The 70,369-nt window shown below is 36.8% G+C and overlaps 2 protein-coding genes across 4 annotated transcripts; both read left to right on the forward strand.

Moving 5' to 3' along the window:
* Window positions 1–20,762: 20,762 nt before the first annotated feature.
* LOC140164236 (IgGFc-binding protein-like) lies at window positions 20,763–26,036 on the forward strand. Of its 2 annotated transcripts, XM_072187494.1 has the most exons (4): window positions 20,763–20,910; window positions 21,335–22,591; window positions 23,973–24,080; window positions 25,065–26,036. In XM_072187494.1, exons 1-3 carry the CDS (start codon window positions 20,862–20,864, stop codon window positions 24,053–24,055), a joined length of 1,389 nt encoding a protein of 462 aa, XP_072043595.1. In that variant the 5' UTR covers window positions 20,763–20,861; the 3' UTR covers window positions 24,056–24,080; window positions 25,065–26,036. The 2 variants fall into 2 exon arrangements, with proteins under 2 accessions (XP_072043595.1, XP_072043596.1); XM_072187495.1 differs by lacking the exon at window positions 25,065–26,036 and having other exon boundaries at window positions 23,973–24,081.
* Window positions 26,037–33,282: 7,246 nt separating this feature from the next.
* Window positions 33,283–54,321, forward strand: LOC140164239 (uncharacterized). 2 transcript variants are annotated; one of them, XM_072187498.1, is made up of 6 exons: window positions 33,283–33,396; window positions 34,878–36,161; window positions 38,242–38,352; window positions 49,723–49,779; window positions 50,543–50,650; window positions 53,700–54,321. In XM_072187498.1, exons 1-5 carry the CDS (start codon window positions 33,348–33,350, stop codon window positions 50,623–50,625), a joined length of 1,584 nt encoding a protein of 527 aa, XP_072043599.1. In that variant the 5' UTR covers window positions 33,283–33,347; the 3' UTR covers window positions 50,626–50,650; window positions 53,700–54,321. The 2 variants fall into 2 exon arrangements, with proteins under 2 accessions (XP_072043599.1, XP_072043600.1); XM_072187499.1 differs by having other exon boundaries at window positions 53,707–54,321.
* Window positions 54,322–70,369: the final 16,048 nt, after the last annotated feature.

A 70,369-nucleotide genomic window follows, 5' to 3' on the forward strand; every position in this document is an offset into this window, starting at 1 on the left:
GGAAAAACAACATTAGTCTCTGATGTGACAGCCAGGTGAAGGAAAAACAACATTAGTCTCTGATGTGACATCCAGGTGAAGGAAAAACAACATTAGTCTCTGATGTGACAGCCAGGTGAAGGAAAAACAACATTAGTCTCTGATGTGACATCCCGGTGAAGGAAAAACAACATTAGTCTCTGATGTGACATCCAGGTGAAGGAAAAACGACATTAGTCTCTGATGTTACATCCAGGTGAAGGAAAAACAACATCAGTCTCTGATGTTACATCCAGGTGAAGGAAAAACAACATTAGTCTCTGATGTGACATCCCGGTGAAGGAAAAACAACATTAGTCTCTGATGTGACATCCAGGTGAAGGAAAAACGACATTAGTCTCTGATGTTACATCCAGGTGAAGGAAAAACAACATCAGTCTCTGATGTTACATCCAGGTGAAGGAAAAACAACATTAGTCTCTGATGTGACATCCAGGTGAAGGAAAACAACATTCACCTGGATGTCACATCAGAGATAGGGCTAATGTTGTTTTTCCTTCACCTGGATGTCACATCAGAGACTAATGTTGTTTTTCCTTCACTTGGATATAACATCAGAGACTAATGTCCAGTTACGGATATGCAATTATCGAGCTCCCACCCCCTCCCGGGTAAAAGTTTCAAACGGCCGGTCTGCTCGCTTGCTCCCCCCCCCACCCTTCGGCCACCCCCACCCCACCCCTTTGCACGAGTGCCCAAGTTTTGGGATCCCAATTTGCAAACATAAAAATAGTCTGATGTGACAACGGCGGCGTTTCATAAAACTTTCAAAATTATGTTTATGCCACTCAGGGCCGGCTGTCAACTTTTTACCCTAATGTGTGACATCCAGGTGAAGGAAAAACAACATTAGGCCCTATCTCTGATGTTACATCCATGTGAAGGAAAAACAACATTAGTCTCTGATGTGACATCCAGGTGAAGGAAAAACAACATTAGTCTCTGATGTGACAGCCAGGTGAAGGAAAAACAACATTAGTCTCTGATGTGACATCCCGGTGAAGGAAAAACAACATTAGTCTCTGATGTGACATCCAGGTGAAGGAAAAACAACATTAGTCTCTGATGTGACATCCAGGTGAAGGAAAAACAACATTAGTCTCTGATGTGACTTCCAGGTGAAGGAAAAACAACATTAGTCTCTGATGTGACATCCAGGTGAAGGAAAAACAACATTAGTCTCTGATGTGACATCCCGGTGAAGGAAAACAACATTAGTCTCTGATGTGACATCCAAGTGAAGGAAAAACAACATAAGTCTCTGATGTGACATCCAGGTGAAGGAAAAACAACATTAGTCTCTGATGTGACATCCCGGTGAAGGAAAAACAACATTAGTCTCTAATGTGACATCCAGGTGAAGGAAAACAACATTAGTCTCTGATGTGACATCCAGGTGAAGGAAAAACAACATAAGTCTCTGATGTGACATCCAGGTGAAGGAAAAACAACATTAGTCTCTGATGTGACATCCAGGTGAAGGAAAAACAACATTAGTCTCTGATGTGACATCCAGGTGAAGGAAAAACAACATTAGTCTCTGGTGTGACATCCGGGTGAAGGAAAAACAACATTAGTCTCTGATGTGACATCCAGGTGAAGGAAAAACAACATTAGTCTCTGATGTGACAGCCAGGTGAAGGAAAAACAACATTAGTCTCTGATGTGACATCCAGGTGAAGGAAAACAACATAAGTCTCTGATGTGACATCCAGGTGAAGGAAAAACAACATTAGTCTCTGATGTGACATCCCGGTGAAGGAAAACAACATTAGTCTCTGATGTGACATCCCGGTGAAGGAAAACAACATAAGTCTCTGATGTGACATCCAGGTGAAGGAAAAACAACATTAGTCTCTGATGTGACATCCCGGTGAAGGAAAACAACATTAGTCTCTGATGTGACATCCAGGTGAAGGAAAAACAACATTAGTCTCTGATGTGACATCCCGGTGAAGGAAAACAACATAAGTCTCTGATGTGACATCCAGGTGAAGGAAAAACAACATTAGTCTCTGATGTGACATCCCGGTGAAGGAAAACAACATTAGTCTCTGATGTGACATCCAGGTGAAGGAAAAACAACATTAGTCTCTGATGTGACATCCCGGTGAAGGAAAAACAACATTAGTCTCTGATGTGACATCCAGGTGAAGGAAAAACAACATTAGTCCCTGATGTGACATCCAGGTGAAGGAAAAACAACATTAGTCTCTGATGTGACATCCAGGTGAAGGAAAAACAACATTAGTCTCTGATGTGACATCCGGGTGAAGGAAAAACGACATTAGTCTCTGGTGTGACATCCAGGTGAAGGAAAAACAACATTAGTCTCTGGTGTGACATCCGGGTGTAGGGAAATACGACATTAGTCTCTGATGTTACATTCAGGTGAAGGAAAAACAACATTAGTCTCTGATGTGACATCCAGGTGAAGGAAAAACAACATTAGTCTCTGGTGTGACATCCGGGTGAAGGAAATACGACATTAGTCTCTGATGTGACATCCAGGTGAAGGAAAAACAACATTAGTCTCTGATGTGACATCCAGGTGAAGGAAAAACGACATTAGTCTCTGATGTGACATCCAGGTGAAGGAAAAACAACATTAGTCCCTGATGCGACATCCAGGTGAAGGAAAAACAATATTAGTCTCTGATGTGACATCCAGGTGAAGGAAAAACAACATTAGTCTCTGATGTGACATCCGGGTGAAGGAAAAACGACATTAGTCTCTGGTGTGACATCCAGGTGAAGGAAAAACAACATTAGTCTCTGGTGTGACATCCGGGTGAAGGAAATACGACATTAGTCTCTGATGTTACATTCAGGTGAAGGAAAAACAACATTAGTCTCTGATGTGACATCCAGGTGAAGGAAAAACAACATTAGTCTCTGGTGTGACATCCGGGTGAAGGAAATACGACATTAGTCTCTGATGTTACATTCAGGTGAAGAAAAAACAACATTAGTCTCTGATGTGACATCCAAGTGAAGGAAAAACAACATTAGTGTCTGATGTGACATCCAGATATAGGAATAATAAATATTAGGGAAAACAACATTAGTCTCAGATATGACATCCCGGTGTAGGCGTTATAGGCCCTGTTTGATGTGGCATATCCAGCTTTAGTTAACATAGACTCTGATCAACAAATCATCAACGAACTGTATCATTTGGCTGAAGAAGGTTGTAGTCTTAACAACCGAAAAACTTTAGGCCTAAGTGTTGTGAACAAAAGTTCAATTCTAGGATTGAAGTCTATATGTTACGTCCAAGTGTATAAAAAACAACAGTCTCTGATGTGACATCCAGGTATCGGTAAAACGACATTAGTCTATGATATGTGATATCACGGTATAAGAAAAACAACATAATTATTAGTCTAATGTGACACCAGGGCTGTCAACTCTTTACCCGAAAGTGTAAGTCTCATGCTGAATGTCGGACATCCACGTGAAGGAAACACGACCGTAGTTTCTGATGTGACATCCCGGTGTAGGACAAGCGGTATTAGACTCTGATGTGACATTCCAGTGTAGGAAAAACGACATTAACATCTGATGTGATGTCCATGTGAAAGAAATTAAAACAATATTAGACTTTTGATGTGACATCCAGTACAAAATAACAACGGTGTTAAAACACTAGAATATGATCACAACAAATTAGAACGAACTGCTGCTAAGGTATCTACATATTTCTAGGCTGTATATTCGACCTATTGTCGTTTTCGTCTGACATACATCACAGTATCACTTTCGCCCTGATCTATGGGTATATGGAATGCTGCTGTCCTGCTACAAGAATTTATATGTTCGCAGAGCGCGAAAATTTTTATAATTGCTACCAAATTGCTTAAAATTAAAGGTCGATTTTGGTATTAAAACAGACTTTCATTATTCCCAATTATGGTTAAATGCACGCGTAGCGCTCAAATATTGGTTAAAACGTTTTTGACCCCCTTCTATTAAGGAGTCAAACTGTTTTGGTTCCCCCTTATGAAGACTTGAAACTTTCTTGACCCCCTTCATTTTGCCCAGCCCCGCCCCCCATCGAAGTATTTATGAACACTCCCTTAGTCTCTGATGTAATATCCAGGTGTAGGAAAACTACATTAGAAAAACAACATTAGACCCTGATGTAGTCCCAATGTTGAAAACAACACTAGTCTCTGATGTGACATCCAGGTAGGCTTATTGGAAAACAACATTAGTCTGTGTTGTGTCATCCAGGTGTAGGAAAAACGACATTAATCTCTGATGTGACATCCAGGTGTAGACAAACAACTTTAGTTTCTGATGTGACATTCAGGTGTAGGAAAATCAACCTTATGACAGGAATATTATCTTCAAACACCCTAAATTATGTTTTCACAATGGATTTATATGGTCCCTTCATGAACAAACTTTATGTCTAGAGAAAATCAACCCATGCGAAATATGAGAAAATGTATTCAAACTAAGTACAGAGGTCAAATTTCAAAATTGTTGATCTTATTAAAACCTAATACCAAATAAACCTCTAGTCAAGGATTCAGAAAAAGAAAAGAAAAGGCTAGGCCCGTTGGGGAGGGTTTAGAGACTCACAATTTCCAAGGTTCTCGGTCCTCAGCTGTCGTATGAGCTAGTAAAATTTCAAGTCAGGTCCAGTCTTTAATGCTATTAATTCACGTTTTTATTTTGTTTTTTCTTCTTCGGTACACCATCTGTACCTCTCCGCAGAATAGTTTTTAAAAGAATGGTGTTTGCTAGACTATTCTTACACCTGTTCAGGCAATGTGAAAAGTCGCTCAAATCTAGACTTGAAATTGATCACAAATCTTTTGAAAGAGCTGTGAGGTTTACCGACAAAGCTTTAAACAAGGATAAGACCGACCGGCATACAAAACTGTCAATGTGAATCAACGTCTCAGTATCGTGCGTTTTATAATACTCCGTACGTTTGTATCGAAGATGCAAATCGCAATCTCTTTTTCTATAGGGCCGATCTCACACGCATTTCAATGGACAATCTCTACGTATGAACCATACGTATGAATGAAGTTAATTTTTCACGCCTCACAGTTGCTTACAAACAAAATGTTCTTACAAACAAAATGAATCCTTTCCTTCGTATGTTCAATATCGTTGAATGTCTTTAATATATTGTAAAACGGACCCTGCATTTTCTACATTTTCCGCACGTTCATATTGTACGTGCAGAATCTTTAGTACTGGTTATTATATGGGACCTCGCTCCGTTACATACAGGAGAGTGATATTGAATAGATAGACGGGCGTACGATCACGGCATTTGGAAATCTCATCCGCTCTATTGACTTTGTATTACACACGCACAATGGCGGCGCCAGGAATTTTTTTCGGGGGGGGGCATTGTGGGGGGATGTGAATTTCAGGGGGGAAAATTGACAAATTTTGCGCAAAAATGCCGTAAAAAGTGGAAATTTACGTGATGGGGGTTGCCTCAAAAGTGGGGGGGCGGGCAAACAGGGGAGGCCAGAAAATATTGGGGGAATGCCCTTACCCCCCGTAGCGCCGCCACTGCACACGCAACTGCTCTTATGTGTCTTTATATTAAGATGATAATGTGAACAATAGGCCCATTCTCCGATAAAGCGTCCAAATTTGGTCTCGCAAATTGCAAAATTCCAACCACGAAGAATTCATGAAAATCATTCAGAATCGTAAACTTTAATAGTTTCAGAGCACAAAACAATGCATGGGTGATTTTTCAACAATACTTAATTTTTGAGCAATATTACTTGTACGCATCGGTGGTAACGTATCAGTGGTAACGTATCTGTGAAGCCTTTTCACACTTTTGTCTTAATCGTGCAAGTGTAAAAACTTATCGACTTAATACTCATACTTGATCAGTCATCACCCAAAGTACTAAAGTCTGGTATGGTATTTGATTTCATTTATCACAGCGTTTTTTCCGAGGGGAGTAGAATTTAGGTAACGTATCTGTGACGACATGAACGTAACGTCAGGATTTTTTGCCATTAATAGACCTAATTGTTTTTACTTTGAAACCATTGTGTTATGTACCACATATATAATATGACTATGGAGCCTGCTTGATCCATCACATCATGGAAATAAAGAGACTCTTATTTCCATGATCACATATGAGAACATTCATATAGCTAGTTATTTTGACAGATTGCTATCCATTAGAAATATGGTAACGTATCTGTGAACAATATTGGCGACATAGTCTCAAAGACCTGTTGGAAAAATTTAATAACCTGCGTTGTGATGATTTATACTTTATAATTAGGGCATGATACCAGCTAATGAAAAGTACCTATAATCCATTATTATGCGCGCATGTATAGCGAACAGGGACACATTATATGGAATGCACCTTGGCTGGCGACATGGAGGAAAACAATGGATATGCATAATCAGCTTTATTGTTTTATACTTTCTAGGCATGTTAGAACCTCTAGCCCCACACATTTTAGAAAGCAACTCCTAAGTATTAGTTATATTAAAAAAAGTCATTTCTTTCTGACGAAACAAGTCTGAATACAACTTGAAACTATGGGCGACACAAATTTGGCTTTTTGGACACTTTATCGGAGAATGTGCCAATAGCCAAATAAAAAAGTGACCAGGTCAATAACACCTAAACAAAATTTGTTGTCCCATCATCATGATCATATACACGATCGTGGAAAATCTTATATATTTCGGAATATACCCAACGCATTTCTTCAGAAAACATAATAAACTTTCTACATTGATAGCTTGCACGACACTATCTTGATAATTTGGACCTTTGAAATATTGCTCAGACGTTGAATATTATGAAACAAATCGTGTAAAAATGCCAAATGGACTCCTGAAAACTGCAAAGACCCATTATCGCTAATTAACTTCCAGCGAAGCGGAAAAAATAACCACCAGGGCCAATTTAGAAAACCATCTGTCATGTCTATACTTATATATATCCACTAGCACTTTTGGCGCCGGTGCAATATATTATGACCAGGAAAGTGCAAATCCTGATATAATACGGAATGTCCTGGCGAGCTCGTTTCTATCTTTGTATAAAAGGAGAACATTTGATATAAACCTGAGATAATGTTCAAACAACTGGAATGAAAACATATAGCGTCTGAAATAAACTATTAATTCGAGTTACCAAAAATAGATAATAAAGATACTGATAGTTGCTTAAATGATCTACTTGAAAAGTATCATCTGTGCGAAGATTTTATACGCAAAGGATAAGGGTCTGTATTAATTTGAGATACCAAAATGGATAATAAAGCTACTAATGGGTGCTCAAATGATGTACTTAATCTGACAGATGAAGAAATGGTGAAAGAGCATTTATATTCGGGTATTGAAGATTTATTGTTCTCCATTCTCCTACCATTCGTAGAAATCATCGGAGTTGCAGGAAATGTGTCCTTTATCTTCATGGTTCTCCGTGTTCCAAATATGCAAACTATCACAAATGCGTATTTGGTGAATATCGCAATAGCAGATTTACTTTTCATTGGCTATGGATGCACCTTCTATGTTGTAACATATTTCACGTCTCCTGTACGCAATGATATGCCATTTACAACATGGTTTGGCTGTGTCATAGTTTGGTTACCTACATTTTTGACATATTTCGCGTCGATTCTCCTCATAACTCTTGTGACGACTGAAAAATATTACGGGATATGTCATCCACTTCAACATCGACTTGTAACTGGGAAAAGCCGTACAATCCGTCTCATTGTTACAGCCTGGAATCTGGCTGCAGCGTTGGCTGGATTGACAGTTCTTCGGTACGCTGGACTACGTACTCTCTGCGTTATTTATCCTGATCAGGAAGAGTACGATAACTTCCCGAAACGCATACAGTTGTGCGTGTCTCTAAACGAAGACTTGTTCAAAGTATTTTCAGAAGTAGTGGGGATTGTTCCGTTCTTCTTGGGATTAATCTGTAACTTTTACATGTACGGACGAATCATCTACGCTTTGAGCCATCGTATTGTGACGGTGACTGGAAAAGATTCTGCTCAGTTGATCCAAATACAAGTCCGAAACCAGGTCGCTAGGATTCTAATCATTAATGGAATTGTCTTCTTCTGTTGCCAATTTCCATACCGTCTGTTATCGATTAATCTATTCGTGAAGAAAGCCAGAGGTGTGGGGTTCTTATCATTGAGTCAGTATGGAGCACTTGCTGTAATCGGTCGGGGCTTACTTGTGATCAACTCGTGTGCTAACCCATTCCTGTACTTCTTGTTAAGTGCTAACTGTAGACAAGGGTTTCGGAAAGCTTTTTGTTGTAAATAAAAACGTGAAATGACCAATAAACAAATGACTTCGATATCTACATAGTTTAGCTGCTTAAGCTCCCGAAATCGGTACAAATGGGCACTTTTTGATAGAAGCACTGGGTTTCCACACATGGAGTACATTGTCAAAAGTTTATTGTAAGATGTGGAAGCATGTAACAGTGCAGAATGTTCAGGATTTGTGTGGGCTGATGCTGGCGAACTTCCGATAAAATCTGTAGCGCGTGCTCAGGGAGGTTCACACTATCTCATACCACAGACACATCAACATGGGGTTGTAACACGGAGCTTTTGCTCTGGTTGTTTTATCATTTCTGTTCTCCGGAGTTTATATTACAAATTATCTTTATGTTATCTGCACCAGTAAGAAGAAATAAATTCATCACCAAACCAATTCCTGTTGTTGCCAGAACTTTTATTTAAACCAGTGGCCTACCGTATCAGCCATGTTTACAATGGTGGCAATTGGCGCAGCGGTTATTCCCTCGCCTTGCACCACTGAGGTCCCGGGTTCAAGCCCCGGCGCGGCCCAGTGACTCATGTGCACTTGGTTTATCCCGATTCCATGCTCGCTCTCGCAGGTTTTCTCCGGGATCTCCGGTTTCCTCCTGCTTTCAAAAAATCGGTGATTAGTTGTTTGGCTATCAAAAACTTCCTTCACCCAATGGAATTTGGGGAGCTGCATTATTGGTGGATGTTACAATCTAAGTGCGGATAGGTTTGCGCCAAGTTCGGCTGCAACCAGCCTAGTTGATGCGATCTGATTGTGATGATCCACCATGGCAGCGAAATTACAGCGCTTTGATCCCCCTAAGATCCGGAAAAGGCGCTATATAAAACACCGAAATTTATTTATTTATTTATTTAATGCAGTGGTTTCGTTCTCCACAACTGACCAAAACAAGATGGCCGACGTACATCTAGCTTCATGCTGAGATTATATCTGCGGATATACCGTAAGCACTTCTTTGCATGTTAACGTCGCAAATCCTTACGGTAACTTGGGCACTCTATATTCGACAAAATTATACCAGTCTAGGCGAATTTGCTGCCATACTGCAGTTACTGTCCGTTTTCCTATACACAATACACAGTGCTCTCACCATTGACGCGTGACCCTACAAATGATGTATGTTGGGAGAATGGACACTTGCCTAGTTAACATCACTGTGTGAAAAATAACCAGCCAATATTTTATTTATTCTCCAAAACTTCTAGCAAATATATTTCTCTAACATGACCTAAAATTACAGCTAGGTTAGATGTTCAGAAATGGTCGTACTTTTGTAAAATATGAGTGAGGGCAAGGCATAGCTAGCCAACTCCCCGTGTTATTTGAATGGAGATTTGACCGAAAATATTGGTATCGGACCGCTCACTTCTGAAGGATGCCACAAAAAACCGGTAAAAGCTACATTTAAATTATTCTAAATAGGTTCTAGAAAATAAAGTTTTGTAACATGTCCTAAATTTTTAGCTAATTTAGGTGTTTGGAAGGGTCGTACTTTTGTGTTTTAGGAAGGACATGTAAACGACAGATAACACCAAAAATATGAAGAAATTATTTCTAAACCGTGTTAAGTCAAAAATCATTATGTTGCTCATTTTCAAGAATGCTGGTTTACAAAAAGCACGACATTGTCTGATTTCGTGAACAAAGCCACACATAACATTGTTTCCTTTCGTTTCCTTTGTAATCGGTTACCCAACTGAAGCTATGAATACCAGCTTTATTGCTTTATCGCACATGAAAACAGTCACTTGTGCACAACCAGAGAAGATCCGATTTAATCAGTTGAGCTGTTTCAATGAGTGTTATCTTGGTTTAATAGCTTTTAATGGGGTTAAGTCCTGCAAAGGTCGAGATGAATTCTACTGTAGACATGACTGCATCATGCTTCATATAGAGTTTGCAAGAGGTTGGTTTGATGTTCTCAGAACTGAGGATTCAGATGGCTTTGTGACTGTGATGTCAGATGAACGGAAATTTCATGTTTTATATTCACCCGTTGAGCTGAACTGAGCGGAATTGACGGACAACTGAAGAAAGAAGATTGATGTGAAAGCTGAACCGAATAAAAATTTACGGAAAGCAGAAAAGGTTTTTTTAAATGTAAACAGAAAATTATTTCTTCATTCAAAAATTCACTAAGCTTCGGATATCGCAGTTATTATTGAAATATCTTGTGAATTTTAATAATTCAGAGCGTGAAACAGAACATTTGCGAGGAAAATCACGCCATCAACATTTTGATATTCACAGCGTGTATCAAAGAAAGAAAGACATTTGCGGAAAAATAAAAATCACGCTTTCGCAGTTCGGTCATCGCTGATTTTCAAACATAATGTTAATAACTCTGATATTTGTGATGTGTTATGGTATTTCTGAATTATTATGCAATGTTTTTATACAGGTGCAAAGTGTTTACGATACATGCATTGATATTTCAGAAGAGTATATTGTCATTTATTATATGCATTGAAGTTTAAAGTACATGCATGAATATTGGTACATACATGCATTGTGATAGGAAAATAATACATGCATTTGATATATGTTTAGGGATGTTTTAAATGTGACATCAAAATGATTACTGTCATGAGTGCAGATATATAAAATATTTTGTATAACAGGTAGAGCTCAATGTGATACATCCTTGATGTCGAGACATTTTTAAGGGCTCTATCGGATTTAATGTGATATACCGTTGGGTTAGCACATTTTTGAAAATTGTTATTTTTGTGAATTTATGTGATACATCGTTGATGTGGCACATTTTGAAAAATTGTCATATTTTTATGTGATATATTTTTGAGGTAACACGTTTCTGGGAAGTATCGTCATTTACGATACAATTTTGATGTGGTACACCTTTGGTGTGACAACATTTTGAATATTCATTGCAAGGTGCAATTATTTAATTGCCAAAAATTTGGTTCAGTCATAACCAACACATAGTTGATAAAATACATTATACCATCCCCAATAAGTTATTATATTTGTGTTGTGAATATTAATATTGAGGGTAATATAAATTCAAAATGCCTGATCCAGCAGATAGTAGTCAAAATGGGGGCGAAGTTCCAACACCTGTTGAGTGGGATCCTAGTTATCTCCCATCATATTTCTCTGGTAAACCAGGGGAAGATTTCATAATGTGGTGTAGAAAAATTGAATTGGCAGTTCAAAATTTTCCCCATGGCGCTCCAACGTTACATAGAGTATCTAGTAGATTGGACGGTACCGCATTTGAATACTGGGATCAACTACCCCAAACAACCAAACTCAATTTTGAAGGCTGAATTAGCTGATGTTTTTGGGAAAAAGGCGCAATTGCGTAAAGTTAGAGACTATGCGTATTCAAGACCAAAACAAGCAAATGAAACTTTAGAAACTTATGCTGCGTCTTTACAAAAACTGATAAATAGCGCATTTGTTGGCGATTATGACTATGGAGATGGTTTTAAACAGCGAGAGGCTCTTAGACAATTCATAAAGGGGTTACCTACTTCATTGCGAACAAAATGTATGGAACAGGGTCCAAAAACATTAAAAGAGGCTTTAAAAATAACAAAACGCTTAGAATTTGCCCAACAGTTTGAGGAAATGAATCAAGGGATAACTAGTACACAAGAAAAAGAAACTGTTCAAGCTATTTCAGAAAGACCTACTACTGAAGTTTCACAATTGGTAAAAATGGTATCTGAATTATGCACTGAGGTCAAATCCATCAAGATTTACAAAGTCAAGTTCAATCAATTAAAAGTAAATCAAGATACTCAAATCATGGATCGAAAGATCGTGAGTACTATGATGACTACAAATCCAGTGATTTTGGACCAGATAGAGGACGGTCGAGAGTTAGAGAAAATGTTGACACTGGACGTAGATCATCAAGAGAATCTAGATCCAATTCAAATTCACCTGATCGGTACTCAAATCGTGAATTTGGAAACACTTCTGAGAATAGATCTTCAAATTATGAAAAAGCCCCAATCAGAAATAGTCATTTAAACAGCTCAAGGTCAATAATGAGGGTCAATTGTCGACCAAACTGGAGAAATTAAATGAAAGAAAATCATCCGACCCATCAAAACACTTTGACAATCTTGTTTCATATGTTCATATCAACTTGGATCGTACAATCAGAGATGCTTTCATAGACAGTGGAGCTAAGATATGTGTTATGAATCAAAGTTTATTCAGAAGTATATCCACTCTGAAAAATAAAACATTAAGACCAGTTAAAAAGGATTCAATCACTTCAGTTAGAGGACACCCATTGGATATAATAGGATGTGCAGATGTAGTTTTTTCATGGGAAATGACCATTTTATACATACATTCAAAATAGCAAGGGATATCCAACAGTCAATCATTCTGGGTTGGGATTTCCTTTTAGCACATGAAATAGACATTCTATTGTCAGAAGCTTGCCTATCTGTTAGGGGAAAGAGAGTTCCATTGTTACGCAAAGAAAATATCTCTCCAGCAGTTTGCAATGCGTTGGTGGCAGAAACGTTGATAGTACCTGCAAACTCTGAGATGATAATACCTCTAAAACTAGTAGATGGTGATAATTCTGACATGGGAGTATCTAGCATTATTATGAAGGGATTTTTGAAGCAGATTCTCACATTCATGAAAGTATTTTGGTTGCAAATGTAGCTACTAGGTCTAATGATGGAATAATACCCGTATTAATTATGAATTTATCAAGTGATGATGTTCATTTATATGTAGACAGCCCAATGGGATATTATTATTCTGTATTATGAACAAAGTGGTGAAGTGTATCAAATTTTAGAAAGAACATGTGAAACTGAAACATTACAAAATCAGACTTTTCATGATATACACTCGGTTCCATAAAAACATGCAAATTCTTTTCAAAATGAGCCAAAACATAGAGGTAAACCATTTACCATTTCCACCAGTTGATCTATCTGAATCTGACTTGAATGATGAGCAGAGATTTCAAGTTCAAGGACTTTTGGATGAATTTGATGATGTATTGTGCAAACACTCTCTTGATTATGCATAAAAATAAATAAATTTCGAAATTTATATAGCGTTTTTCCAGAGGATTCAAAGCGCTGTAATTTCGCTGCGTGGTGAATCATCACAATCAGATCGCATCAACTAGGCTAGTTGCAGCCGAACCCGGCGCAAACCTATCCGCACTTAGATTGTAACATCCACCCATTTTCTGCAGCTCCCCAAATTCCATTGGATGAAGGAAGTTTTTGATAACGAAACAACTAATCACCGATTTTGAAAGCAGGAGGAACGCGGAGATCCCGGAGAAAACCTGCGAGAGCGAGCATGGATCGTGATAAACCAAGTGCACATGAGTCCTTGGGCCGCGCCAGGGCTTGAACCCGGGACATCAGTGGTGCAAAGCGAGGGAATTACCACTGCGCTAACTCGCCCTCCCGAACAAGCCTAGTAAAGCACAAAATTGATTTAACCACATCAGAACCACCCAAATCGCGATTGTATCGGGTACCACCAAAACAAAGGGAAATTATGAGGGAAAAGATAGATGATTTGTTGGAAGATGATTTAATAGAACCCTCAAATTCTAGTTTTGCAGCACCCGCGCTCCTAGTGAGAAAGAAAACTCCTGATAACTCTGTGCAATTTCGCTTGGTCGTTGACTTCCGAGCCACAAACAAAATATCTTAAAAAGATTCACACAGTTTGCCAAGCATAGATGATTCTTTAGATGCATTAATTGGGAATTCATATTTTAGTACTTTGGATTTGGCCAGTGGATTTTGGCAGGTTGAGATGGAACCTAGTGATAGAGATATCACAAGTTTTTCAACGGGGATGGCTTGTATAGATGGAAAGTAATGCCTATGGGTTTACAAAATAGCAGTGCCACTTTCCAGCGCCTGATGGAACTTGTATTTCAGGGAATGCACTGGACCAAAGTTTGTTTCTTTATTGATGATGTCATTATATATGGGAAAACTTTCAATCAGAAAATGGCCAATATGAGGGATGTTTTTGAACGATTACGAAAGGCTGAGTTGAAAGTTAGACCAGACAAATGTCAGTTATTTTGCAAAGAAGTAACCTTTTTGGGACATGTCGTTTCAAGGGAAGGCATAAAACCTGATCCAACAAACATAGCAAAGGTGAAAAATTGGCCACAACCAAAAGATATCACTGGACTTAGAGGCTGGTTAGGATTGACAGGACTTTATAGGAGACTAGATTTCGCGGTTCTCGGGTCGGGCGCTTCTCGTGATAGGCCTATTTCTAATTACCAAAACCCGTTACCCATATACCTGCCCTGACTTATAATATTGGTCCGATGAGATGCATCTGTTAGTCACACTGTACTCCTCGCACACTCCCGTTGATACTCCGCGATAGCGCACCGCGAGCACGCGATAGTACACCGCGTGGACGCGAACCGCACGGACGCGAACGCGATAGCGCGCGGACGGACGGACGGACGGACACGCCGTTATTAGTATTAAGATATATCAAGAACTATGCCAAAATTGCACAACCTTTATTGAATTTGATCCAAAAGGGGGTTTCTTTTGAGTGGAATGAAGAATGTGAGCATGCATTTCGAACATTACGTCAGGCATTGATCTCACCTCCTATTTTGATTTATCCAGACTATGAGCAACCGTTCAAATTGTATGTGGATGCTAGCGGATTTGCTATAGGTTCAGTATTAGCACAAAAATCCAAAGACAACAAAGAATATGTAGTAGCATATGCAAGTCATTCTTTAACCGCCTCTGAAAGAAAGTGGTCCACTTATGATCGCGAGTTATGGGCTATAGTATGGTCAATACGTCACTTTAAGCATTATTTGCATTTCACTGAGTTCACAATTTATACTGACCACAAACCCTTAGTAGGTTTGAGAAAAATGCCATTAGATAATGATCCATCAGGTAAACGAGCAAGATGGGGAGTAGAAATTTATCCTTTGGATTGGTCAATAATCTACAAGCCAGGCATTTCAAATACGAATGCAGATGCATTGTCTAGAAGAAAATCTGAACCCAGTGAAATAGCAAGTGATGTTGGAAGGGATAAGAACCCAGGGACAATACAAAAGAAATCTAAATCAAATCAATATGTGAAAGGGACATCTGAAAGGGAAGAAAGGGAGTCTGAAAACTTGCAAAATGAGAATGACAAACAAAATGATACAGTGGGAGCAAGTCTGGATTCAATTTCTTCCATACAAGATGATGGTATATTCTCTCTAAATACTGATAAGCAAAACTAAAAGAAATGCAGGGTCAAGATGAAGAAATTTCTGAAGTAATGTCATGGATACAAACAAATTCATATCCTTGTAAGTCCAAAGTAAAAGGTAAACCAAGATTATTGAAATTTAGAAGAGTGTTCAAACACTTGATAATTAAAGATGATATTCTATGGAGGAAATACAAGTCTTTGGGTCAATCACCTATTTACCAGGCAGTAATTCCAACTGCTTTAGTTCCACAAATACTACCTCAAATACATGGTTCAACATTTTCGGGTCATTATGATGTGCAAAAGACAGTGCAAAAAGCGTTGCAATTATATTTTTGGCCTTTGATGTATAGGGACATTTCGGAGTTCTGCAAATCATGTGTTGCTTGTCAAAAAGATAGAAATCCAATACCAAAATTCAAAGCTCTTTTGAAATCAGTGATTGCTACCAGACCATTTGAGATAGTAGCTGTAGATATTTTGGAATTTGGTTTAACTTCTTTGGGAAACAGATATTTGTTAGTCATCACAGATTACTTTACCAAATATGTGAATATGTACCCATTACATGATCAAAAAGCTGATACAGTATGCGTTCCTTTATACACAGCCCATTCAGTGACTTGTATATATAAAGCAGAGTTTTGAAAGTAATGCGTTCCTTTATACGAAGCCAATGAAGTTCTTTCAACAGGGGACTGATGGAAGTGCGTCTCGGCGACAAGAAGACTAAGCGGGCACATTTATTCTGGAGCCGTTGTAATCGATCAAGATCCTTTTGCGCAATATTGTTGAACAAAACATTACAGTAGTCCAGGCGGGATAAAATCATGGCTCTGACAATATTGGCACATGTGTCTTGATCGATATACTTTCGGATTCTGTACAGATTGCGTATTTGCCAGTTGATGGTTTGGCTCAGGTTAGTTATATGTTTGTCCATATTCAATTGGTTATCAAAAATAAAACCCAAGTTTCGCACATTGGATGATTGAGAAATGATATCATCACCAATATTGAAGGTGACATCCTGCAACCGGGATTTATGATGAGAAGATGACATAACAAAAAACTCTGTTTTATCAGGATTTAACTTAAGTTTGTTTGTTATCATCCATGCGTTAATATCCCTAACACATTGAGAAATCTTGAAAATAGAATTGTATGTTTGTCAATTACATTCGACAACATTCTATACCTGAAAGAATACACAGTGATCAGGGTGTGCAATTTGAAGCACAAGTTACTCAAGCTTTTTGTAAAAAGTTAGGAATTGAAAAATCTAGAACAACTCCTGGACATCCAGAAGGTGACGGCCAAGCAGAGAGAATGATGCGTACAATTCGATCACAATTAGTGAAAAGTTTGACCTCAAATTCTGTGAGGGACTGGGATGAGTTTATTCCATATTTAGAATTTTCATACAACACTACAGTTCATTCATCAACAGGATATAGCCCTTTCTAATTGTTACATGCAAGACTAACGAGGTTGCCTTGTGAAGTAATGTTTGGATCATATCAACAACCTGAACACAATGAAAACAAAACGCAAACAAAGGTGCGTCAAATGTGTAACAAATACAATGCTGCTGCAAGTATGGTGCGACAATCTAATTGGGAAGCTAAAAAGAAGCAAAAGCAGCAATATGATAAGAAAAATATATATATATCAAAACCATATGAAATTCGAGATAAAGTATTTGTTACAAATCCAGGTAGTGTACGATCCAAACTCACTTCCCGATGGATGGGACCATATGAAGTAATACAAAGATTCAATGATAACTTAAATTATCAGCTTTTAGATGTATCAACTCCAGCGTCAAAGACAAGAATAATGCATTATAATAGGCTAAAACCAGCTTACAAAAGCTTGAACAATTCTGAAACATGTGTTCAAAAACAAATTAGTCATGAACAAGAGAACAGATCTAATGATCCAAAACAGGTCACTCAGTCACACCTGAGACGAATGCGCAGAGAGAAACCTAAAGTAGTTCATGACAATAGAAGAGTAAGACATGTGTCAGAATCTAGTCCAAGTAAATCACCTCAATCTCTAAGATCGAATTTGCAACATCTTTCACAAGATAAAAGAGTAGCTTTACAGACTGCACGGAATTTTGCTCAAAGTAATAGACAGTCTAGTTCTGGGAATCCTCAAAGTGTTGTACACACTCGATCGGGCAGATTGGTGAAACCTCCAAAGAAATTAACATTATGATTTTTGAAGTAATATCATAATGCGGGGAATATTACTTTGAAATTTTGAATTTTATGCTCAATAGTAATAAGATGTACCCATGAGAAACACAAAAAGCAATTTAATTAAGAATAATTGAGCATAAATGAAGGGAAATTATTAATTTTGTCTGTCATGGGCAAGAGATAGAATGTAAAATTATTTAATTATGTTTCAATGTTTGATGTTATACATGTTATGTGAAGGTAAAAATTAACACATGTAAATTAATGTGAAGAAAATATGAATTAATCATATTAGAAGAATGAAATTATAATGAAATTGCAATTGTAATGAAATTATAATAATGAGGTGGCAGTTAAATTAAAAGGATTTGGAAAAGGAAGTGAATACAATGTTAATGTAAGTTGATGGTTTTAAGAATGGAAATTATTCGTTAAAGGATTTGACTTTATAAATTGTTAAAAGGAAAAATGAGAGGGTTATTTATAGACCAGATGGTAATGGAGTGAAAAGGAAGCTGACATTGAGTCAAATGATTAATATTTAATAAATTTTTTCAGAGTTTAAAACAACCAGAGGAAAAACAATTTTTACAGCATACTGCTTGTTACATACAACCCACTGATATACGATGGATGAGGACATCATCTTGGAGGAAGGGGACTTATGTAACAGTACAGAATGTTGATGCGGGAGTCTTACTTTTTTGTAAGACATTCTTGTTGAAATTCACGATTTCGGATTCCGATTCCTTTCATAAACGGCTATTGCCGAATCATTCCGAGTCTTTCATTAGGAACAATAGAAATGCAATCTTGACCAATCACAGTTCAGGATTTGTGTGGGCTGATGCTGGCGAACTTCCGATAAAATCTGTAGCGCGTGCTCAGGGAGGTTCACTCTATCTCATATCACAGACACATCAACATGGGGTTGTAACACGGAGCTTTTGCTCTGGTTGTTTTATCATTTCTGTTCTCCGGAGTTTATATTACAAATTATCTTTATGTTATCTGCACCAGTAAGAAGAAATAAATTCATCACCAAACCAATTCCTGTTGTTTCCAGAACTTTTATTTAAACCAGTGGCCTACCGTATCAGCCATGTTTACAAGCATTTTGGATTTGACGCCTAGTGACAGCTAAAGGTCACAAAAGGTAATACAGGGGTAAAAAATTGAAAATGCTCCGATCTCGTTCAAAGGTACACACCAAAATTATTCATCTGATCACAAGGATTAAAACAAATGCATATAGTTTATACTATATGTGACCTATCGTTACAGATATCATGAGATATGTTATTCAAAACATCTTCATTTTTGAGTCAAATGGCACATTTTTAATTGAACGGGGTAAATATTTTACCTTACTCAAATTTTTGCGAACATGGTGCCAAATCGTTTGTTTACAGGCATAAGAATTGAGAAAGCTATAGTACATGCCATAAAGAAATGTTCGTTTTTAGTGTTATGTGCAATGGAGGTCAACGACCCACAATGGCCTGTAATGAGAATTAAGGCAATGATGACCCTTGACATTCTTACCCTCTATACATGATGTTTTCGTAGAATAACTCTATAACTACTATAACTATACGTCGTAGATAGCACAAACTATACAGTAAATGTTGTGATCAAACAAATAATTTCAGATTTGTATCCTTTCGTGACCTCTAGCCGTCACTACGGGACAGATCCCCAACATGCCTAAATATAATTTATACCATGTACTTTCATGTGCAGAAACTCTCTTCTAAGTGCATAATTATAGCAGAAGTCCATCTATAAGCATTATGCCTCTACAAATTAGTGTTTTTGACGAAAGGCAGAAACGTAAGGGCCAATTAAAGGTCAACACACTTGAACACAGGGGTTAAATTTCAAACTTGCTCAAATTTGGTTAAAACTCATACCAAAGTATTCCTCTCATCTGAAGGATTCAAAAAAATGTATAGTATGACATATCTGCGACATACCAATCTTGGGTATTAAGCAAAAAGGTCAAACCTTGATAAACGAAACATTCTATATGGTGAGAATTATTCCTTATTTAATTGACTTGTTTACATGAAAAACAATTTAAGACGGCTTTGACCTTTTTGCTCAAGAACGTGGCAGATGGGTCAAACTATACTTTTTCTGAATCCTTAAGGTGAGAGGAGGGATACAGTGGTGTGGTTTTTAACACAATTTGAGCAAGTTCAAAATTTGACTCTGAGTTGACCTTTGACTGGTCCATTCGCGCATAAAGTTGCTCAAACTCACAAGTAATGATTTTGTGGCGGGTGCCTGCCTTTCGTGTCGGACTTCCAGGTATAGGGATACTAGACTTAGATATGACAGCCAAACATCCTAGTATAAGTCTCCCATGTGACATTCATGCACAGGAAAAATATTCTTAGGCCATGATTATTTAGCTTCAAACACACAGAAAGGTAAGCAAAAAACAAAGGGCACCCTAAATTACGTTTTCACAATTAATTTATAAACAGGACCTCATAATATGAACGCACTAAATATCTAGAAAAATCAACTTGTGCGAAACATGTATTCAAACTTACTATAGATATCAAGTTTCAAAATTGTTCAAATCTTGTTAAACCTAATACCAAAATATCATTCCTCTAGTCAGAGAGATTCAGATGAAGAAAGGAAGAGACTATATATGAAATTCGTCTCTATTTACAATAACAGTCCGGATGTTCAGTTAGGACACGTATGTAATGTATTGTGCGTGAACAGCAATCATTGATAACAATAAAGCAAGATTACACTTTTGAAGATAAAATTCCTATTTAGACAGTAATGAAAAAGTATTAACAATTTCACTATATCAAGCATATATAATGATGACGTTTTGTATATTGAAGTATATCTTCCGGCAAGTTCCGGTAGACCGTCATGCCCGGGTTCATGTCCTCTTGCCTACGTAATAAATAAGAATACACTACTATTAGCTGGTGCTTACACGATTCATACAAGTCGTCCATAATTATTAAGACAGTCAACATTTACTCTCATGCTCTCTAATATATATATGAAAAAGGAACTGTGTCCAGAATGACGTCTCTTCTGCTTCTGTTAGTCTTCGCTTCATACAGCACAACAGGTAACTTTGACAAAATAATTTAATAAAGACGTTTTATGAGCCTTATTTCATTACTGAACGCTTTTACTTTAGTGTAGTGACTAGGTGTATACATTTTTTTTAAACATTTTATATAGTTTAATATCACTGACAAATATACAGAAAACCATCTGATTCCAAGTTAAGTTACATCGCTGGATAAAAACGTGTACCACGATGGCCCATAGAACAGTTAACACTGTTGTATACCATCATTGAGTATAATCGCTCAGGTCAAAAATATCTTACGAGGTTATTGGCAACAACATATACCACAAGCTTTCTTCAGATACCAATATCACAATTTTCATCGGGTAAAGGGGAGGTATGAGGCACTCAGCCACCGTTAAAATAACTCATGATCATTATTTTCTTCCCATTTTGATTTTCTTTTCAATGATGAAAGGTGTGTATGGACAAAATGGTGCTTTCGGGACAACGTTCATATTCAGCTTCCCGTACAACATTGGTGGAGGTATTCCTAGCGTGTTCATCTCAACTCAACTGAATGACCCAGTTACAGTAACCGTATCGGTTCCTGGAATTAGATTTACACATCTTGTACACGTGACACGAGATCAGGGTGCTACCATCGATCTTCCTGAAGAGGCTGCTATAACAACCAGAATCAGTATTAAAACAAATAAGGCTGTTGTTATACATGCAGGAGAACCTGTTACAATTCACGGGTATTATACAGGTGTTGGGTTTGCTGATGGATTTTTAGTTCTTCCGGCTACAGCCTTGGGGAAGAACTATGTGGCAGTAGGATATGCGCCAACTTATGAGTATAATTCGGAATTTGCAGTAACCGCAATTGAAGACCAGACAACCGTGTTAATTAAAGGACAGACAAAATTCTCAATATCTTTGAAGCAGTATGAATCCTATCAATTCGTTGCTGACAGTAATAGTATGGACGTTACTGGTATGCTAATCAACGCGAACAAGCCGGTATCAGTAATGTCAGGACACCCGTCTTCTTCAGTATCTAGCGATGATCCCATTCCTTCTATTGATTATCTTATGGAAAATATCCCTCCAGTCAGCGCACTGGGACATCACTACATACTCGCTCCATTCCTTGGACGAACCTCGGGATTTGTATACCGCGTAGTAGCTACGTCATCCGATGTGACAAACGTAACTATATCGGGAGTAAATGTTTCTCTGTCAACTGGAGAGTTTTATGAAGGTAACGCAATGACATCAGAGGACTTGATAACGGTGTTGGCAGATAAACCTATAATAGTTTGTCAATACGCGAAGGGGTATCATACTGATAATGTTGGGGATCCATTTATGGTGTTGCTTCCACCAATTCAAGCCTTTTATCACAACGTGACATTTCCAGTTGCAACATTAGCGAATAGAAATCAGCAATACTATATTTCAATAACATCAGAATGTGGCAACATTTATTCATTTTACCTGGATGGCCTGCCTTTGAATGTCCACAACAGCAGTTTATTGCAAACATTTGATGGTGCATTTTGCGTTATTCGCACGAACATCACTACAGGATTCCATACAGTCACCCATCCTTCAGCTTCGTTCCTGGTAATCGTCTACGGGTTTGCCGAATTTCAGGGCTATGGATATGTAGCTGGGTACAACGTGGGCCTAAACAATGAAAGCGACGTAGACTCATCCATTACTACAGGTACAGGTATAAACTTACTGTTTAGGCCTATTTGTTATGTATTGAATGCTGATTTCTTAAGATGAAGGGTAAGCCTAAGTATATGTGATTTAGAGTATAATAGTGAGACGGTTGATTATTTTTTCGTAATTGGATATGGTACCTGAGCGCGTGATGTTGATTAGTTTTTCGTTTTTCACGTGGTATGTGAACGCGTGTTGATTAGTTTTTCGTTATTGGATGTGGTACATGAACGCGTGACAGTTAATTAATTATCCTTGATAGTTGATTAGTTGTACGTGGATTTGGTACGTGAACGCGTGACAGTTGATTAGTTTCGTACCTGGCCGTGGTACGTGAACGCGTGACAGTTGATTAGTTTTTCGTATGTGGACATGGTACGTGAAGGCGTGACAGTTGATTAGTTTTTCGTAATTGGACGTGGTATGTGAACGCGTGACAGTTAATTAGTTTTCGTACGTAGCCATATACATGAACATGTGTTGATTGATTTTTCGTAATTGGACGTGGTACGTTAACAAGTGACAGTTGATTATTTTTGGTACACGGACGTGGTACGTGAATACATAATGTCAATTTGGTGTAATTCACCGGCCCTACATGTAGCACTCAAAACTACATTGTTAAACAAAACTTTGGATAATAGCCATGTCCTTTGCATTTTCACTTCCGGTTCACATTCTGGTGTCCATTCCCTGTGAAATAGAAAACTGCATAGATTGATATCAAAATATTGTGGTCACGCAATTCACATAATACTTTCTGGCGTTTCAATCAGTAGCGTAGCCAGCAGGGGGCAGACTATCCCCCCTGGCAAAAATGAAAGAAAAAAGTGCCCCTCTGACCAAAGGGCAAAGGAAAAGAAAAAGGGCAAGGAGCCCCTTTTTCATCAAAATTCACCCCGATCATGGGCCAAAATAGTGTAAAATACAAAAATTTTGATGCGCGCGTACGCATATCGCCACAATAAAGCCTTTTTTGGAAGCTCGAAAACATGTACAGTCTCTCCAAAAACAGATATTTCATGTTGCAACTGCAATTTTTTTCAGCTGTGCCCCTGAAATTTGTTTGCCCCCCCCGACCAAGAAAGCTGGCTACGCCCCTGGTTTCAATATAATGAGTATTAGACATGATTAATACACGAGTCATATATATTGAAAGAGGAAAAAGGAACAGGCGGAACTCACGACTATGTATCTGGTCGAGGGATATCCTGCCACCAACTGCGTTACACGGAAGTGGGCTGGTGGGCTGTTGGTGAATCTTTTCATGGATTTCTATCGTTAACTCAAGTCAAGTCGTACATTCTTTAATACAGCTTCAGTCATTTCTACATAAGTATTAAACCTAATTTTCACGATCTTTTTATTACCATTCTCAGAAAATTCTTCGTCAAGAACATCGACCATCAGTGTAGTTAATGTAGTTGCCGTTGCAGTTTCCGTTTTTCTGACATTGCTGTAATAGCCATTGTGATGTACAGTAGAAGGTATGAAAATGAGTTTCATCATTTTCTGCAAGTTTCTGCAAGTTTCTGCAATCTCATATTTCAACATAGCTTTACACAATACCTTGAAGATCAACTTATTTATTGTCGACCTGATAGTTGACCTGGTATTCCCGCTATAAACACAAAACGTTTCCGACATTATTCGCAAAAGGTTAAAAAGTTTACTGAAAATCATTTAAATGTCGGGTTATATAAAGGGTATAAAACGTTTTCATAACATTCAAAAACATTTTTTGAAAACTTACTGCAAAATATTCTAACATGGTTGCCGAAAAACGTTTAACTGTCGGGTTAAATGGTACAAAACGTTTTCATAACATCAAAAAAAAAATTTAAAACTTACTGCAAAATATTCTAACATAATGTTATTTAAGTGTTGACGAAATATTTGGGGAAAAATGTTTGCAAAAATATTTTTAAATGTTGTTGTAGTGTGTTTTCATGCAAAGCGTTTTAAAAATGTTTTCATGACCTTTATATAACCCGACATCTAATGTTATTAAAACGTTTCTACCAAAACCAAAAACCCAAAATATAAACCGTTTAGATACGACGATACGCATTGGCTAAGGAAGATTTTCAACATTTGGGGGCTGAAACTTGAAAAAACTTTTGGTGGGCTAACCTGGGGGTGTCCGAACCCCCGGTTCCTAAGCCTATGATACGTTTTAAAAATGTTTTGTGTTTGCTGGGACAGATATACCGAAAAGATATTAAAAATATCAAAATCATCACCATGTGTGTGTAAGAATTTAATCCAGTAAAAATGTTTATTTATTTATTTATTTATTTATTTATTTATTTATTTATTTATTTATTTATTTATTTATTTATTTATTTAAAAAAAAATTTTTTTTAACTTTATTTATTTATTTATTTATTTATTTATTTATTTATTTATTTATTTATTTATTTATTTATTTATTTATTTATTTATTTATATTATTTATTTATTTATTTTAGGAACAAGAAACCAGATCAAGTAATATCTGCCTACTCTACTCACCTACCACCCATGGTGCAAGATATAAATATTCCAGTGGAGGAACAATACGACGATATAGGATTGCCACTTGACAATGCGAGTTATGAAAGCATAGGAGATGATAGGGATGTATCAAACTACCAAGGGCTATACGAAGATATTGCAAACTTAGGTCACTACAATGGGGCTACTATATTTTTATTCAGGAACCGAATTTTTATTATATTAAAATAATAGAAGCTGAAGGAGACATGTTTATAGACGAATCCAAGGAACCAAGTCATGGTCAGGATTTAGCTGGCCATTACTGGGTCCCCGGGCGCACCAAACTAGTGTTGTGACTGCCCAATTGGGTGGATTAAAACCCGCTTAAAATCGATGTTATATTGTATTGTTTTGTAAACTTCATCATTCTTTTGTCTACGTGTAACACGGGTGATGGAGTGCAGTTTAATATTCCCGCCAAAGACGCATCATTTTACATTTCTGGTGGGATTGCCTTGTCGGGGACCCAGTTATGGCTGCCATTGAGGTGTAGGAATGCGTGAAATTGGATTCGTCTATAGTCCGCATGACTTATTTGAGGCAATTTAATGATATATTAAAAGAAAACGGATCTTTTTGTCTAGTGATGAATTCGATCAAGTATATAAAGTGAAGACTAACAAGTAAATGAATTCGATCAAGTATATAAAGTGAAGACTAACAAGTAAATGAATTCGATCAAGTATATAAAGTGAAGACTAACAAGTAAATGAATTCGATCAAGTATATAAAGTGAAGACTAACAAGTAAATGAATTCGATCAAGTATATAAAGTGAAGACTAACAAGTAAATGAATTCGATCAAGTATATAAAGTGAAGACTAACAAGTAAATGAATTCGATCAAGTATATAAAGTGAAGACTAACAAGTAAATGAATTCGATCAAGTATATAAAGTGAAGACTAACAAGTAAATGAATTCGATCAAGTATATAAAGTGACGACTAACAAGTAAATGAATTCGATCAAGTATATAAAGTGAAGACTAACAAGTAAATGAATTCGATCAAGTATATAAAGTGAAGACTAACAAGTAAATGAATTCGATCAAGTATATAAAGTGAAGACTAACAAGTAAATGAATTCGATCAAGTATATAAAGTGAAGACTAACAAGTAAATGAATTCGATCAAGTATATAAAGTGAAGACTAACAAGTAAATGAATTCGATCAAGTATATAAAGTGAAGACTAACAAGTAAATGAATTCTATCAAGTATTATAAAGTGAAAACTAACAAGTAAATGAATTCGATCAAGTACATAAAGTGAAGACATAAATAAATGCACTTTTGTTAGAAAATAGCATAAGAGGTGATGCCTTATATATATTTTATGACAAATCCGGAAATAATTAAACATCTCTTTGAAACATGATTTTATTCCATACTGATTTTGACTATTGTAAAAAAAATAGATTAAATATGTCAGAAAAACGACATAACTGAAATATTAAAAAGAGATCTGCATAAACCGCACTGGCTAAATATAAATTGGGGTGTGGGGTATTTTTGATAGAAAAGTTTGCATTTCATGAGTTTACTTTGTCCTGAAGAAGTCAGAGCTACTCCTGACGAAAGCTTGACAGTTCTAAACTTATCCGACGGCGAACCCGCTAAAAACCCACTAATTGTTATGAATTCCCGTCGTAAAAGCCTATCCCACAATTAGTTTACATTATGGTGCTAATGGCGGATTTAAGGAGACTGAATTTGAGTTTTGTTGGGGTAACATTTTTAATTTGGGCAACATTGTTCTGATATTATCATGTTATTATTATTTATTGAGGTTTGAGATTATATTTACTGAACCTAAATACCATTAAGTGTTCGGCAGAACTGAAATGAACTTTTAATGTACCAGCTTTGAAAGTTTAAGGAGCTTTAAAATATGGCTCTTAAACGCGGTACGTACTCAGAAAATTTGAATTTCCCCTAGCACCAGATGATATAAACTTACTGTACACAAAAAACAGCCTCAATTCATTGAACAGCCAGGAATCCGCGCAGTTGGTGTACCGCAAGCTTATAACATTTGACCTCAGGGGCCATTGAAACTTTCTGAGTACTGCAACTTTTAAGAGTCATATTTTTAAGCACCTCCCATTTTCAGAAACTTGAGCTTATTGCACTTGAGCTCTAACGAATCCCAACTGCTGACGAAGTTTATGAAATATCACCTGAAACACCAACACATTTGATAATAACAGAACAATGTTGCATAAAGGTCGAATTTTTGTCCCACGAAGCTCATATTCAGCCACCTTCAATCCGCCATTTTAGGCAAATTCACTACATTATGAGCACCATTTATATGTATACTTACACTCATGGAGTGCACATTTTCTGTCAAACAATTATTTTACACCATCTCACGACACACCCAATTAATACTTAGCCCGTGTGGTTTATGCAGAACCTTTCCAGACTAGTCTTGGAATTTTTCGGAAAAAAATAATGTCAAGTCTGTATCTAGAAATGTGCGTTTTCGTGTTATGTGCCATGAAAGTTAACAATTCACAGTGGCCTAGGGCAAGCCAACGGCCCTTGGCCATTTTATCCGCCTATTAGTAGGTTAACACAGCAATAGATATGCAAAAGTATTCATTTTCTGATTCCTTGCAGATAAACGAACAATTTGCCACAACGCCTAAATCGACGCAAATTTTTACCCCTATGAAACCAGAGTGTCATCCTAAACCAACAATGAAGTTTTCTTAGAATAACTCTGTAACTACATGTCTTACAGTAGATAGCACAAACTATACAGTTTTTAAATCCTTTTGATAAATCAAATAATTTGTATCTTTAAATAAGACTGGAGCGTTTTCAAATTTTTACCCCTGTATAACCTTTCGTGACCTCTAGTGGTCACTGGGATTCTAATCCAAAATGCCGATACATCTTAAAATAAAATTTGGACCATGAAGTTTCATGTATGGAAACTCTCATGCTTCTATCGGCAAGTACATAATTACCGCAGAGTTCCATCCACAAGCAGATAACCATTGACGGAAGAATAACAGACCGCGTTCCAATAGTCAAAGTCCCCGCGCATGGTATGCTGTGAGTTCTCGCATATTCATGAGGGCCGATTGTTCGATCGTGCCGTGTCTAACAATCACGTCAGCGTTGGGTGCCTTCGCGTATACGCCGTAGACCGTAAACATACGCGGTAAGTGCGTAGTAGTCCTGCCTGTCGCATTTCATGGAACAATTGGCCCTCATTATCGGGTGATGCTGAGACTTTGACTGATTCAACACGCATATGAAAAGGTTCGACTACAAAAACGATTCTCTTATAAATGCATCTACGCACAGTTTCCATCCACATCGACACGAGAGATAGGCAGACCCGCCCCCCCAAAAAAAAAACAACCACAACAACATTATTTGGAGTTTGAGTAGCTATATGACGGATCTATTGTAATATTTTGTCCCGGTATTTTGTGGAGGGTGACTGCCTCTTTTGTCTACGGTATTTGGCTTATAGGATGGGAGCCAGCAATACTGGCTTTGCATACATACCCCACTAATAAACCAAACCAACTTTTTCTTTAGATGACCCCCAAAACATTCAACACGGTACCAAAATTTAAACGTTGTCCTAAGCGCGTAGGCATCAATCAAAGGTCAACACAAGGGTCTTTGAATAACCCCTACATGTTTTGGTCCACTCTTTAATTTTGAGAACATCTAGGAACCTAAAAAAGTTGCTTTGGCTTGGGCCTGGGGGATGCAAAGTCTGTCATGTTAGCTATCAGTCTATTGCAGGTTAACTAATAATAAGAACTAAAAATTCCTGAAAGACAGTAATAACCTTACGGTAAGCTTGCACCGTAGCAAATTAAAGGTATCATGACATTGCTATGTTTGTATTAAACACTGTCAAATATAAATAATACAACATGATTGACATTTTAAATGTAATATGGGTCTTTTTGTATGTACACTAACATGAGATGAGATGGATGTTAGCAAATCTAAATTTGAAGAATGAAGAATGTAAAGTATAGGAATTTATGTTTTCCAGCCAGGGGTCGAGCAAACAATATTAGTTTCTGGTGCGACATCTATTTTAGGTGCCGGAAAAGCAATATTAATATCTGATGTCACATCCTGGTGCTGAAAAAACAATATTAGACTCTGATGTGACATACATGTGCATTATCTAGGTACAGGGTAAACAATATTCTCTGATGTGACACACACCTGGGCCTCAAGGAAGAACAGATGATTAATTGTGTTTTCAACTGATTGAGTGTCCCAGGTTAAAGAAGAAATAAAACAAACAAAACAAACAAACAAACACGTGCAGGAAAAACGGCATTAGTCTCTGATGTGACCTCCAGGTGAAGGAAAAATAACATTAGTCTCTAATGTGATACACAGGTGGAGGAAAAACGACATTAGTCTTTAATGTGACACACACGTGCAGGAAAAACGGCATTAGTCTCTAATGTGACATCCAGGTGAAGGAAAAACAACATTAGTCTCTGATGTGACATCCAGGTGAAGGGAAAACGACATTAGTCTCTGATGTGACATCCAAGTGAAGGAAAAACAACATTAGTCTCTGATGTGACACACGGGTGGAGGAAAACGTCATTAGTCTCTAATGTGACACCCAGGTGGAGGAAAAACGACATTAGTCTCTGATGTGACCTCCAGGTGAAGGAAAAATAACATTAGTCTCTAATGTGATACACAGGTGGAGGAAAAACGACATTAGTCTTTAATGTGACACACACGTGCAGGAAAAACGGCATTAGTCTCTAATGTGACATCCAGGTGAAGGAAAAACAACATTAGTCTCTGATGTGACATCCAGGTGAAGGAAAAACAACATTAGTCTCTGATGTGACATCCAGGTGAAAGAAAAACAAAATTTGTCTCTAATGTGACATCCAGGTGAAGGAAAAACAACATTAGTCTCTCATGTGACATCCAGGTGAAGGAAAAACAACATTAGTCTCTCATGTGACATCCAGGTGAAGGAAAAACAACATTAGTCTCTCATGTGACATCCATGTGAAGGAAAAACAACATTAGTCTCTGATGTGACATCCAGGTGAAGGAAAAACAACATTAGTCTCTGATGTGATATCCAGGTGAAAGAAAAACAACATTAGTCTCTGATGTGACATCAGGTGAAGGAAAAACAACAACATTAGTCTCTGATGTGACATCCAGGTGAAGGAAAAACAACATTAGTCTCTGATGTGACATCCAGGTGAAGGAAAATCAACATTAGTTTCTGATGTGACATCAGGTGAAGGAAAAACGACATTAGTGTCTGATGTGACATCAGGTGAAGGAAAAACAACATTAGTCTCTGATGTGACATCCAGGTGAAGGAAAAACAACAACATTAGTCTCTGATGTGACATCCAGGTGAAGGAAAAACAACATTAGTCTCTGATGTGACATCCAGGTGAAGGAAAATCAACATTAGTTTCTGATGTGACATCAGGTGAAGGAAAAACGACATTAGTGTCTGATGTGACATCAGGTGAAGGAAAAACAACATTAGTCTCTGATGTGACATCCAGGTGAAGGAAAAACAACATTAGTCTCTGATGTGACATCCAGGTGAAGGAAAATCAACATTAGTTTCTGATGTGACATCAGGTGAAGGAAAAACGACATTAGTGTCTGATGTGACATCAGGTGAAGGAAAAACAACATTAGTCTCTGATGTGACATCCAGGTGAAGGAAAAAACAACAACATTAGTCTCTCATGTGACATCCAGGTGAAGGAAAAACAACATTAGTCTCTGATGTGACATCAGGTGAAGGAAAAACAACATTAGTGTCTGATGTGACATCCATGTGAAGGAAAAACAACATTAGTCTCTGACGTGACATCCAGGTGAAGGAAAAACAACATTAGTCTCTGATGTGACATCCAGGTGAAGGAAAAACAACATTAGTCTCTGATGTGACATCCAGGTGAAGGAAAAACAACATTAGTCTCTGATGTTACATCCAGGTGAAGGAAAAACAACATTAGTCTCTGATGTGACATCCAGGTGAAGGAAAAACAACATTAGTCTCTGATGTGACATCCATGTGAAGGAAAAACAACATTAGTCTCTAATGTGACAGCCAGGTGAAGGAAAAACAACATTAGTGTCTGATGTGACATCCAGGTGAAGGAAAAACAACATCAGTCTCTGATGTGACATCCATGTGAAGGAAAAACAACATTAGTCTTTGATGTGACATCCAGATGAAGGAAAAACGACATTACTCTCTGATGTGACATCCAGGTGAAGGAAAAACAACATTAGTCTCTGATGTGACATCCAGGTGAAGGAAAAACCTCATTTATGTCTGATGTGACATCCATGTGAAGGAAAAACAACATTAGTCTATGATGTGACATCCAGGTGAAGGAAAAACAACATTAGTGTCTGATGTGACATCCAGGTGAAGGAAAACAACATTAGTCTCTGATGTGACATCCAGGTGAAGGAAAAACAACATTAATGTCTGATTTGACATCCATGTGAAGGAAAAACAACATTAGTCTCTGATGTGACATCAGGTGAAGGAAAAACAACATTAGTCTCTGATGTGACATCCGGTGAAGGAAAAACAACATTAGTCTCTGATGTGACATCCCGGTGAAGGAAAAACAACATTAGTCTCTGATGTGACATCCAGGTGAAGGAAAAAGAACATTAGTCTCTGATGTGACATCCAGGTGAAGGAAAAACCTCATTTATGTCTGATGTGACATCCATGTGAAGGAAAAACAACATTAGTCTATGATGTGACATCCAGGTGAAGGAAAAACAACATTAGTGTCTGATGTGACATCCAGGTGAAGGAAAACAACATTAGTCTCTGATGTGACATCCAGGTGAAGGAAAAACAACATTAATGTCTGATGTGACATCCATGTGAAGGAAAAACAACATTAGTCTCTGATGTGACATCAGGTGAAGGAAAAACAACATTAGTCTCTGATGTGACATCCGGTGAAGGAAAAACAACATTAGTCTCTGATGTGACATCCCGGTGAAGGAAAAACAACATTAGTCTCTGATGTGACATCCAGGTGAAGGAAAAAGAACATTAGTCTCTGATGTGACATCCAGGTGAAGGAAAAACAACATTAGTCTCTGATGTGACATCCAGGCGCAGGAAAAACAACATTAATCTCTAATGTGACACACGGTTGGAGGAAAAACGACATTAGTCTCTAATGTGACAACCAGGTAGAGGAAAAAACCATTAGTCTCTGATGTGACCTCCAGGTGAAGGAAAAACAACATTAGTCTCTAATGTGACACACAGGTGGAGGAAAAACGACATTAGTCTTTAATGTGACACACACGTGCAGGAAAAACGACATTAGTCTCTAATGTGACATCCAAGGTGAAGGAAAAACAACATTAGTCTCTGATATGACAGCCAGGTGAAGGAAAAACGACATTAGTCTCTAATGTGACAACCAGGTGGAGGAAAAAAACATTAGTCTCTGATGTGACCTCCAGGTGAAGGAAAAACAACATTAGTCTCGAATGTGACACACAGATGGAGGAAAAACGACATTAGTCTCTGATGTGACACACGCGTGCAGGAAAAACGACATTAGTCTCTATATTATGACATCCAGGTGAAGGAAAAACTGCATTAGTCTCTGATGTGTTTTTTGAGATTTGTAACATACCGAGTAGCCTACATTGCACGCCGTCAGGTCGTATAATATGTAACTTGATTTGGAGAAGGAAAGATCGTAACCACAGTCTGGCACGCATTTGTAGCGCACATAATTTATAAGTGATGTTTTATCTACTATCAATATGCATGCTCTCTATATATTATAATGTATACAACAGCCCAAGACTAACACATGATCCACACAAAATAGCTGGAGAAAAATCCGGGAGACAAATGATCGGATACTTTCAAAAATGGGACGCTTTATTGTCAAAATAGAAATTTGGTATTTCATGTCCAATTATCAGACGATTTACTATATCCGAAGTCAAAATATAGAAATTCTAATAATATCAGTCGACCACCCTCTAACGTACAACATTAACAACATTATGGACGTCATACTGTTACCATGGTGAATGAACATTAATGAACAGTCGCTGAACATTGTCTTCAAATAATACTGGCTGAGTAATACACAGTCGTGCATGCTGGTATTACTATAATTTATTTACCATATTCGTTGTATGAAAAGGAATTGTACAAAATGACGCCTCTTCTGCTTCTGTTTGTCTTCGTTACATACAGCATAACAGGTAATATTGAGCAATTGATTTCAATCCGTACTTATCAACAATCACTTCCATAAATGCGATATATTAAAGCCATAATGAGGGATTTGCTTCACAGCGACGCCCTTGATTTTTCTTGAATTTCGTATTGGGTGTGTGCATAATGCCATTTACTTTACGTCTTGTTTGTACATTGCTGCGTGCCGCTTCGCCAATAATCATGTTAATAATACCATCGGCGCGCGCTGGAATGAAATAGCAATTTTTTTCGTTTTACCCCATTTGTTTAGCTAAAAATTACAGGGGCAATGTGATCAGTAGCTATCAGTGAAAACTAACATGTAAGAAATCTATTCTTTATGCAAATCGCTATTATTGCTTTAATTTTGTTTGTGATAATATGCGATACTTTAACTGTTTACAATTTTTTAAATCTTCATTTAACACTGGAAGTATTTAGTATTTATGTGCGATTCTTTTTGTATGGTGGTTACTATTATGTAGAGCCCTATCACAAAAACAATCTGGTTCTATTTTTAGTTATTGGTTTGGATAGAAGCACAAAACGTGTACATACACGACCCATACAGCAATACATGAGAATGTGACTACTATATTAGATGCGCTATTACTATTATAGAGGAGGTCCATATCTGCCTTAATTTGATGGGGATGGGTAAATGGTCAAATGGACAGTTAAGAATTATATGCAAGGTAAAAAGGCGAAACAAAGATTGGTGATACATACCCCCACCCCCAACGACGATTATTGGCTCCAAGTCCCAGAGGCGAGTTACGACCCCAACAAACGAGTTACCCCCACGTAAATTTCCGGGGTGGATTGGAGCCAGGTCCGGAGACGACTTCCCAGATAACATGGCGATATTGGTCCGATGGTGGCCCAATTTATGTTCAATAATGGCCCAATATCATTTGCTCATGGACACAAGATTGGTCCAAGATTGGGCTTGGGCCAAATATTGGGCCAATATTGGACCAATTTACGCTGCCACTGTGATGCCAATATTACCGATGATAAGCCAAGATTGGGCCAATATGGGCAGCAAAATAATGCCGATGCCAAGATTGGCGTTCGAAAACCAACGTTGGGCCAATATATGCATGTTATCTGGGTTATGAAATCATTTTTGGCGTAAAGTTACGGAATTGGAGTCAAAGTTCCCGAGGCGAATTATGGAATTGGCGTCAAGTCCCGATGTTGAGTGAGATATGAAATATTGGTCTTAAATTGAATATTGGTCTTAAATTGATCTTTCAAATGATATTGTGCTGAAATTCGCACGAAGCGCGCGAAAATTTTGACTTTCGTCGCTAGGATGGGCACAGAATCGATGCTTAATTGGTCAATGGCCAGGGCACGTGCACCCCCCTGCCCCCCGTCGTTACGCCACTGACAATGCAAAGAGTAATAATTGGATGACGTAGCATGAGACTGTCACCCACGTTTAATAAATCATAATCGTTACTTTCTTCTCATTTAAAAGGTGTTCACGGAAATGGTGCTTTTGGGACGAAATTCATATTCACGTTCCCGTACCAATCTGCATTTGAAGTCATTCCTAGCGTGTTCGTCTCAACTCAAGTGAAGGACCCAGTGATGGTGACTGTGTCGGTTCCCGGCATAGGATTTACACATGTTGCCAGCGTGACACGAGATCAGGGTACTAGAATCGATCTCCCTGAAGAAGCTGCTATCCTATACAGCTCGAGCGTTCAAACAAATAAGACAGTTGTTGTACATGCAGGAAGCCCTGTGTCAATTCACGGGTATTATACAACAGCATTTATTGCTGATGGATTTTTAGTTATTCCGACTACAGCCTTGGGGAAAAACTATGTGGCAGTAGGATATCCCCCTGCTTCGACTCTAGGTGTAGATAGCTATTCTGAATTTACAGTATCAGCAATTGAAGACAACACAACCGTGTCCATGGTATCCATTAAAGAACAGAGAGAATTCACAATATCTTTGAAGCAGCTTGAATCTTATCAATTCGTTGCGGACAGTGAAAATATTACGGACGTTACTGGTATGCTAATCAATGCGGACAAAATAGTCTCGGTTATGTCAGGTCACCAGGCTACCGTAGTAACTAGTACTAGTGATTTTGATTATTTAATGGAAAATATCCCTCCAGTAAGCGCACTGGGGCAACACTACATACTCGCTCCCTTCCTTGGACGAACCTCTGGATTTGTATACCGCATAGTAGCCACGTCATCCGGTGTGACCAACGTAACTATATCGGGAGTAAACGTTTCTCTGTCAACTGGAGAGTTTTATGAAGGTAACACAATGACATCAGAGGACTTGATAACGATGTTGGCAGACAAGCCTATCATGGTTTGTCAATACTCTAAAGGGTATCAAACTGATAAGGTTGGCGATCCATTTATGGTGTTGCTTCCATCAATTCAAGCCTTTTATTACAACGTGACATTTCCAGTTGCAAAATTAATCCGACCCTATCAGCAATACTTTATTTCAATAACAACAAAATGTGGTAACATTTACTCATTTTACTTGGATGGACTGCCTTTATGTATCCCTGACAACGGTGATGTATTACAAACATCTGATGGTACATTCTGCGTTCTTCGTACGCCAATCACTACTGGTTTCCATTCAGTGACTCATCCTACAGATTCGTTCCTAGTTATCGTCTATGGGTTTGCCCGACGTGAGGCCTATGGATATGTAGCTGGGTACAACGTGGGTCTTAACATGACAGGCAGCGCAGATACCTCGATTAATGGAATAGATTCAGGTATTTGGTTATTATTTTCTATTTATCGTACGCTATTGAATATTGATAAAAGGGTACGTGCATGTGATTTAATATATTATATTAAGACAGCGTGTGTATACAGGGGCGGATACAGGATTTCGAGAAAGGGGGGGCACACTCCTGAAAATAAGAAAATGTAAGAAATGGCCGCGAAGCGGGCATCCCGGAGCGCTTGCGCGACGCAGGGGGGTGTCTGAGGGGGGATGTGCCCCCATAAGAAGTGAGAAACTATTGGAAAATGAAGACCCAAGTGAAGCCATTTGGTGTACCATTTTGTCAACATTATTGTGTAAAATTTGAGTTTGAAAAAGCCTAAAATTTGCAAAAAGACGGCCCAATTGAAGCCATTCGTGGACAAGTTTTGACCTCTTTTGTAAAATTATTGCTTTATATGTACCCATAACGTTGCGCGACATGGGGGGTGTCTGAGGGGGATGCCCCCTCAGAAATGAGAAACATTTGCAAAATAAAAACCTAATTGAAGCCATTTGGTGGACCATTTTGGCACTATTATGGTGTAAAATTTGAGTTTGAAAAAGCTGAAAATATAAAATTTTCGAAATGACAGGCCAATTGAAGCCACCTTTTTTTCACTGTTATTGTATAAATTCAGAGTGCTGGGTGTGAAATACAGAAGCGAAAACGGGCAGTTGTTTATATAGGCAGGGGGTGTCTGATGTTCCCCCCTCTGAAATTTGTGGACATTTTGCAAAGTGAAGGTCCAATTGAAGCCATTTGTTTTACACTATACGAGAGTATATCATTGCTTTTTAAAACAAAACAGGGCCCGAACTCAATTTGTAAAATGTTACACTAACACTTTAATAGACTCGGAGATTCGCAATTTAAAGCATACATGGATCGTAGTCAGCATGGAGCCCGTATTAATACTGACTTTGGTGACAAAATGTGACGGGCCCTGCATCATCAACGGGCCATCAGAAATCAACAAGTACTGCCTAAAAGAATCCGGCCTATATACTAGTATTATAGGGCCTACTTTTGATAGACCAGACTACTGTGCGGTTTATTTGGCATGGGCCTACTAATTACGTGCAATTTAACTTTTCCCCTTCTCCTTTTCTCTTCTCTTTTTCTCCTTTTTCCTCTTTCTCTTCTCTTCTCTCTTTTCCTCTTTTTTTTGGGAGAGGGGGAGGAAGGTGGCGCCGCCCCCTGAATCCGCGCCTGGAGAGTGCCACCCCGATGTCCCGGGGGGGGGGGCACTCACATGTTCTTTGAGCCTCAAATTCTGACAATGTAGCTCTTTAAGCTCAAATTTTGAAATAATTTAGAAATATTTAGCTCAACAGCCTATAATTTGGCCCTAATTTCAGTTCTTCAAGCCCCTATTTTGCCCGAAAAGCAGTTCTTAGTTCCCAAAGTTTGGCGCTCCGCGCCGCACACCCCTGCCAAAATTTAAGTTGAGTGCCCCCCCCGGGCCCGGTGTATGATACTCACTACAGATTTATTAGGCTATAGGCCCGAAGATTTTCTTTCTTTCTTTTTACGTTGTTCCGTTTTCTTTCTTTTCTTTTCTTTTTTCCCCTTTCTTTTCTTTTCCTCTTTTCTTTCCCTCCTACTCTTCTCTTTCTTTTCTTCTTTTTTTATTTTTTGGGAGCCGCCAAAAGGGGGGCAGGCCGGCTGTGCCCCTCTAAATCCGCGCATGTGTGTATACGCTGGTGAAGCTACGTAATAATCGGATTAACTACCATAGCAATAGGTGAAAACAAATTTTGAATATACCGCGCTGCACTGATTCGTTCACGCGGTACCTCTACATTGAACCATATCATGCTGATCACTCGCACCTGTAAGATTAGTATCTATGCAAAGACCGGTATTGTATTCAATCTATGATTACAGACGTACACAGGTGATGAGTGTAACCTGCTTGTAGTGCAGCGCGATATGTTCAAAATTGTTTTGACCTATTGCTATGGTAATTAATCCGATTAATTACGTAACTTCGCCAGCTTAATTAAAAATTAAAATTTAGTCCAACTAAACCCGGTACCTTTTTTATTTTGCTCACCGTATTATTAACTGACCTATTACTCAGATCTTTCTGATTCAATGGAATCCATATCAGCGCAGCCGCAGATGCAGATGCAAACAACCACGGATACTGCACCGCTAACTGGACCCTTAACTTTGGCCTGTAATGCCAGTGGTAAGTATATGGATCACAATGCCTTTTAATGAAATATGTCAAATAATTACTTCTTGGAGAATCTATGTTTTGCCAATCATAGCACCGTCTGCTAGTGTGTATAATGTTGATCAGGGTTTCCAAATTCGACTTCCTTGTTTGCACGCAGTCGTTAGAGAGTGTGTGAAATGCGGTTCAAAAGCACAAACTTCGACGTCTAGAGGAGTATAGAGGATTATCTATTCAAACCCCCTTTGCTATGAAAGAGTCTGGAAGTTGAAGTGAACGCGAAAATATATATTGAGCAGTAAATGATGAACAAAAATACATCAATTTATGAACAATAGTTCCACATTTCGTATAGACTACAAAATTACCTGTTATGTATCATCTAGATAAAAGACCAATTCATTTCATTCGGCTGCGAAGCAGGCGACTACAAAGTTTCTCCATGTACTACGATCTGAAGCCAAAGTGGCAATGGCATCTGGCAGTAGGAAGTTGTCGAAATCCCCAACAGTTTTTGCCCATATGACAAGTAGGATGTTCTTTGCCTTCCACAATCCCGGAAAAAATGTGTTCGAACACCCACTGTAATTCCCATGTTCTTCTTAGCATAGTGCGCACGCTATATGAGTCACTGGAAAATAAGAATTATAATAGTGTTGTCTCAACGTTCATCTTAAGCATGCCCCTCCCTTTCCCCACCAAACAATGTTGGGAGAAGATATGGTGAAAATGAGCATATTGGGCATGCTAACATTGTACGGGGGTAGAAGGGGGACCATTTCCAATATGGCCTTAAAAGTGTTCGAACAAATATTTCTGAGATTGTCTGAGGAATTCCTAAATCAGTGTTTGCTAATTCACATTTGGGTTCACAACTTCAGATCCAGTAGAGCGATTGAAATGAAACTTACACATGTTAGTTTATATATACTAAGGAACATAGGGAATAAAAAATATTACATTCCATTCACAAATATATCAGGGATCGGTCAGTTTAAACATATATTTTCATCAAATTTTGACTTCAAATAAGACGTAGAATACATTATACGTAGCCCCAAACATTTTAAAACATAGCAATTTGGATAGGTAAAAAGTTGAAAATCTTTTTGGAAAATCATTCACCATCTTTTATATTTGCTATGACACTAAGGGCACCGTCAAGCAAACATCATACGAATGTGGGATGCAAATTTATCAATGTTATCTGCAGTAGATAGCAAAATAATGCAACGACATCTACCAACCTATGTCCATTGCTTTGCCAAACTTCTCCCTCCAAACCAGTAATTCCCGACCCCACGAAAGTATACCTCAAAGAATTCAAGCAAAGACAAAGAAAAAAGAAATCATTAAAGACCCCCCCAATAAAAAAGATGAAAGAAACAAAGAAAGGAAATCAAAACAAAATGCAAAGAAAATACTAAAAAGAAATTAAAGAAGATAAATCGAACAATCAAACTAAAAAAGAAAACCATGAATTAAAAAAGAAGGAAGAATAAAAAAAAAGTAATAAAAAGTGCACATGTCACTTGCTGGTCAATAAGTTTCAAGTTCAAGACCAATTGCACATTAAAAGACACACATGCGCAATGTATAAGACACATAAATCAATTTTAACTGACATATTCAATGATTGGTATGCAAGCTCATGGTTATTTGATGATTGTCATTATATTTGATTGGAATAAAAGAAAATATAAACGATTCAAAAATGCTGTTTTCCGATTAAAGAACCACCGATCATTATGAGCATGATAGATAATGACCTTTATTTTTAGGCCTATATGCAATCTTACATGGGCAAAGTTGATTAAAAACATGATTTACGGTGTCTCTTCTGTGGGTATAATTATGTACACTGAAAGTGTGAAACCCTATTCATGGTAAAGGTAAATCATTGCTCATCTCCCCATTGAAAACACACAGTATGCACGATTGACCACAAAACCTAAAGAATAATATGATTTACTTTTCTATTATATGGTAAATCGATGGATATGCGTGCTTGTCTATGTGTAAATCATTACGTTTTACCATTTGACCATCCTAACCATGGAGTATTTAAAATGTTTAATGAACACAATTTCACACATTAGGCTGTTTTTTAAATGTTGGTCAAGTAATGTTTTTTTTTTTTTTTTAATTTTAAAGCAATACATGTGCGTATCCGGTGCGTTTCTCTCCTTCCTATCACTCTCTCCTCTCCCTCGTTCTCGATGCCCCCCCCCCATTTATCATACCGTGGTACTGTGTGACATTTCAAAAAATTACATTGAATGTACGAGTAATGTTTATTTTTTATTTCTAGCTGAAAATAAAATTTTAATTCCTCCTCTTAATTTATTATACAATATGTACATATGAGCAATTAACATAGCACATAAACCATTAAGGCCTAATATTTGTGTGTACAAAACGCTATGTTAAATCTATGGTAACTGACCGCTATCCAAATATTCATCGATTTCCTCCATATTTTGTGAGATGATAGCAAATCATGTCTCTGACATGTGTGCCAAATTGCATTAAGATCGGTGGCGTAACTGCAGAGTTATTGTCCAAAACTAAAATCAGATGATTTTGCTAAGCAATTTTGTAGACAATCCCGGAAAAATGTGTTCGAACACCCACTGTAATTCCCATGTTCTTCTTAGCATAGTGCGCACGCTATATGAGTCACTGGAAAATAAGAATTATAATAGTGTTGTCTCCACGATCATCTTAAGAATGCACCCTCCCCTTTCCCCACCAAACAATGTTGGGAGAATACATGGTGAAGATGAGCATATTGGGCATGCTAACATTGTACTGGGGGTAGAAGGGGACCATTTCAATATGGCCTTAAAAGTGTTCGAACAAATATTTCTGAGGATGTCTGAGGAATCACTAAATCAGTGTTTGCTAATTCACATTTGGGTTCACAACTTCAGATCCAGTAGAGCGATTGAAATGAAACTTACACATGTTAGTTTATATATACTAAGGAACAAAGGAAATAAAAAATATTACATTCCATTCACAAATATATCAGGGATCGGTCAGTTTAAACATATATTTTCATCAAATTTTGACTTCAAATAAGACGTAGAATACATTATACGTAGCCCCAAACATTTTAAAACATAGCAATTTGGATAGTTAAAAAGTTGAAAATCTTTTGGAAAATCATTCACCATCTTTTATATTTGCTATGACACTAAGGGCACCGTCAAGCAAACATCATACGAATGTGGGATGCAAATTTATCAATGTTATCTGCAGTAGATAGCAAAATAATGCAACGACATCTACCAACCTATGTCCATTGCTTTGCCAAACTTCTCCCTCCAAACCAGTAATTCCCGACCCCACGAAAGTATACCTCAAAGAATTCAAGCAAAGACAAAGAAAAAGAAATCATTAAAGACCCCCAATCAAAAAGATGAAAGAAACAAAGAAAGGAAATCAAAACAAAAATGCAAAGAAAATACTAAAAAGAAATTAAAGAAGATAAATCGAACAATCAAACTAAAAAGAAAACCATGAATTAAAAAAGAAGGAAGAATAAAAGTAATAAAAAGTGCACATGTCACTTGCTGGTCAATAAGTTTCAAGTTCAAGACCAATTGCACATTAAAAGACACACATGCGCAATGTATAAGACACATAAATCAATTTTAACTGACATATTCAATGATTGGTATGCAAGCTCATGGTTATTATATTTGATTGGAATAAAAGAAAATATAAACGATTCAAAAATGCTGTTTTCCGATTAAAGAACCACCGATCATTATGAGCATGATAGATAATGACCTTTATTTTTAGGCCTATATGCAATCTTACATGGGCAAAGTTGATTAAAAACATGATTTACGGTGTCTCTTCTGTGGGTATAATTATGTACACTGAAAGTGTGAAACCCTATTCATGGTAAAGGTAAATCATTGCTCATCTCCCCCATTGAAAACACACAGTATGCACGATTGACCACAAAACCTAAAGAATAATATGATTTACTTTTCTATTATATGGTAAATCGATGGATATGCGTGCTTGTCTATGTGTGTAAATCATTACGTTTTACCATTTGACCATCCTAACCATGGTGTATTTAAAATGTTTAATGAACACAATTTCACACATTAGGCTGTTTTTTAAATGTTGGTCAAGTAATGTTTTTTATTATAAACTAATTTTAAAGCAATACATGTGCGCTTCCCGGGCGTTTCTCTCCCTTCTTTTCACTCCCCCCCTCTCCCTCGTTCTCGATGCCCCCCCCCCCCCATTTACCATACCGTGGTACTGTGTGACATTTCAAAAAATTACATTGAATGTACGAGTAATGTTTATTTTTTATTTCTAGCTGAAAATAAAATTTTAATTCCTCCTCTTAATTTATTATACAATATGTACATATGAGCAATTAACATAGCACATAAACCATTAAGGCCTAATATTTGTGTGTACAAAACGCTATGTTAAATCTATGGTAACTGACCGCTATCCAAATATTCATCGATTTCCTCCATATTTTGTGAGATGATAGCAAATCATGTCTCTGACATGTGTGCCAAATTGCATTAAGATCGGTGGCGTAACTGCAGAGTTATTGTCCAAAAACTAAAATCAGATGATTTTGCTAAGCAATTTTGTAGACAATCCCGGAAAAATGTGTTCGAACACCCACTGTAATTCCCATGTTCTTCTTAGCATAGTGCGCACGCTATATGAGTCACTGGAAAATAAGAATTATAATAGTGTTGTCTCAACGTTCATCTTAAGCATGCCCCCTCCCCTTTCCCCACCAAACAATGTTGGGAGAAGATATGGTGAAAATGAGCATATTGGGCATGCTAACATTGTACGGGGGTAGAAGGGGGACCATTTCCAATATGGCCTTAAAAGTGTTCGAACAAATATTTCTGAGATTGTCTGAGGAATTCCTAAATCAGTGTTTGCTAATTCACATTTGGGTTCACAACTTCAGATCCAGTAGAGCGATTGAAATGAAACTTACACATGTTAGTTTATATATACTAAGGAACATAGGGAATAAAAAATATTACATTCCATTCACAAATATATCAGGGATCGGTCAGTTTAAACATATATTTTCATCAAATTTTGACTTCAAATAAGACGTAGAATACATTATACGTAGCCCCAAACATTTTAAAACATAGCAATTTGGATAGTTAAAAAGTTGAAAATCTTTTGGAAAATCATTCACCATCTTTTATATTTGCTATGACACTAAGGGCACCGTCAAGCAAACATCATACGAATGTGGGATGCAAATTTATCAATGTTATCTGCAGTAGATAGCAAAATAATGCAACGACATCTACCAACCTATGTCCATTGCTTTGCCAAACTTCTCCTCCAAACCAGTAATTCCTGACCCCACGAAAGTATACCTCAAAGAATTCAAGCAAAGAAAAAGAAAAAGAAATCATTAAAGACCCCCCCCCAATAAAAAAGATGAAAGAAACAAAGAAAGGAAATCAAAACAAAAATGCAAAGAAAATACTAAAAAGAAATTAAAGAAGATAAATCGAACAATCAAACTAAAAAAAAACCATGAATTAAAAAAAGAAGGAAGAATAAAAAGTAATAAAAAGTGCACATGTCACTTGCTGGTCAATAAGTTTCAAGTTCAAGACCAATTGCACATTAAAAGACACACATGCGCAATGTATAAGACACATAAATCAATTTTAACTGACATATTCAATGATTGGTATGCAAGCTCATGGTTATTTGATGATTGTCATTATATTTGATTGGAATAAAAGAAAATATAAACGATTCAAAAATGCTGTTTTCCGATTAAAGAACCACCGATCATTATGAGCATGATAGATAATGACCTTTATTTTTAGGCCTATATGCAATCTTACATGGGCAAAGTTGATTAAAAACATGATTTACGGTGTCTCTTCTGTGGGTATAATTATGTACACTGAAAGTGTGAAACCCTATTCATGGTAAAGGTAAATCATTGCTCATCTCCCCCATTGAAAACACACAGTATGCACGATTGACCACAAAACCTAAAGAATAATATGATTTACTTTTCTATTATATGGTAAATCGATGGATATGCGTGCTTGTCTATGTGTGTAAATCATTACGTTTTACCATTTGACCATCCTAACCATGGTGTATTTAAAATGTTTAATGAACACAATTTCACACATTAGGCTGTTTTTTAAATGTTGGTCAAGTAATGTTTTTTATTATAAACTAATTTTAAAGCAATACATGTGCGTATCCGGTGCGTTTCTCTCCCTTCCTATCACTCTCTCCCTCTCCCTCGTTCTCGATGCCCCCCCCCCCCCATTTATCATACCGTGGTACTGTGTGACATTTCAAAAAATTACATTGAATGTACGAGTAATGTTTATTTTTTATTTCTAGCTGAAAATAAAATTTTAATTCCTCCTCTTAATTTATTATACAATATGTACATATGAGCAATTAACATAGCACATAAACCATTAAGGCCTAATATTTGTGTGTACAAAACGCTATGTTAAATCTATGGTAACTGACCGCTATCCAAATATTCATCGATTTCCTCCATATTTTGTGAGATGATAGCAAATCATGTCTCTGACATGTGTGCCAAATTGCATTAAGATCGGTGGCGTAACTGCAGAGTTATTGTCCAAAAACTAAAATCAGATGATTTTGCTAAGCAATTTTGTAGACAATCCCGGAAAAAATGTGTTCGAACACCCACTGTAATTCCCATGTTCTTCTTAGCATAGTGCGCACGCTATATGAGTCACTGGAAAATAAGAATTATAATAGTGTTGTCTCAACGTTCATCTTAAGCATGCCCCCTCCCCTTTCCCCACCAAACAATGTTGGGAGAAGATATGGTGAAAATGAGCATATTGGGCATGCTAACATTGTACGGGGGTAGAAGGGGGACCATTTCCAATATGGCCTTAAAAGTGTTCGAACAAATATTTCTGAGATTGTCTGAGGAATTCCTAAATCAGTGTTTGCTAATTCACATTTGGGTTCACAACTTCAGATCCAGTAGAGCGATTGAAATGAAACTTACACATGTTAGTTTATATATACTAAGGAACATAGGGAATAAAAAATATTACATTCCATTCACAAATATATCAGGGATCGGTCAGTTTAAACATATATTTTCATCAAATTTTGACTTCAAATAAGACGTAGAATACATTATACGTAGCCCCAAACATTTTAAAACATAGCAATTTGGATAGTTAAAAAGTTGAAAATCTTTTTGGAAAATCATTCACCATCTTTTATATTTGCTATGACACTAAGGGCACCGTCAAGCAAACATCATACGAATGTGGGATGCAAATTTATCAATGTTATCTGCAGTAGATAGCAAAATAATGCAACGACATCTACCAACCTATGTCCATTGCTTTGCCAAACTTCTCCCTCCAAACCAGTAATTCCCGACCCCACGAAAGTATACCTCAAAGAATTCAAGCAAAAAAAAAGAAAAAAGAAATCATTAAAGACCCCCCAATAAAAAGATGAAAGAAACAAAGAAAGGAAATCAAAACAAAAATGCAAAGAAAATACTAAAAAGAAATTAAAGAAGATAAATCGAACAATCAAACTAAAAAGAAAACCATGAATTAAAAAAGAAGGAAGAATAAAAAGTAATAAAAAGTGCACATGTCACTTGCTGGTCAATAAGTTTCAAGTTCAAGACCAATTGCACATTAAAAGACACACATGCGCAATGTATAAGACACATAAATCAATTTTAACTGACATATTCAATGATTGGTATGCAAGCTCATGGTTATTTGATGATTGTCATTATATTTGATTGGAATAAAAGAAAATATAAACGATTCAAAAATGCTGTTTTCCGATTAAAGAACCACCGATCATTATGAGCATGATAGATAATGACCTTTATTTTTAGGCCTATATGCAATCTTACATGGGCAAAGTTGATTAAAAACATGATTTACGGTGTCTCTTCTGTGGGTATAATTATGTACACTGAAAGTGTGAAACCCTATTCATGGTAAAGGTAAATCATTGCTCATCTCCCCATTGAAAACACACAGTATGCACGATTGACCACAAAACCTAAAGAATAATATGATTTACTTTTCTATTATATGGTAAATCGATGGATATGCGTGCTTGTCTATGTGTGTAAATCATTACGTTTTACCATTTGACCATCCTAACCATGGTGTATTTAAAATGTTTAATGAACACAATTTCACACATTAGGCTGTTTTTTAAATGTTGGTCAAGTAATGTTTTTTATTATAAACTAATTTTAAAGCAATACATGTGCGTATCCGGTGCGTTTCTCTCCTTCCTATCACTCTCTCCTCTCCCTCGTTCTCGATGCCCCCCCATTTATCATACCGTGGTACTGTGTGGCATTTCAAATTACATTGAATGTACGAGTAATGTTTATTTTTTATTTCTAGCTGAAAATAAAATTTTAATTCCTCCTCTTAATTTATTATACAATATGTACATATGAGCAATTAACATAGCACATAAACCATTAAGGCCTAATATTTGTGTGTACAAAACGCTATGTTAAATCTATGGTAACTGACCGCTATCCAAATATTCATCGATTTCCTCCATATTTTGTGAGATGATAGCAAATCATGTCTCTGACATGTGTGCCAAATTGCATTAAGATCGGTGGCGTAACTGCAGAGTTATTGTCCAAAAACTAAAATCAGATGATTTTGCTAAGCAATTTTGTAGACAATCCCGGAAAAAATGTGTTCGAACACCCACTGTAATTCCCATGTTCTTCTTAGCATAGTGCGCACGCTATATGAGTCACTGGAAAATAAGAATTATAATAGTGTTGTCTCAACGTTCATCTTAAGCATGCCCCTCCCCTTTCCCCACCAAACAATGTTGGGAGAAGATATGGTGAAAATGAGCATATTGGGCATGCTAACATTGTACGGGGGTAGAAGGGGGACCATTTCCAATATGGCCTTAAAAGTGTTCGAACAAATATTTCTGAGATTGCAGGTCTTCTTTTACCGTGTAATGGGGTGTACAGAGCATATCTTCTGCATGGTTTATCTTCCTGCATCCTCAGGATGTGTCCCAGGAATCGTAGTTGTCGTGATCTGACAGAGTTGATAAGAGGCACAGTGTTGGTGATGGTATAGATCCTTTCATTACTAACATGGTCAGTGCGCTTGATGTTCAGCATTATCCTGTAACATGATGTACCAAAAGCGTTGATCTTATTTTCCATGTCAGTAGATATCACCCAGGACTCGCAGCAATAGAGCAATACTGTAACACAAGTTGTGTGAAACAGTCTGACTTTTGTTGCAACAGTGATTGTTGGACTTCTCCACAGATGCTCCAGTTTCCAAAATGCATACCAAGCAAGCGCCTTCAGTCGGCAGAGGTTACTGGTGTTAGAGAGCAACCAATATATTTAAAATCGGTGACATACTTGATGGGTTCTCCGTATACTTGGAGTGGTGGCTGAGGATTGCAGTTGATGGTCATATACTCAGTTTTGGGAACACTGATGATGATGAGATATCATTGTCAAGTCCTTGACATAGTTAAAGAAGGAGTGCAGAAGCAGCGTTGGCTATGTCCTATGGTTACAATCTTACAACAGAAGATGTGGTGGAGTCCCAGCAAACACAAAAACGTTTCTAAAACGTTTTGAATAAGTTATATTTTGGCTTTTGGTTTAGGTAAAAACGTTATAATAAAATTCAAATGTTGGGTTATATAAAGGTCATGAAAACGTTTTAAAACGTTTTGTATGAAAACACACTACAACAATATTTTTAAAATGTTTTCAAAATTTTATTCAAAACTATTTTTGCAAACATTTTTTGCCAAATATTTTGTCAACACTTGAATAACATTATGTTAAAATATTTGCAACCAGCAAACACAGAAATATTCATATTTTTTTCAAAACGTTTTAGTAACATTTAAATGTCGGGTTATATAAAGGTCATGAAAATGTATTTAAAACGTTATTGCAAATATTTTGGGCAAACATGTTTCGCAAAATATTTTTTCAACCCCCAAATAACATTCTGTTTAGAATGTATTGTATCAAGTTTTCAAAAATGTTTTTGGAACGTTATTAAAACGTTTTATACCATTTATATAACCCGACATTTAAATATTTTTTGTAAAACATTTTGTTTTTGCTGGGCAGTAATTATCAAAAAAGGTTTTTTAATGTTATGAAAACGTTTTACACCCTTAATATACCCTTTATATAACCCGACATTTAAACGTTTTCTGACAACCTTTTATAACCTTTTGCGAATGGTGTCGAAAACGTTACTGACTTCATCTTGTCTACCACATACTTTACTTTGCGTGGGAATATCTTCAGACAGAGATTCGGAGCAGCAATGGGCTGTCCAGTGTCACCTGGAAGGGACTGCGATTGCTACTGCGCCTATGCAATGCAAAGCGAAGTTGTGGAAAATATGCACCGACCAAGTGGATGACACCGATTCAATTAAGTTCACATACGAAGAGGAAGAGGAGGGTAAGATCCCATTTTTGGACACTTTGATTGTTCACCGCAATGACGGATCGGTGAAATTATTGGTCTATCAGAAGGCTACACACACCGACCAATACTTGAACTTTAGGTCGCATCACTCTCTACACCAGAAATTAGGGGTCGTCCATACTCTTATGGACAGGAAAAACAGAATTGTCACTGAAGATCATGATAAGGAAAAAGAGGACAAACATATCTAAGACGCGCTTCAGAAATGTGGATCCCCAGATTGGAGTATTAAAAAGGTTAAAGATCAGATGGCTAAATCTAAGCCTAAGGAGAGGAAAAAGAAAGACGAATCGACCAAGTCTTAAGGGTTAATTGTCGTTCCATACGTGAAAGGTGTATCAGAACGCATTGCTAGGATTTTCAAAACTTAACATCGCCACTGCAATGAAACCTCTTTGAACTGAGAGGCAATACAACTTAAGTCACGTATTTGATGATTTGATAACTGAGAGCAAATCAACTGGCAACTCGGTTGCTAAGCAGCAGTCAACATCAGCTGTTAACAGATCGTCATTACAAATTAGCACCAATAGTTTGCGAAACGTCTGCATGTAAGTGGATATTTTATTGGACTAGTCGTATGAAATTACACCAAACAATTCTACTATGAACAGTCCTGATGAATTTGTTCAAGAATCTACACGAATATATTAATTTATCGAATTTAGTCGAATCTTTGAAGCAGAGTCTTGTAAATATACTGGCACTTTATTTATTTTGCAAACAGCATTTCCATGCATTTTTATGCTACGTGTGTTTCCCTTAAAGCAAAAATGTCCGATTTCCATAAAAATAAATCATTATTCTTGTTGATTTTATAGTGTCCATGTCAACCGCAACGATAAGTGGGCCGTTAACTACGACCACCAATGCCATGAGTAAGTATATGGAACACAATGCCTTTCATAAATATTTGATGATTTTTGATGATGAAATCGGAATATAAAGTCCATTCAACGTTCCTATGTAGCCAATGATGAACCTATAAATATTCTTCAGGAAATGATGTTTAATATCACTTTTAAGGTTTTTTTGGGTGTGTATTTTATTTTCAAGGGTAAGGTGCTGAAGATCAAGTATCCAAGATGGCCGTCGGACTCCATCTTGAAAATTTAACTTTAGAACCACTTCCCCTATAATGAGGTATATTGCCACTTTTAAGAGGTTTTGAGGAGTGTATTATCCATTTCTGATGTGCTGTGACACACAATTCACATATTCACCTTCTGTCGTTTCATGTGTATTAGATAATACTCAGTCGTACATGCTAAAGGTTTTAAACTATTTTGAACTGTTGCGATTTGATAGTTTACAGCATCTTGCGAATAGTAGTGTTTATCATATTTATAGCGAGCGTGCAGAAGAATTCAAATATCACAGATATACTTTTGTAGGTCCTGTGGTCCTTGAGTTATGTTGTAAAGAGGACTGAAACAACACTTTTGTAAAACGGACATTACTCATTAATAACAATAAATCAAGCACGTTTTCAAAGTATATGATTTGTAGAATGAACTTTTGCAAAACATCAAAGTGTAATTTTTCAAAAATACATTGATTTAAATAATGAAAATCTTCTGAAGGCTTCAATCATTTCTACAAAAGATTTAAACCTAATGATCTTTGTATTACCACTCTTAGATAATTCTTTGTCACGAGCATCGACCATCATTGCAGTTAAAGCAGTTACCGTTGCAGTTGCCATTTTTGTTACATTGCTGTAATAGCCATTGTGATGTACAGAAGAAGGTATGGAAAGTTTTTTATTTTTTATTTTGTTCTATTATTCAAGTTCATTCGAATGAAAACAAAATTTGCAGACAATGTGTTTCACCATTCTCTGCAAATTTCTGTTATTTTATATGTCAACATATCTTTACATAATATCTTGACTTCAAAAGGAACTGATAGTGAGCCTGATATTCCCGCTTAGACTGGTTCTATTTTGGAAATATGTGCTTATTTAAGCATCTAGCTCAAGTTCAAGGGATTCAGAAGAAGAATGGCCAAGTTCAGAAGATGATAAAAAAATTATATTGAAATTCTATTGATTCAAATTCTATTGAATCCTATGCAATCATACAGATCTTTTGATTCTTTGCTGTGTAACATGCTAACTAGACATCGCAGATAGTACAAACTATTCTTTTTCTGAAACCTCTAAGCTAGGTGAACAATTTGCGTCAACTTTTACGAAAATTGGAGCAACTTTGACTTTTGACCCATACACAACTAGCAAATCGACCTGTGACATTTTGTGCCCCATAACTTCCCAACGATAGGTCGGGATCCGCGGGGCTAGACGCACAATTTGACTTGTTTGAAAGTGTTATTGGAATAAAATTAATTTGTGCCCCCTATACGATCCTATGGGGTCCTTTGGGGGTCTTTTTGAGGGTCACGGTCTCAAAATTTTGCTTGGCAGACAGCAGATTGGAGTTCAGCATACCCAAATTAACAAAATTAAGCTGGTTGCCAACCTTTTCTCAAACTTGCCGCTTGGAACACGATTTTTTCAAAATAGAACCAATCTAGCTATAATGCTTATAAACCGATGAAAAACTTTAAAATCATCACTATGTGTCATTCAATTTTTTAAGAATATAATCCAGTCAAACTCTTCCACAGTTGTAAATGAATTTGATTTCATTCAAATATGATGAATATATTGCCGGGTTTGGTTCGACACTTTCTGATAACCCGAAGTGGTTCTGGTCCTTCTTTCGATCTAAAACTAGGACGAAATCATTACCCCAGTTTATCAGTTACAATGACATGTCTGCTTCCACTTCTTTAGAGAAAGCCACCCTCTTCAATAATTACTTCTTCTCTGTTTTTACCCAACCAAAGGTTTCTCCATCACTACCCACTATTTCTCATTTCCAACATGCTAATCTTGGTAATCAAATCATTCAGGTTGAGGATGTCATTAAGATTCTCAAAAATCTCAATGTAAATAAGGCCCTTGGCCCTGATGGTATTTCACCTAAGGTTTTAAAAGAATGTTGCTGTCAAATTGCTGCTCCTTTGTGCTATATTTTTAATGTCTCTCTAACTGAAGGTAAATTACCTAACCAGTGGTTGGACGCGAATGTAGTCCCTGTTATTAAGAAATCTGATAAGCAACTTGCCAGCAACTACAGGCCTGTTTCACTACTTTGTATATGTGGCAAGATCATGGAGCGTGCTATTTTTAATATGATTTTTCCTGTTATTAAAAACCAAATCTACCCTCTCCAACATGGGTTCATGAAAGGACGCTCAGCCACTACACAGTTAGTTGAAGTTTTCCATGAAGTTAATTCCATCCTGGACAATGCTGGGCAGGTTGATATGATATATCTTGATTTTTCAAAAGCCTTTGACAGTGTATCTCATGAGCTTCTTATTCATAAATTTGGCTCATTTTGTATCCACTCAGATCTTTCGCACTGGCTTAGGGCTTACTTAACTGGCAGACGGCAGAGGGTCGTTGTTGATGGGGTTTATTCTGACTGGCTGCCTGTTATTTCTGGAGTGCCACAGGGGTCCATCCTTGGCCCTTTACTTTTTGTTTTATATATCAACGACCTGCCTAGCATTGTCCATCATGCAACAGTTGCACTCTTTGCGGATGACGCAAAATGTTACATTAATGTAAAAAATGTCAATGATTGCAAATTGCTTCAGGAAGATCTTCATCATCTTGTTCAATGGAGTAATACTTGGGAATTAAATTTTCATCCCTCAAAATGCCAAGTCATTACTGTTTCAAGGAAACGTTTGTTAGTGAATTTTGATTATTTTATGAATAACACAAAACTTAGTGCAATCAAATCTGTCAGAGACCTTGGTGTTGATGTCACATCCAAACTTGATTGGAACGACCATATTAACAGATTGGTAAAAAGTGCAATAAAAAATGGGTCTCATCATGCGCACAGTTGGTTTTAAGGCACCTGAAAAATCACCAAAGCCCTGTATAATTCATTGATCAGGAGTGATCTTGAATTTGGTAGCTGCCTTTGAGTGGTACATCCAGACACAATATTCAGTGTCTCGAAAGTGTTCAAAGGCGAGCTACCAAGTTCATCATGCACTATCCTGATCTGGATTATCGGGAGCGGTTGTGCCATCTGGGTATGTTACCCCTCACGCTTCGTAGAGAGCAACTTGATATTTGTTTATTTTACAAGTCCTTGTCTGACAATTACGATCTGGATGTCTACAAGTATGTCAAGTTTTACAAGTCAGAGATTGGGCAAGACCGTCCCAACACAAGATCAACATGTGACACCTTGCGCCTTAGGATCCCCTTCTGCAAAACGGAAGCTTTTAAGTCCAGTTTTTTTAACCGCATTGTGCCAATTTGGAATCAGCTTCCCCTTAGTGTTAGGTCCTCTTCATCTTTTTCTGTTTTTAAAAGCAATGTGGTTAAATTTTTTTGCATTCTCATTTTGAGTTAAATTTTCGGCCGGCTGACATTTGTACGTGGGTTTCCGTATGCAGCTGTGCTATTTGTAGGGTGTCTTAATTAAATTTTTGATCTTGAGGTGGGATGGTCTTAGAGGTGATATGCACCTGTTCATCCCAATCCTCTACACTGGTATCTCTCCTACATGTGCTGGATCCGTGGTGCGTTTTATTCACATGTATATATATATATGTCTTTTATACTTTTACTTTGTGCAATATATTTATCCATCTTTTATCTAATTTTGTTATTTGATATTGTAACCAGTGTATGAAGGCAAATAAATAAATAAATAATAAAATTTATGTATTTATTTATTTATTTATTTATATTTTCGGAATTGAGGAAATAGAAACCAGCCGAATACGGTGCAAGATTCAAATATTCCAGTGGAGGAACAATACGACGATACATGAATTGACATACCACTTGACAATATGGGTTATGACAGTCTAGGAGCTGACAAGGATGTATATATCAAACTACCAGGGACTATACGTAGATATTGCAAATTAAGGTCGCTACAATTGAGCTATATAAAGTGAAGGCTTAAATTTCCTGGATTAAATATGCTTTTATCAGGGCAATACAATTACATTTTAAGGGTAAAAGAGATATCAAGTAAGCCTCTCCGTTTAACGGCCAAGTAATAAGGCAAATACAATTTGGAATTGAGAATGGGCATGAATGCATTGTTGTTGAAAATTACCTTAAGACATGATGACTTGTTATGCATTTTCTCGACAAATCCAGAAACAACTAAAAATCTATTTGACAAATAAAATTTTATTCTATATACTGATTTTGACTGTAACATACTATAGATTAAATATGACAGAAAAACAAAATAACTGAAATATTAGAAATAGAGATTAAATATTACTATACTGGTCAATGGCGTACTGACTGTAATAGTCTTATAAATGAGTCGTTTTACTACACAGAGGTTAAAGAAATCCTGGGGTGATTTTGCTGATAGATTTAGAAATAGCGTCTGACACGATCATGCAGATAATTTTTTAACAAACTCATTTTTTTACAAAAAAAATCAAAATTTTGACCAAGAAAAGATTCTGAATACATAATAATGATAATAACTTGGATGGCGTTGGCACCCAAAGTTTGGCTGGACTGAGAAAGAAACTGCTGAAAAACAATAGTCAAGCCAAAGTTCAGCTGGACTTAAAACCAAACAATAGATTGCTGTATCTAGGTCATTTTTGTACCTATAGGTAACTGCAAAATACGTCATTGTCAATAGGACTTCGTGTTTATTTCAATTTCAATATTGATTCAGTATTTTCTATTATATTCCCAGTCTTCCCGTCATGCCTTATATTAGAATTGTATTAACCAGCAGATAATCTGTAACCTTGCCAAATTAGGACAATATTATTACTATTACTCTCTGGTTTGAGATGATATACTTTCCAGATGTGTTACTAACCCTATTGATGTTTTATACACAATGTCTAACATATAAAGGCAAACAGTAGCAATGTTCATGAGCGATCTAGCTCAATGCCATGCAATGACTACCATATAAAGCAAACAATAGCAAGGTTCATGAGCGATCTAGCTCAATGTCATGCAATGACTACCATATAAAGAAAACAATAGCAATTTTAATGGGCGATCTAGCTCAATGTCATGCAATGACTACCATATAAAGAAAACAATAGCTCAATGTCATGCAATGCATCACGATTAAACTTCACACAATAACAGATCAACCAATCACTGAACATTGTATTTTTCTTATTTGACTTATTGATCAAATGATTTATTTTTGTGAGTTATTTTCCTACATTACCTTGCTTTTGTTGCTTGAGACATCTGTTTGTGTGTGTGTGTAAATGTATGTATCTGTATTTGAGTGTAATTCTTAATTTCTGTAATTCTAGTATATTATATTAATTAGCCTATAATATTTCTTTTAAGGTGGTGTAACGCTCAATTCAGGCTTTTGCCTTTTGTTACATCTCCGCCATCTTTTTTTAAATTCTATTTTGCCGTTTTGTTAAACTTGCTTGCATGTATTTTGATATGATGGAAATAAATAAAATATGTATGTATGTATCTAGCTCAATGTCATGCAATGACTACCATATAAAGCAAACAATAGCAAGGTTCATGAGCGATCTAGCTCAATGTCATGCAATGACTACTATATAAAGCAAACAATAGCAAGGTTCATGAGCGATCTAGCTCAATGTCATGCAATGACTACTATATAAAGCAAACAATAGCAAGGTTCATGAGCGATCTAGCTCAATGTCATGCAATGACTACCATATAAAGGCAAACAGTAGCAATGTCCATGAGTGATCTAGCTCAATGTCATGCAATGACTACCAAATAAAACAAACAATAGCAAGGTTCATGAGCGATCTAGCTCAATGTCATGCAATGACTACCATATAAAGAAAACAATAGCAATTTTAATGGGCGATCTAGCTCAATGTCATGCAATGACTACCATATAAAGAAAACAATAGCTCAATGTCATGCAATGCATCACGATTAAACTTCACACAATAACAGATCAACCAATTACTGAACATCGTATGTAAACAATGGTAGAATTATTTATAATTTATTTTTACTTCAACAACGAAAATCTGCAATATGTTCCTAAACCTTAATGTTGCTAATTACACTTTTATAGTGTCTTGAACATACGTGGTTATAAGCTGTCATTGAAAAACATTGAAACAGGTAAAGTATACAAAATGAGTGTCTTCAGCATGATTGGATAATGAAGATTTCTTTCTTTCTTTTTTTTTTCCTTCTTTCTTTCTTTCTTTCTTTCTTTCTTTCTTTCTTTCTTTCTTTCTTTCTTTCTTTCTTTCTTTCTTTCTTTCTTTCTTTCTTTCTTTCTTTCTTTCTTTCTTTCTTTCTTTCTTTCTTTCTTTCTTTCTTTCTTTCTTTCTTTCTTTCTTTCTTTCTTTCTTTCTTTCTTTCTTTCTTTCAATATACCTTCAAAATACTTTTTGCAGCAAATAATACAGCCGGGTGAGGCCTCTTGCAAAGATTCATTAGCCAGTGCCTTCAGATTTGGGGTCAAAGTCATTAATGGGGCTTCCGGTCCTAGACTAAATACCTCCAAAATGCTTTTTTCATCCACGAATAACATAGCAGGGTGTCACCACTCTCACAACGAATTAACATTTTAGCCAGTGCTTATTAGGTGTTCACAGATTTAGGGTCAAAGGTTATTAAGGAGACAAAATACCTTCAAAATGCGTCTTCTCCCACTTCGCTGGGTGATGCCACTTGCACACATGCATTAGCATTAGTCAGTGTCTATAGGGTATTAACATACTGGGGTCAAAGGTTAGTAAGGGGTCTCTTCTGGTTCAAGACAAAATACATTCAAAATGCGTCTTCTACCACAATCAACATAGCAGGGTGGCGCCACTTGCACACATGCATTGGAATTAATCAGTGTCTCTAGTGTGTGTACAGATTTGGGCTCAAAGGTCATTAAGGGGTCACTTCCGTTGAGAGACGTAGTACTACAAAATGCCTTTTCTGCAACAAACAGCATTACGGAGTGACGCTATTTGCACACATGCATTGACAGTAGCCAGTGCCTTATGGGTTTGTCACAAATTTGTGTGTCTCTAAGTTCAACTTTCGACAGTTCGACTGTCTTTGTGGTCGCAGGACCACTGCACTTCTAGTTATTATTTGTTTTTTCTTCAAGGACACAGGGGCTGGGCAATAATCATGAGCACTGGGGAGGATACAATTTGGAGGTAGGACTTTTTTGGCAGGCAAAAAGAGGTGGGCCGGCATTTTTGCAGGTCAAAGGGGCAAGTGATTTTTTGGCAAACATTTATGGGATCCTTCTTAAATAAAACGCTTTCAGAAAAACAGGACAGAAACGTTGAAATATGCAGAATGTACTACTTGCTATGCTCGCATATATCTAGACTCTACAGCCTGTCTCAAAAAAAATTGTGCAAGTAAAAAGCGCCCTCTGTGGCAATTAGGAAATACTGTTATGAAATAATGCTTACATCAACGTCTAGGGCATAGTCTTAGCTCTTAAATGCCGTTTAGTCTATTCAATTTGCTTGTTTTATTCTCAAGATATGCTTACTTAACCACGAAAGGGTAAAATCACAATTGTGCCACTTTTACTAGGGAAGAGGGCTGTACATGTAAATCAATGATAGCATCACGTTTATCAAGAGTTCCTTCGTGAAATCAAAACAATGCATCAATTACACAACAATACAAAATTGTTTTAGTGTTTTATCATGATAAAGGTATAATGATTATCTTTTTCCACTTACGACAAATTAAACGATAAATAAATATTTCACATTCTGCTGTAAAATTAAATACATGTGCATGTCAATAATTTTACCATGGTAAATACTGTTCTCTTTGTCATTCAAGACATGTTTAAAGACAAAAAAATATTGCACACTTATAGGTTAATGAACTTTGACAAATTAATGAAATTAGACAAAATAATGCACGCACGCATGGTGTTGATGTGTCTAATGCACGAGCCCCGAAGGGTGGAGTGCATTAGACACATTAACATCAGCTATCATTGATTTACATGTACAGCCCTATTCCCTAGTAAAAGTGGCACAATTGTGATTTACCCTTTCGTTGTTAACTAAACATATCTCGAGATTAAAAAGAGCAAATTGAACAGAACAAACGGTATTTGAGAGCAGAGACTGTGCCCTTGATGTTGATATAAGCATCATGTCACAACGATATTTTCTAATTGCCAAAGAGGGCGATTTTCACTTGCACAATTTTTTTTGAGACAGGCTGTATAAGGTTGGCAAAATTAGGTTCCCAAAAACTTGTCGTGTGGAAAGGGGAATGGCAAAGATATTTTGAGGGGGCAAGCAAGTTGTGGTACGCAGTTTGGAAATTTTACCGTGGGCTCGTAATTATTGCACAGCCCCTTATAGAGTATGCCTTCATGCCCTCTCTACTATGTGTAACCAACACTCAACTAGCCGGTGCTTACACGAGTCGTACAAGTCATTTACCATTAGCATTCATTATATTATGCTGTGTAATATAACGAACTGTGTCCGATATGGCGTCTCTTCTGCTTCTGATTGTCTTCATTACATTCATAGCAGGTAATTTTGAAATATTTCAAAAGTCATATCCATGCCGCGTAGGTGTAGATTAATATGATTATGAATCTGTTCCTGATCTGTGAGTTCATAATATAAAGCTGTATACAATATGTTTGGTTGATAATATCTTAAGGTAGGTGGTACGATTTGTTTTCCTATGACTTATAGAATGTATAGTGTTTTCTGTATGTAACATGGATGCTTATCGCAAAATCAATACGATTCTTTTTAGCTCAATTGCTCCAGTGGTTTGCAACCTTTTTGCCCGTATATAATACCCTATAACACCATAAGGCTTTATAAAAGAAGTTATACAAAGACTTTCAGATTTAATAGTTAAGAAAAGTGAAAAGCGGCGTGAATCTTTTTTGGTTCTATAAAACCATTTTCTTGGCTAAAGAATCTTAATTCAAAATTAGGTATTTGTAGAGCCTTAGGCTTGAAGCACTTTTAACCAACCCTTAATAAAGAACTCTCAAGAGTTCTCACAAGAAAAGAAAAAAAGGATCTTTAGTCAAGAAAATGATTCTTAGAACCAAAAAAGGATGGATCCATGAATTAACGAATTAGAAAGTTCCTAGGCCTATTTAAATCTTTAAGGCTCTTTATAGAACTTTCAAGGCTCTTTATAGAACTTTTAAGGTTCTTTATAGAACCTTAGGCTGCTATATACGGTAAAATGGTTCTGAGTTGCATTTTTTCCAAGAGTGTATTATAGAATGTTTTAAGAGTGTATGTGTAACTTCTGTCATGTTTTTTCCACATTCTTTTTTGAACTGGTAATGTAATGAGTGATCTTTGTTTTTTATTTTTTAAATTTTTCTTGTTAGCGCATTGAGATGTTTCTTTACGTGTATGCGCTTTATAAATGTATCCTAATAACAATAATAAATTAATAAATGTCACACCTAAAAGATGAACATTGTGGGATTATGATAAAACAGCTAGTACTATAGTTAGGGGAAACAGTTCAATTTGGTGACCACTCTCTGGCTAGTAAGGTTTGACGATTGATTCGACTTCTATGGACCATTTAGAAAAAAATAGCTACCATGTCCCTCGCGAAAATCCCGGCATTTTTCGCTAGAGGCCAAAATCCAAAATGGCCGCCGCCACCATTTTGAAAAGTTTTGAACCAGAGCACCTATAATCATGCACAAAGACACTTTTTCGGATATGTCGAGTACAAGGATTCCGATTCTGACATTAGTTTGACATTACGGTATCATTTTCACCCAGAAATCCAAGATGGTGGCCGGCACCATCTTGAAAAATTTAGTTTTGAACAAAGGGACCTAAAATCGTGTACAAAGACACTTTTTGGATAAGTCGACCACAAGGATTTCAAATTTGACATTACTTTGACATTACGAACTCATATTTACCCAGAAATCCAAGATGGTGGCCGCCGGCGCCATCTTGAAAAAAAAAAAAGTTTTGAACCAGATTACCTTAAATCGCGTACAAAGACACTTTTTCCGGTAAGTCGACCCCAAGAAATCCGAATCTGACATTAATTTGACGCTACAACATAATTTTTGCCCAGAAATCCAAGATGGCCCCCATTTGGTAGAGCGTAAATGTGATTTTTGAATGAGAGCAGAAGCATAAGTGTGTCATTTCCGCCTTATCTGGGGTTCATGTCTCTTATATGGGGTTTAAACTGCCTTATCTTGGGTTTACATCCCTTATCTAGGGATAAGGCGCCTTATCTGTGGTTTAGACGGCCATTTTGGATTTTGGCCTCTAGCGAAAAATGCCAGGATTTTCGCGAGGGACATGGTGGCTATTTTTGTTCTAAATGGTCCATAGAAGTCGAATCAATCGTCAAACCTTACTAGCCAGAGAGTGGTCACCAAATTGAACTTTTTCGCCTAACTACTATAGACACAAATAGAATTATGAACACAATGCAAAAGTATATTAATTTTTTTAATGATTATTTCATTTAATATGTTCTTTCTTTTGTTCCTTTGTATTCACATGATTACATTTTATTTTTATAACATCTTAAATTACATACATACAAGTTATTTTAATGATTAAACATAATTGATTAGATCCAATCATAAAATAAAAACAATTTTAACAAAGTATTATTTCTCAAATGATGTAATTTCAAATTGGGTAAGAGGTGATTAATCCTTATACTTGATCTCACTTTACTTGCAACACATTTGGTAAGGTATAAGGAACCAATCAGCCCTTTTTACCCTTTGTTATATTTTACAACAACTGAGCAAATACTGATTTAAAAAACCAATTTGGTTTTTCAGATAAGTCAATAATTACAAACTTATATGAAACGTTCACATTGACTGACTCACAAAGCAATTTATTTCAGAAATGGTAGCCGATAATATTAAATAATACAATGACCTATTTTGAAGTTACACAATCAACATTAAAATTCAGCCAAAGTATTGTGATCAACACGTAGCCAAATCCACAGTCAATGTTGTGTAATTCAAATCAAAATGTATTTGACAATAATTATACAATCCGTCTCGAAAGCACCGTTATTTCCTTTAGCACCTTTTAAAAGAAAGTAAAGTAAACGATAATAATGTATTACAGGTGACTGACAGCTTCACGCCAAACAGTTAACAATGTAACATTGTTTGGTTCATGGTAGAATGGATCTGTCAAGAACTGAAACATTTGATAAAATTACCCAAGTGGTGATAATACAATTATAAAACACATTTGAATAATTTTTTTAACGTTTCTCTGTCAACTGGAGCATTTTATGAAGGTAACACTATAGCATCAGAGGAATTGATTACAATTTTAGCAGACAACCCTATCATGGTTTGCCAATATGCTAATGATATTTTTGGCGATGTATTTATGGTGGTGCTTCCATCAATACTAGCATTTTCAAACAACGTAACATTTCCAGTTGCAACATTAACCCTATCACGAAATCAGCAGTACTATATTTCAATAACATCAGAATGTGGCAACATTAACTCCTTTTACCTGGATAGCCTGCCTTTGAGTATCCCTAACATCAGTTTGTTGCAAACATCGGGTGGCGCATTTTGCGTTCTCCGTACGTCAATCACTATTGGTTTCCATTCAGCGACTCATCCTTCAGCGTCGTTTCTAGTCATCGTTTACGGGTTTTCCTGGGTATAATGTTGGTCTACAAATGGAAGGCAACGTAGATACCTACATTACTACAAATCCACAGTACTATTTTTCAATAACATCAGAATGTGGCAACATTAACCCACAATTTAACGTTCTACGCCTAACTAATGATGCTATAAGTGCACCTTTAAAGCGTCTTGCAATTGCATGGATATTAAGCGGGTACTACACCCCTGGTCAATTTTGTGTCTATTTTTGCATTTTTCTCAAAAATTATAGCGCATTGGTGACAAGTAATATATGTATATTATAGGGGCAAGGATTACAACTACTGCAATGGAAATTTTATTTCAGCATAGACAAAAGTTGTGGAGTTACAGTCAAAAATGAGGGAAACCAATATTTGATCAATAAATCAATAACTGCTTGCCTTGAGTTGCTGAATTTTCAGTGCAGTAGTTGTAGTCCTTGCCCCTATAATATACATATCTTACCTGTCACCAATGCACTATATTTTTTGAGAAAAATGCAAAAATAGGCACAAGATTGGCCAGGGGTGTAGTACCCCCTTAAGAAGTCACTGAGTGTCTTCAGCGTATGATTTGATAATGAAGTTTTGTATGGCGTATGCCCAATTCATGTTCTCTTGCCTCTGTGATAATCAATACTAAACTACCTAGTGCTTCCGCGAGTCGTACCTACTCATTAGCATTTACTATACAAGCAGGGATTAGTGTTGTCTTATATAATGTGAAAAGGAACTGTATCCGAAATGATGTCTCTTCCGCTAAATTCTGTTTGTATTCGTTACATATAGCACAACAGGTAATATTGACATAAAGTCTGCACAAAAGGTAACGCAGCTGTTATAAATACGCCTTAAGCTTCAGAACTAATAAAGCTATTTAAGACCTCCCCAACTACGTAAAGGCAGAAAAGGGGAAGCAAAAGTGACCGCACATGCAGGTTTCAAATTTCAAAGTCGGTTGAATCCAGGTCACAATCCAGGTAATCTGAAATTGAAAATTAGCATTTGCCCCATACATCATTTCTTCTACTTTTTCATATATATGTTATTTGATGTCTTGTTGAATTCTGCTACGAAACAGGATTTAAAATCACATGTAATTACTGTTAATTACTGCCCTTGGGCATTTTGTGTGCAATAAAGGTAATATAAAAATCATGATAATCGTTACTTTTTTTATTTAAAAGGTGCTAACGGAAATAATGGTGATTTCGGGACGAAATTCATATTCAGCTTCCCGTACAAGCCCAATGGGGGTATTCCTAGTGTATTCATCTCAACTGCAATGAAGGACCCAGTGATGGTAACGGTGTCAGTTCCTGGTATTGCGTTTGAGAATCTTACCTACGTGACACGAGATCAGGGTACTAAAATCGATCTTCCAGAAGAAGCTGCTATTACAAACAGATACAGTAATAAAGCAAATAACACCGTTATTGTGTATGCAGGAGAACCTGTGTCAATACACGGGTATTATCAAGTTGAACAGTTTGCTGATGGTTTTTTAGTTCTTCCGACTACAGCCTTGGGAAAGAACTATGTGGCAGTAGGATATACTCCGGCGTATAGATACTATTCGGAATTTGCAGTTTCAGCAATAGAAGACAACACAACCGTATCCGTGGTGTCCTTTACAAGACATACAGAATTCACAACATCGTTGAATCAGTATGAATCCTATCAATTTGTTGCCGACACCGGAAATGATGACGTTACTGGTATGCTAATCAATGCGGACAAGACAGTATCGGTGATGTCAGGGCATCCGGGTGCCACAGTAGCTGGACATAGCGTAGATTATATAATGGAAAATATTCCTCCAGCCAGCACACTTGGAGAATACTACATACTCGCTCCCTTTCTTGGACGGACTTCGGGATTTGTATATCGCGTAGTTGCCACGTCATCCGGTATGACTAACATATTTATGTCGGGAGTAAACGTTTCTCTGTCAACTGGAGAGTTTTATGAAGGTAACACAATGACATCAGAGGACTTGATTACAATTTTAGCAGACAAACCTATCATGGTTTGCCAATATGCTAAGTCGTTTACTACTGATATTTTTGGCGATGTATTTATGGTGGTGCTTCCATCAATACAAGCATTTCCAAACAACGTAACATTTCCAGTTGCAACATTAACCCTATCACGAAATCCGCAGTACTATATTTCAATAACTTCAGAATGTGGCAACATTAACTCCTTTTACCTGGATAGCCTGCCTTTGAGTATCCCTAACATCAGTTTGTTGCAAACATCTGGTGGCGCATTTTGCGTTCTCCGTACGTCAATCACTATTGGTTTCCATTCAGTGACTCATCCTTCAGCGTCGTTTCTGGTCATCGTCTACGGGTTTTCCAGGTATGAGGCCTATGGATATATAGCTGGGTATAATGTTGGTCTACAAATGGAAGGCAACGTAGATACCTACATTACTACAAATGCTATGCGTTCAGGTATTGTCTTAGTTATTATTACTTTATATTTATTGTAAGTGGCGGCGCCACGGGGGGGGGTGGTGGGCAAATGCCCCCAGTCAGAACTCTTGTCACCCCCTGTTGCCCCCAGTAAAACACCAAATTGCTCAAATTTCAACTTTTTGCGGCAATTTTGCGCCAAATTTCTTGATTTATCCCCCCTAAAATTCACTTTGCCCCCCCCCCCCATACCCACCCGAAAAACATCGGTACATTGGCGCGACTTTTATAGTCAAACACCAATCAGTAATCCTATTGTTGAAGAGGATAATAAGCTTCTACTTTAGATGGCTATAGAATTTTTAATACCTCTGGTCTTTGTTTGCTTTGGCTAAATCCTGTTCAAGTAGTGGGTTACCAGGCATTGTATTTTGTATAGGTATGTATAACCATCAATTAACAATGAGAGAACTTTCTTGAACCTCGTTGACTTGGGGATGATTTGAAATCACCGCCAATTATGACTGTTTGATATTTATTGCCAGCAATGTGGAAAAAGAGACACATGTAGAAACGAAAAAAGCTACCATTTTGTTGAAGGAGCAAAATTCAACAAACCATAACCCCGCTTCTGGATATCGTTTGAAGTCAAATGATATACCATTTTACAGCTTATGATGTATATTTTCTAAACACGAAATAAAACAAAATTTACCGGGGGAGGAATTTACGGCTCATTCGTCGTGTACAGTCACATATGTGATTTCATGTACATATGGTGAGACACAGAGACAGTTGACATGGTTAGGGTAATATAAAGTCTGCACAAAAAGTAACTCAGCTGTTATAAATACGCCTACAGATTCAGAACTAATAATTGTTTTCACAATATTTCAACACAGAGAGAAGGATGATTTATTTACACGCATTTTGATACCCCATTCGTCAAATGTCGTTCAATATTAACAACACAGTAGTGCTTTTACAGAAAAATACCCGAATTTAAAAGTTGCAGTTTACAGCGATCAATGGTTATAATGCCAGCACTGTAAACACATAAAGCCCGCCATTATCTTCGCGCTTACTTCAAATCAATACAAATAACTGCAACTTTTAAATTGAGGTATCTTGCTTTCAAATCACTGCTGTATTGTCAATATTGAACAAAATTGGACAAATTGGGTATCAAAATGCGCGTAAATAAATCATCCTTCTTTTTATGTTGAAATATTGTGAAAACAATTATTAGTTCAGAATCTATTGGCGTATTTATAACAGCTGAGTTACTTTTTGTGCAGACTCTAGATTAAACGCTATTCTTGTATATTTGAGGGATTGCTTACTGAAAATGGTCCTGATATATAAAACCCAGAGTCACCCTATGAAAAATTCCCTAATACTTTGATCTGCTCGTAATCGGCGGGAATTATTAGGCTTTTACCACTACACCTAAAAGTAGACCCACGTTAAAAGGATACAATTGATCGGCCTAGTTCATATTTTGCGTGTTAAAGAAAGTAGATAATGTATAGGATTTCAAATAATAATTTGTAATACTTCTGGCGAGATGTCACAAGGCAATTCTCCAAATAAAATATAATGATATTAATCCGCGATGTTATAAGGCCCGCCGATTACGAGCTGATCAAACTGTAGATCTGGGTCCGTGCCCGAGGGTCCGTGTAATATATTTAAATACGAGGATCAGACCGTTATTGTACATTCTTAGTCAGTGGGAATGGTCAAGTTCGTAGACACATTTCTGATTGGACAATCGCATGATTTCGGATGCCGTCTATCAGGCCCTAGACGACACCACATCATCATGCGTCTTGATAATGCGTAACACGCGTGTAGAGGTGCGCGTATGTATCGCGCTGGATGCGTAGACTAGTGCGGAATACGCGAACGCGATAGCAATACACGCAACAGAATACGTGAAGTTGTAAACAAGTTTCGTTCATTTTATAATGAGGGGAGTTTTTATGACGGTAACTTAGTTTTTGCTTTAAAAATTTGTTTACAGTTATTAAAATAATATTTAACTGACTAAGAATGAGAATAAACGATAGGAATTTTTATTTTGCCTATCCTCTACCTATGATAGACGACAGGCAGGTCCAATATTTTTAACGTAGTGGATACCGGCTGGGCCGGCATCCACTACTCAAAATATTGCAACGCTTTTCAATCATCTCTACAGTTTCAGTTGATATTAAGCGAATTTTTCCAACAGAGTCTCCAAAACAAACTGGTAGCTAAACTGTATTAAAATTTTTTGTTTTAAATATTCTGATTTTTGTGACTTTATAGGGTCCATATCAACCCAGCCACAGATGCCAACCACCATTGATAATGTTATTACTGCATCACTAACTGGATCGTTCACTTCAACCATCAATGCCATTGGTAATCATTTTATAGATCACTTTCCCTTTTCATTTCAGAGGTCGATTACTACATTAGAACGCAATGTCGCTTTAATGAAAAAACAAATTAACAAAATGCAACACATTTTTAATTGAAATGACACTATCATACAAACCAATATACCACATACAACTCCGCTCGCTCGATTGATAACGTTCGCCTTGGTGACGACTCTGTCTCCAAGGTGATTTAATTATTAAGGGTAGACGAGGTATTGTTGGTCGAAGCAACCTAAAATCGATTTTAATTATCTAGATCAATATATTATTGAAAAATAACACCTTGATGTTTTGCAAAAGTTCATTCTGCAAATCGTATACTTTTCAAACTTGCTGAATGTATTGTTTGTTAATGAGTTATGTACGTTTTACAAAAGTGTTGTTGTTTTAGCCCTCGTTACAACGTAACTCAAGAACCGCAGCCCCTATAAAAGTATATCTGTGATATTTTAATTCTTCTACGCGCTCGCTATGAATTGAGCATGCAGTTTTTGCCAAAGCTCATACCATTCGTAAGATGCTGTGAACTACCAAATCACAACAGTTTAAGATAATTAATAACCTTAAGAACATCAACAAATATCTTATTTATAGCCAATTACAGCCCTTGCTCAAACTAAACTATGCTGAGAATATAAACGTACCATTTTTGGTCAATATTTTCAGAAGGATGTCTGCCAATAACGACTATCCATTCTGACGAGGGCTTTGTTACTCCTGAAAAGAATGTATACGCATATGGGGATGTCATCACCGTGTACTGTAGGAAAGGATTCCGCCATATCGGAGATGATCAACTGGTTTGTTTAAATACTGGATCGTGGCTGGGAGAAATACCAAGATGCTCCGCTGATGACCAAGAAGAGGGACATGAAAAAGGTAGATAGCCAAATCTTAATCAAGCACGATGCAGTAGAGAATCATACAGGACCAACAGGGGACAAGATGTTCTGGAGGGGAAAGAGCTGTTATGTTTGCAAAGCACAAACACCAACATTTTCCCCCTTCCTCTTCCCACTAATACGCCACTGGGCACATATGATATTAGTATATAGTCTTATCCAGTTTTATTCTCTGATATTTATTCGACTTAATCCGATGAGTAGATATCAAAAACTGTGGATACAATATTGAGAACAGAATATGGGTTAAGTTCCTCACAGAGCAGCGCATATTTCTCATCAAACATTACATGACCATACAATTAGATTTGTAAAACTGTGTATATTATATACATTTCACGTGTCATGTGATATTGAAGCTTGTTTGTAAAGAAAATTGGATATTGGCCATTCCTTTGCATTTACCAGTATGAGATATGTCTACTAATATATCAAAATAGATTTAAACTCATCAGTCTCTAGTGAACCTATATCTGAATAGATGGGACTCGTAATATCTGGTAGAGGGCCTACACCAGCTACGTCACTGTTGAATCTTATGTTTCACATTGCCCTACCTTAGCGGGTCTCAAAGCCAGGGCCGGATTTACCATTTTGGGGGCCCTGGGCCGGGCGCTAAAAAGGATTGCACGTGGCAATTTTTGGCCCAGGCCCATCTAGCCCAATAGTAAATCCAGCCCTGCTCAAAGCTGTGTCTATCCTTAACTCAAGTCGTACCTTAAGGCCTCAATCCTTTATACACAAGTATTATACCTAATGTTCGTGATATTTGATTTCATTACATTCTTAGATAATTCTCCGTCAAACACTTCAACCATCATCATTGTAGTTGCTGTAGTTTCTGCTGTAGTTGGAATCATAGTGACCATTGCCGTAATAGCCCTTGTGATGTATTGTAGACGGTATGGAAAGCATTAACTTTTGTGTAATCTATTTAAATTCCAAGAAGGCATTTGTTTATTAACAGAAAAATGTGTTTATCATTTTCTGCAATATCAAATTGCTTGACTTAAAATCCTTAAAGGTTGTAAACAAGATCAATCAAGTTATGTATCAAAATGATGGTGTGCCTGATATTCCCACTATATTCTGATATACCGAAATAGATGATAAAAAATTTAAAATCACCAAATGTATTTTCCATTACTCTCTTATGAGGGTCATTCAAAAAGTTCCACCACCATCATCATATATCTGTTGTCTTACGTGCCAGCCAATTGAAATTACTCATACTTATACTCTTAAATCTAGGCTACAAAATAAAAGTTGTTGTTTGATGAAAATTTGATTTTTGGTTGTTAAAGGGAGCCTCCGGCAATCATAACATTATGCCTTATATATTAGACAAATAATTATCAAGCACGAATCACATGGTTTTATTTAAAACAAACTCATATTGATCATAAAAATGAATAAAAATAGCCGGCTCTCAACACGCGAGATTCAAAATTCCCGCGCCGAAATTGTCTAAGTGCAATGACGTAATAGTTATTTGTGCTCAATTGTCGTCATTCTTCATTGTATATTGGGACGTCATTGCACTGGGCAATTTCAGCGCCCGGGAATTTTGAATATCGCGTGTTGAGAGACGGATGTTTTTATTCGTTTTTATGGTTACTATGAGTTTGTTTTAAATAAAACCACGTGATACGTGCTTGATAATTATTTTTCTTACATATAAGGCATTATGTTGTGCTTGCCGGAGACTTCCTTTAAGATATGTCGGTTAAAGCGAATACAGATTTGGTATATCGGAAACGGTTAAAAACTGAAGCCAAAAGTTTAGTAAGCATCATATTGTAGCTTTGAAAAATGTCTATAAAATTGTTTTCAAGATGTGGTTCTCCAACTGCTTACTCAGGATAAATATGTTGGTCGTGTTTGAGCTCCCTGACATACTTTGGGACTTCAAAACAGAATGAAACAAGTTTTATATGAGAAGAAAACAGCAAAGGGTTCAGCAGACACACAAAATGTTACTGAATTTTTATCAGATTTTGACTAAATCACATTTAATTCATAATTACGTCCCAATTTAAGCAATGGATGCATCTTAACGTGGAAATAAGATGAACAGTTTGTTAATAACCATGTATATGATTACAAAATACAAAAACTGTGTATAAGGCTTATTTGATTTTAACTTATGATTTTGACTTGAACCAACAAGTGCTGATCGAAGTCAACACCTATGAAAAATGGCCAATTCGAGGGCTATTCTGAACATGTATCGGTTTTGTTGTGCAAAATTCACGATACCCAGTAAAACTGTACTATCTGCAAGCATTAGATATTGATTAAATTATTTTAACAAAAATAAAGCAATATAATGATTTCTGAAATGAATCTGTAATGATATCCACGTAGATGTTGGCGACCTTTTTGATTAGCCTTTCTTTTCAGACCGTTTCCGATGTACCAAACCTGTATTTACTTAAGCCAAACACATCTTAACAACCATAAATCACATTTTTATCAAATAACTTTTAATTTCTAACCACGATTTCAGAGTATGACCGTGGGTAATTTCAATATCCTGGCACGTAAAGATAACAGAGATGTGATGTTTTGAATGACCCTCGTATGTGTAAGAATTTAATCGAGTTAGAAGCATTAATTACTTTATTTATTTATTTATTTATTTATTTATTTATTTATTTATTTATTTATTTATTTATTTATTTATTTATTTATTTATTTATTTATTTATTTATTTATTTATTTATAATCAATTTTTGGATTCATTCATTCATTAATTCATTCAGTTATATATTCATTCATTCATTCATTCATTCATTCATTTATTTTATATCTTTTTAGGAAAAAGGACGCAGAACAAGGACCACCTGTCTACTCTACTCACCTACCACCAAAGGCGCAAGATGCAAATAACCCAGTTGATAACCAATACGATGATACAGGAATTGAAATACCTCTTGACAATATGGGTTATGAAAGTATTGGAGCTGACAGAGATGTATCAAACTACCAAGGGCTCTATGCAGATATTGCAAATT

Source organism: Amphiura filiformis, chromosome 11 (assembly GCF_039555335.1).
Source record: "Amphiura filiformis chromosome 11, Afil_fr2py, whole genome shotgun sequence".
In the NCBI taxonomy this organism is placed as follows: Eukaryota; Metazoa; Echinodermata; class Ophiuroidea; order Amphilepidida; family Amphiuridae; genus Amphiura; species Amphiura filiformis.

Coding starts and splice junctions, on each gene's coding strand:
- LOC140164236 (XM_072187494.1), top strand. CDS start 20,862: ATGACGTCTCTTCTGCTTCTGTTAGTCTTCGCTTCATACAGCACAACA. Junction 20,911..21,334: donor CGCTTCATACAGCACAACAG/GTAACTTTGACA, acceptor CAATGATGAAAG/GTGTGTATGGACAAAATGGT. Junction 22,592..23,972: donor AGACTCATCCATTACTACAG/GTACAGGTATAA, acceptor TACCATTCTCAG/AAAATTCTTCGTCAAGAACA.
- LOC140164239 (XM_072187498.1), top strand. CDS start 33,348: ATGACGCCTCTTCTGCTTCTGTTTGTCTTCGTTACATACAGCATAACA. Junction 33,397..34,877: donor CGTTACATACAGCATAACAG/GTAATATTGAGC, acceptor CTCATTTAAAAG/GTGTTCACGGAAATGGTGCT. Junction 38,353..49,722: donor TTTGGCCTGTAATGCCAGTG/GTAAGTATATGG, acceptor TTGATTTTATAG/TGTCCATGTCAACCGCAACG.